Source organism: Ranitomeya imitator, chromosome 7, assembly GCF_032444005.1.
Source record: "Ranitomeya imitator isolate aRanImi1 chromosome 7, aRanImi1.pri, whole genome shotgun sequence".
NCBI lineage: Eukaryota > Metazoa > Chordata > Amphibia > Anura > Dendrobatidae > Ranitomeya > Ranitomeya imitator.
Genome location: NC_091288.1, coordinates 182,582,380 through 182,643,327, shown reverse-complemented (window position 1 = coordinate 182,643,327; position 60,948 = coordinate 182,582,380). Strand labels below are relative to the sequence as shown.

Sequence of the window (60,948 nt, the reverse complement as noted above, 5' to 3'; positions counted from 1 at the left end):
CACAAAAAGGAATAACTAAAATAAAAAAAGTGTGTGTAAAGGTAGCTTATAAAGTTATGATCAGAATGTTAACAGACTGAAAATTAAAAAAAAAAAAATCCCAGCTTATTCTTGCAATAATAGGATTTAAATGAAGGTTTTCAAGCGATGCCTTCAGAGCATTACCCATCAGAAATGACGGCACACTCTGGAAGACATTTTTAGGCCAATGCCATGGGTATTTCAGCCAAAGGTGCCATATTATACCTTAAATAAAAGATACTTAAATAAAGTACCACTTATAGTTTACCTATGATATAATAGGATGTAGTCAATTTATCCCATTTTCCCTTTAAAAATAAAAATTCAGAGTTAATAGATAGGCATCCATGATTTGGGACCCGAATCTATGGAGGACCCAGAATGTCCATGCAATACATGATGTTAATGTGGACGGTGTAATGCTCAGTTTCCCTGTGATGGAGCTGCAGGGAAATTTAATATTTGCAGCCAAGTTCCTTGTGGATCACAACTGATCGCTGACAACAGGTCACCTTGTGATCAGCTCATCTTTGAAGCCCTCTAACAAAAAAGATGGTCGAAAGTAGACAAGGTCATGGTCAAGAGTAATAAAGACAACTAATCTAATCTGATGAACACAGAGGAGATCTCCATTTTCTCACAGTCAGGTTGCCAAAAAAGAACAAAACAACAAAAAAACATGTTTTCAATGTTTTTTTTTTTCTTATCAGAGCCCCCATGATCTCAAAGGAGACCTCACAAAATAGGATGGGTCAAAATGACTGTCGTAAGTGATCATCTCCAGGCATGAATACGTTGGATCACACGGAAAGCAATATGGCAGCTGGTACTTCATTCCTGAGAGATGGATCAGAACCTCGGGGTGCATAGGGCCTCGGGCAGCAGTTGTGAGGTCTGCTTAAATGCAGCAAAGACCCTGGGTAACTCGCCCACTGTTACATGACGTAGACGCAGGATCACACAGGATTACCGCTAGATCTGCAGACATTCTTACTCGTCATACAACATCTAAGCAAAATTTTTTTTTACATTTTTCAGTGTAAACAAGTATTAGTAGGGTCCAGAGACGACAAAACCATTCTGTAACAAATATAAAATATAATCCATGTTAGAAGAGTATTTTCAGCTGCCATATTCATAGCTTTACAGGCGTGGGTCATTCCTCCATGAGGGCCCAGGCCTCCTCTGCCTTCTGATAGTACTGATTGGCAAGTCTTCCTTTCATGGCCTCCATTGCCGATTCGGCAGCTTCTGTGTATAGGTCACCTAGGAGAAATCAAGAAAAAGATTACGACAAGTTGCATCTTGAACAGAAGAGGCGTTAACCAGAAGATCAAAGGGTAAGAACAATGGACTGATGGTTTGGCCCACAGGATGGTCAGCAGCTCCATCTGTGTCCACTAAGAGCGTTACAGCCGGACTCTGCTCACCGAGAATAAGTCAGACATGTTGGATCCTTATTTCCCACAACATCATCTGTTGGGAAGGAGTTGGAGACCCCCAAATACAGTAGACTGTTTGCCGAGCCTGATGATAACGGTGGGGTCAGCTGACAATCTAATATATATGCTAGTTAGTTACAAAGAGGAGATTTTTGTTAGTGAATCCAGCTGAAATTTTCCCACATTTGCCAAGTCAGGAGGAGATTTATAAGCCATGCATGATCCTCTGGGAAATTATGTATGCAAATTGTCTCGGAGAGGAAGAGGACTAGAACTCCAGCACCACCTAATGGAAGCAGAAACCCTAAAAGTGAATATCGACTCTCTAACGAGCCTTGCAATATGACTTAGGATAAACGCCAAACCAGAATCTCAATTTGCAGACACTGTTTCAGGGGTGTTGCTCCTCATCAGTGCAAAGTATGAGATCTGATTTGGCTGAGAGGTGCGGTGACCAAAAAAACATCAATTTTTGTATTTCCTTTTTCTGTACGGTGTTTACCCATTAAATTTTTTCAAATTCTAATAAACCATACTTTTACAGCAATGGGAGTTAGAAGCGACCCTTTATCTCTTTCCTAACCTATTAGATGTGGTTGTTATTAAGGGGCTAATCTTTTGAGTGACAGTTGTATAATAGAGCTGGCGCACAAGCTGTATGGGGTGGCCAGCTATAGCTGGACATACATATTACATGGCTGTCGGCCAAAAGCACAAGCACCAATCATATCTCTGATATCTTGGTATTGTAAGAAACCCTCTATTATTTTGGGGCTGTTTTGCTGTTCCCTGTATGTTTAATTGGTTACTATAAATTTACTCACAAGCATTTAGTATGAATATTAATTAGGGTTGATTGAATAGCTTTGGATAACTCGTTATCCAAATAGCTATAGCGCTTACCGAATAGCTGCATCGGGAACCCGGATATCTGGGACGCTCCCGATAAATCGGCTGATCGGCACCGCAGCTGCATGTGTCGGGGCTGTTTCACTGTCACAACACATGCATGGAGAGCCTGTTTGAGGACGCACTCTGCCGACAACGCACTCTGCCGACAACGCACTCTGCCGACAACGCACTCTGCCGACAACGCACTCTGCCGACAACGCACTCTGCCGACAACGCACTCTGCCGACAACGCACTCTGCCGACAACGCACTCTGCCGACAACGCACTCTGCCGACAACGCACTCTGCCGACAACGCACTCTGCCGACAACGCACTCTGCCGACATTTCAATGAAGAGATGGCAGTGCTCATGTGAGGCCATTTCCACTGAAGTTTATAAAAATGTAAGTAAGGAACCACATAAGAAGCTAGATCTCCAGTGTAGACCATGTTTCAAAGTTGAACAACATAATAAAATTCATCAAATTCATCAATTTCTTAATTTTACATAAAATGTTACCAGATCGTTGTGGGTCCTTCTCAAGTTTAAATCCCCCTGTAAACAGCAACTCGGCTTCCCTAGCTAGCAGCAGATATTTGGGTTCATCTTGGGTGCCATCATATTCCCCTCCTTCATCATAATCAGTCATGTTTAATGCAGAATTGTACCAGAACAGAGCTTCCTGCCAGTCTCGTAACCTACAACACAATAAATAGGGTTGTTTTTTTTTAACTATAAAAACTACGATAATGTAAAACAAAAAATATATATTTGTAAAATTCCCAAAAATCCAATATAATACGTAGAGAAGATTATTATTTACCTGTCTGTTCCAAGATTAAGACCAGTGTCGTAAGCTCGAGCGATATGGATCATGGAGGGGCGGTCGCCTGCTTCTGCAGCCATCAATAAATAGTTAAAGCCTTTAATTCTGTTTTTCTCTGTGTCCTTTTAAGTGAGGAAATAATAAGAATAAATATTTCTAAAATTGGCAGCATATATTAGGTCATTATAAGTGGCAATATCTAATAACTAGAATTACAACAACAACAGGTGCAGCAACAGGTAGAGCAACAGGTAGAGCAACAGGTACAGCAACAGGTACAGCAACAGGTACAGCAACAGGTACAGCAACAGGTACAGCAACAGGTACAGCAACAGGGGCTGGCAAGATAAATCTAAAAACAAACCAAAATGCCTCTTCATGAATGTGAAGTGTCAGACAAGTGACGTGTGCTACGCCAGAAATCTCACACCTGGTGCGAGAACGCCAAAAGTCGTAACATTTTGGCACAACTCCGAGTTGCACCAAAAGTTTGCAATTTTCCAAAGCTTTCATTCCAGAATTCTGGAGTGACATTTTTAATGAACCAGGCCCTTTATATCTCACTTTATTAGGCTCAACTTCTGTCATTGCAGTTGCTGCCTATGCAGAGCACAGCAGCTAATGACAACTTTTCCTTGCAGTTCCAGGTAGTCATTCACGCTCTGCTCCAAGAATTTTAGACTTTGGTGCCTGGTCTCCATGCTATAAACTAAGTGGGTGAAGGGGCTGCAGTAGCACCCAGGCATCCGAGCTTTGGGAAGCCCAAAAGGCCCCTTTGCCCTATATGAGAAGACCAATGTTATTAATGACCCATAATAGTTAAGGGTGCTGAGAATTTGCATTGGGACCCACAAGATTAAAGTTGTGCCCCTGTAAGCATACCCATAGCATCAGTACTACGTCATTGCACCCAAATAATCAGTACTTGAGCTTTATGGGGTCCATAAGGAAGCTTTACCTCCACAGATACTTCCGTCAGGATGTGATGGGGCAGCTGAGAATACATAAGCCCCAGGCCGATAATGGCCTCTAGTTCTCCACAGTGAGCAGCATGTTCAAGGTGGAATATGGCAGATTCCTGATCCCAGTCCTGATCTTTTTCACAAAAGCGCCCTCCCTCATGATAGCGCACCATCGCCAAGTGAACCTGTCATACAAATAAAGGCATAAAAATGTTAATACTCTATGATTCACACATGTATTCAATAATAAATAATGGACATTTAATGTCACTAATTATTATTCATATTAGGCCTCGTTTATCAAAATGGTCAGACAGGAAAACCATCTGTTACCCATAGCAACCAATTAGAATTTAGCTTTCATTTTTCCAGAGCAGTTTCAAAAATGTAATCCGAGCTCTGATTGGTCGCTATGGGCAACAATCTGAATTCTACTGCCTGTTTGATAAATGAGGCCTAGCATGAATGGCCCTTAGTGAAGCCTAATCTGGATTGTTATCGATTTTTTTCTTTTATTTGTATTTGATGAAAACTTGTATGAATTATATAGTGTTTGCCATTATTAAAGGATTATAGGACACAACAAATGTAAAGGGTCAGATTTTTACCTTTCCCAGAATGGATTTCCCAATTTTCTTTTCTATTTCTAGATTGTTGAGTCTCTGCACTTCTGAAGCGACGCAAGAGGATCGGTGGATGTGGACACGGGATGTAAGGAATTGGTTCCATTTCTCCACCGACACCTAAAATCACCAAAACAGAAAGTTTATGTATCAGCGGTTAAAGGACAAGAAGAACTTCATGCGAATCATCATCAACGGCAGCTTTAGAAGTTGGTCAGCAAATCGTTAATAAAAAGGAAAAATTACATTTGTCAAACCATTGAAACCGTGTAGAATCTCGTAGACTGTAATACCGCGCTCAGCCTGGAGGTGTCAGTGTCAGATTAGCCTAATAAGTGATTACACTGACAATTAAGGTGACCTTACAGACTAAAGATGGCCGAACCTGACGCTTTTGGTGGGACCGGCCACCGTTCATTTGACAGATGGGAGAAAATATGTGACATTTTACAAGACTTATGCAGATTGAAAGATCTCACTGCTTCCTACAGAACTAGAAACAGAAGAGAGGCAGGAAGTGTTGTCATAGGGACAGAAAATGACAGTAAATGCACATCATGTCATAAGAAAACATTTCAAAAGACACATAAGTGGCTGCTGGCGCTTTGTAAAGCTTTGCTGGCTATTATAAAGATGAAAGCGCATATTGCTCATGCACAGCTACACGTTGCAGTGCCATCAAAAGAAAAGATCAGCAAAAATTGAATCCAATAATTATCACGTTTATCCGTACGAGACAGTGGATCACGCCCTACATGTTGGGACATTAAGCATGCCGCATTTCACACAGACGGGGTAACTGGATCTGACACCATAAACTCGGACATTACTGGAAAAAAAATATCAATAAACACCACAAGAAGCACAGTATTTGGATGGATGCCTCCAACAAGAAGCAGTCGGAAATGATTGAATCTGATGACTATGAAATAAAATGCATTATACACAATATAATATGGAACTGTGATCCATTTTAGGTCAATTAAAGAAGAAATCTGGAACAATTTTCTGTATTATTTAGACATCGATACCTTAAGCAGTGTTTATTCTGCTGCAGCTCTGCTAGTCCTCTCTATGATGAGAACTTGCTGTGTAGTCCTTGATATTCACGCACCGTCAATCCTCCCGCACTATTGATTGGCAGCTTTTTGTCTATGCACAGTGTTGGCAGAAAGCTGCCAAACAGTGGTGTTTGCTTGGGGTTATACAGAGCTCATCATTGAGAGGACTAGCAAAGATGCAGCAGATACAATTATGACTTTATCAAAACCGTAAGAAGCCCAGTTACTGATGCAATCATCAGTAATCCAGTTATCAATGCACTCAGGGTCTCTGTCCCTTTTTTATGCTGCCATTATATTGTGACTGCATTCTGGGAGACTTTGTGCTTCCTATAAAAGATTAATATACATTACGTATCACCAAGATCAGCTCCGTACAGATAATGAAGAAGCAAGGGATGCGGAAATATGTGAGCCTGGAAGCCAAATAAGTGATTTTACCCATCTGTACAAGATAATCTAATGTGTATGTTAGGTCTGTAGTTAAAACCCGCCAAAATTGTCCCTTTTTGATGGGGATGTTGGAAAATGTGATGTGACTGGTGGCCTCCTGACTCTACTACAACGCATGATGTTGGGGAGATGAGGATTGGGCAGTTTGAATATAGATGCCGGATCCTTTTGTTCTGTTAGATGCCCGATCCTTTTGTTCTGTTAGATGCCCGATCCTTTTGTTCTGTTAGATGCCCGATCCTTTTGTTCTGTTAGATGCCCGATCCTTTTGTTCTGTTAGATGCCCGATCCTTTTGTTCTGTTAGATGCCCGATCAATTTGTTCTGTTAGATGCCCGATCCTTTTGTTCTGTTAGATGCCCGATCCTTTTGTTCTGTTAGATGCCCGATCCTTTTGTTCTGTTAGATGCCCGATCCTTTTGTTCAGCCGTCATTGATGTCAGGCAGCGTATTACTTCCGTCTCCCTATTGAAAATATAAGAATCCTTGGCCAACATGTGTACGGGTAAGTTGGGCAAAGTAAATGTGGGCCAAAAGAATTACCGTATATATGGTGTACGGGCATTACAACACTGTATTTCCAAGGTTACCCTATGTTTTACATAGATTACATACAGCTATTAAAAAAAAATATGATTATTTCACATGTCAATTTTGTATTCCGATAGTCAATGATATTAATGCTGCGCAATATAAACTTATATCTACTTTCAAGTTGACGATCCATCCAAACATGTGCAATGTGTCATATCAGCAATAAACAGTAACAGAAGCATTCACTGGAATCTCTGGCAGCAACTCATGCAGAATCACCAGTTTATTCCGGGGGCTGTTTTTAAGGTTCACATTGGCTTTTAAGTAAAGACATTTGCTCTATTTGGAGAAAAATTAGAAAGGAATAGATGATGTGATGGGTTAAAGAACAAAAAAAAGTACAATCACATAGGAACGCAGCAGTACCAGCCATGTAATGCATTCTACTAGACACATAAGGCTCTGTTCACACGCCCGATCGGACTTTACGTAATGCTCAGGTTTAGGAAAAGACAAACGGAATAAGTGATCCGCGGCATCAGCTATGTAATGTAACGCAGAGGGATCTTTGGATTGTTACGGGGTCGGTCTGGGTTCTGTTTCTTACAATGGAAGAAAAAGTTCTACAAGTCAAACTGAACTGTCTTCTGTTCCAAAAAAAAAAGTAATCAATGAAACTGAATATCGAAACAGATATGTGATCAGAGCCCAAATGAATCTAGTTCTGGAATTTAGATAGTGGAAATTAAATAAGGTAAATATGGAATTGTTCATAGGAAAGAATATCTCTAACATACAGAGGTACATAGTATTTCTATATAATATGGTATATGCAGCCACAGTGAACCCAATATGTTGCCGTAACACCTCCAGCAGACAGATCAGCCATGTGCAAGAGGTCATAGTGTGTCGTATAGTGACAAAAACTATACAAAACACAACAGTTAACTGTAGGTCAGGATACAATTATAATATATATATATATTTTTTTTTAAATCATAAATATATATAATAAAAATCATAAATATGTAAATATAGTTATGATTTTTATTTTATCTATATTTTAATAGGATTTTTATTGTATTATAATAATTATTATTATAAAAATCATACAAATATATATAATAAAAAAGAAGTATATATAATTAAATCATAATTCTATAAATCATAAATATATAGTGACAGCTGATAAATGTCAATAAGGGTGAGGCTTGTACACTGGGGCTTGCAAAGTGTCAGCAAATATTGGATTTCGGCATCGTTCCCACTGCTGTGGTGCGGCCATGATCTTAGGTACAAGACCACGCTATATAAAGCAGAGGTCATTACATACGGGTTGTACTTCTGTTATATGAACCAGTACTGATGTTTTCTCAGTGAAACGAGCTCACGATGGAGAATGAAGGAGGAAAGAGAAAAGCAGAGGCTGCTCTTGCGGTAACACATACCTTCCCGAAGCTGTCCTCAGACTCGGACTCAAACCGTCTGCGGTTATAATTTCCATGTGGCTATAAATGGAGAAGGTGAATATGTAAAACAAATAATCCATAATACTATAGGAAATCTTGTTCAGTCGTTTCCTGCTCATTCCATGCCCCCAAATCCATATAATGTTTATTTCCCATAGGGAATGCAGCAGTGATGTGGAAGGGTTTCCATTTACCCGATGGCGGTATAGAACTAAAATTTGGGGAGAAGACTAGAACGTTTCCCTTGACTATCAGATTGGAAATAAAGTGTTCTTTCCGACTTTTGCACTTCACCACTGGGGTGTGAACAGTAAAACGACCGATCGATCCTATCATTAGAACATGCGCCGTCCATGTTCCTGTATATAGATGATCACCATCAGCGAGGGAAATTCTATTAAATGGCTTCCCCTATGAATCATCTTCCTATGAAACGTCCCGAAAAGACGGTTTAAAAAGTCAAATATCATTTTTGCTTTCAATATTGCCCCCTGTTGCTGCCGATTTGTGCTCCTAGAGATAGGCTCTGGAGGAATCAGTCTCCTTCCCCCCCTGGAAGCTGACAATGTAATCTTTTGTTGCTTTCCCTAAATAATATATGTTCTAAGCTATTCTGCGATCCTCCTGCAGGGGTTCCCTGGTGGTGAAGTCTTGACATTGGCATGCTTGGATCACTTTGTGTGGAATCCTACTGTATATAGGGGGACTGTATATGGGTTCATACGGTATATAGGGGGTGTCAGCATACTTAATTCAGCTCAATATTATGTGAGAATTATTTTAGATTCATTTTAAATTGTAATTAATATTGAGCAGAATTAATTTCAGCTTATTGGTTTTGCCCCCCAAACAGTCCCAGTCTCTCATGTGACCCCTTGGGAAAATTAATTGCCCACCCCTGCTCATCGGGGACAACAGTTATTATCCCTACAGCCGGTCAGATATCTTGTGAGTTCACTCTGAGGGTCAGTAATAATAAATTATGATGTGGAATAATTTTTTATGACATTTAGACCTTTTTAATAAATCGTAAAATAAATATATGCTTCCCCTTTAAATATTGATAATAATAATAATAATTAAAAAAAACAAAACACAACGATGGCTTTGAGTGTGCCTGGATGGGATACCCGGGGTGATATTTGGCTTACCCTGTTCTCCATTTCATCGGATTCACTTCTCTTTTCGCTGGGACAACCACTGTCGCCACCATTTTCAGAGTCCTAAGAAAAGTAACAGGATAAAGCGGATGCTACTTTTGCGCAAAGTGAAAAGAGTATTGGGAAAAATGACAAAGGTTTAGTGGAAAAAACAAAACAAACTTACTCTGTTGTTATTATCTTCATTATTCAAGTTATCGACATCGTTGAAGATCGGCCAACCTGTGCGAGGAAACACAAGCATCATCCTAATGACCATCGGCCGCCCAACCCTCACGCCATCAATTTCTATTCTGAGACAATCCCTTTAAGGAGTTTTTGGAATATATTTGTGTATGTATACTATGATGGCGTCCGTACCATGCACATCAAATCTGTGACCCTGAGGGGTGGCCGGGGAGGGCGAGCTTGGCAACGAGTCGAAAGCCATGTCACTCATGTTGTCATCTCCAGAGTTTTCCGACAACCGAGAGAGCAGAGGTGGACGGCTTCCAGACATGGTCCTCACCCGAGAGCTGCCACATTTCTCTTCTATGCCACGCACTACAGTCTGGGCAGATTGCTGAAAAATTTAAAAAAAAACAACAACATGTGAGTGATATCATGGAGAAGTGGTAGAAACCGCATGAAGTGGAGACCCCCAAACGTTACAAAGTGGGGTCACCGAGTGCCGAGAAGCAAAGGGCAGAAAAGTCATCAACGCTCTACTGACTCCATAACTGCACAGTCCAGACTTCCTCTGGTATTAGCATCCGCACAAAAATTGATGGCTAAGGAGCTGGATGCAGCCTTACATCACCAAGCACAATGCAGAGCATCGGATGGAGTGGTGTAAAGCCGCCACCACTGGACTCCGGAGCAGTGGAAACGTGTTCTGTGCAGTGATGGATCACACTTCTCTATCTTGAGTCAGGTGGACAAGTTGGGTTCAGCAAATGTCAGGAGAACATTACCCCCCGGACTGCATCATGCCAACAGTAAAGTATGGTGGAGGAGTAATAATGCTAGGCATGGACAGGGGATCACCTCTCCTCTACACTCCAAGGGATCCCGGGATCTAGCCGATCACTGTATACATTAAAAAAACGCATTTATCTGACAGCTAACTATTACAACCGAGTAGTAAAAAAAAATCAAAACAAAAAATAAATAAATTTTGATAACTGATGTTAGAAGACATTGCACAAATCTCTTATTTAGTGAAATGTACCAGCATCTTGGCGGAGTGGTCCAAAACTGCTTTTTCCTGTGGGGAATGGTCGAAAGGTGTCAGCCCCATGCTTTTACAGATTTTGTTACAGGCGTGGGAATGGAAGAACAAGGCCATACCGCGCACCCCTGGAGAAAGGAAAAAACATAACAAAACTATACATTAAATGTTATGTAATTAATGCAAAATTAATCATCTTTATTTTGTATATAGCGCTAACATATTCAGCAGCGCTTTACAGTTTGCACACATTATCATCACTGTCCCCGATGGGGCTCACTATCTAAATTCCCTATCAGTATGTCTTTGGGAGGAAACCGGAGTACCCGGAGGAAACCCACGCAAATACGGAGAGAACATACAAACTCCTTACAGATGTTGTCCAGGGTGGGGCTTGAACCCAGGACTCCAGCGCTGCAAGGCTGCTGTGCTAACCACTGAGCCACCGTGCTGCGTTCTAAAATTCTATCTAAACACCAAGACATTAAAAATTCTTATTTTTAGGCTAAGACTGGTATGAACACTATGCAGCAATCCAGCCCCTAAAAACAGGATATACCCTTAACTGTCCAACAGATTCTTTACTGTGCGAGCAGTGAGCCTATGGATTCTTTACTGTGCGAGCAGTGAGCCTATGGATTCTTTACTGTGCGAGCAGTGAGCCTATGGATTCTTTACTGTGCGAGCAGTGAGCCTATGGATTCTTTACTGTGCGAGCAGTGAGCCTATGGATTCTTTACTGTGCGAGCAGTGAGCCTATGGATTCTTTACTGTGCGAGCAGTGAGACTATGGATTCTTTACTGTGCGAGCAGTGAGACTATGGATTCTTTACTGTGCGAGCAGTGAGACTATGGATTCTTTACTGTGCGAGCAGTGAGACTATGGATTCTTTACTGTGCGAGCAGTGAGACTATGGATTCTTTACTGTGCGAGCAGTGAGACTATGGATTCTTTACGGTAAGAGCAGTGAGACTATGGATTCTTTACTGTAAGAGCAGTGAGACTATGGATTCTTTACTGTAAGAGCAGTGAGATTATGGATTCTTTACAGTGCGAGCAGTGAGTATATAGATTCATTACTGTGCGAGCAGTGAGACAATGGATTCTTTACTGTGCGAGCAGTGAGACTATGGATTTTTTACTGTGCGAGCAGTGAGACTATGGATTCTTTACTGTGCGAGCAGTGAGACTATGGATTCTTTACTGTGCGAGCAATGAGACTATGGATTCTTTACTGTGCGAGCAGTGAGTATGGATTCTTTACTGTGCGAGCAGTGAGACTGGATTCTTTACTGTGCGAGCAGTGAGTATGGATTCATTACTGAGCGAGACTATAGATTCATTACTGTGCGAGCAGTGAGACTGGATTCCCTATTGTGCAAGCAGTGAGACCATGGATTCTTTACTGTGCGAGCAGCAAGACTAAGGATTCTTTACTGTGTGAGCAGTAAGACTATAGATTCATTACTGTACGAGCAGTAAGTCTATGGATTCTTTACTGTGCGAGCAGCGAGACTATGGATTATTTACTGTGCAAGCACTGAGAGTATGAAACGATCTACCACATGATGTAATGATTTGTTCACCACACAAGTTCAATAAGGGCCTGGATGACTTTCTTAAGAAATGTAATATTACAGGTTACAGGCACCAGATTCTGTGATGGGATATTTAACCAGGTAACCAGTCTGATTGCCGTTTGTGGAGTTGGGAAGGATTTTTTTCCCTAATCTGGGGCAATTACCATCTGCCTCATGTGGTTTTTGCTTCCTCTGGATCAATATGCTGGGCTATATGTTTAACTTGATGGACTTGTGTCTTCTTTCAACCTTAAAAACTATGAATTCAGGTCCCGCATCCTTCTAGAGAACATTGTGTGCTGTTAGAAATGAATGGAGATGGGAATGGAGAAGTAGATCTGCATTCATGTCTATGGGAGCTCCAAGACTTGCAGAGCAAACTTGCTTGAATGTTTTTGGAACTCCCATAAAAATGATTGGAGAGAGCCACACAATCGCAGCCACCACTCCACTCCTGACCACGTACGACATGTTCTAGGTGGGCCTTGTTGGTGCATTTAGTAGACATTGAGGGCATAATGTCAGGATTTGCTCTAAGGTAGAACAACACATTTAAAGTCATGAAATCAAAACATAAAATTAAGTACCCAAGTTGCCGTCTCCAAAGTCAGTTCCACATTCTGTATGAATTTGGGGGTCCGTGTACAAGTCTCCCACTCCTTGAATGTCTACAACAATGAGCTGATGCCCCGACCGCTCAAATGTAAAGTGGCTGAAAGCCTAGGAAACAAAGGAACACATTGGTCCACAAATGTAAAGTGGCTGAAAGCCTAGGAAACAAAGGAACACATTGGTCCACAAATGTAAAGTGGCTGAAAGCCTAGGAAACAAAGGAACACATTGGTCCACAAATGTAAAGTGGCTGAAAGCCTACAAACCAATAGAACACATTGGTCCACAAATGTAAAGTGGCTGAAAGCCTACAAACCAATAGAACACATTGGTCCACAAATGTAAAGTGGCTGAAAGCCTACAAACCAATAGAACACATTGATCCACATCATTCATACATCTTTATAGAGTGAAGCTATGAGTATGAAGTCAGAAATCATACCCTAGAGATACATTGCGATTATCAATTAACACATGTATCTGTATCAACACTGCAAAGAGCCAACGGAACAAGACCTACCTGTGGGGTGAGGCGAATGTTGTCGTCTCGGACGAATCCAGAGTTGGAGTTATATTTTATGTATTTGCCTTCAATGTAATGTTCTAAGTGGAATAAAGGTTTGCCCGCTCTGTCTTTCATTTCAAGGATGCACATCTGCATGATATCCACCTGCATTGAGGAATCACACATTACAATATTACAACAAGCTGGGAGGATACATTCTTGCAACACTCTTAACCCTGGTGTTGTCTTCGGTCTGGGGAGACCGATTTTGAACTTTGGTATTTTTGGGGTGTTCAAGATGCGGTTCTGAAACTTGTGGTTGATTGACTTAAATGAGGATGGGTCGGTCGGCCACGGGTTTCAGAGCCGCATCTTAAATGTTTTAAAGAATATTGAAGTTCAAGGTCGGTCGTTTTTGACCGAAGACAACAGCAGGGTTGAGGCCAGACATACAGGACAATTGTGGTTATGCTACAGTAATTCCCAGACGAGACATGAAACCAAAAATGTGTGCTCCTTGCTATTGCAATATTAATTTAGGCCTGAAATTTGCAAACAAGTCACTTGCAAGAATCTCCAGAAGTTTTTTGTTTGTTTTTTGCAACAGTCCTTGTAGGGTAGATCACCTTCTGACAATCATTAGATGCAATGTCACAATGTGACGCGTCAACCTTCACATTGTGCAAATCACACCATAGTTTGGTCCTCACCTAAATGCTGAGAAAAAGGTCTGCCCCGTTATCGGGCCCAAAATAACTGCAAACTGTATATGTGGTCTTTTCCTATTATTTAGTTATAAAAAGTATATTCACAAAATAAATAACAATTAAGACTTGAAATTTGCCCCATACATATTAATGGGTTTATTCTGGTGGAAAGTACATGGATTTCTGCCAGCGGATTAACATCAACTGGACAACTGCGCAAAGGTTTGCACTAAATTTTCTGTATACGTTTAGGCTTCCTTCTCTCGTCCAAGTTCCCTGCAGATTGTGTTCTTTTGGGATTTTCACATATGTTATAAATATATATGCTAAAGAACAAGTTCAAACCAGAAAAGCTGCTGCTGGGACTTCCTATTCTAGTCTGGAAGCCAAAAAAAAATAATAATAATAAATAATAATCTTTATTTTTATATAGTGCTAACAAATTCCGCAGCGCTCTACAGGTTGCACACATTATCGTCGCTGTCCCCAATGGGGCTCACAATCTAAATTCCTTATCAGTATGTCTTTGGAAAAAAGAAGATGGAATGATTTATAACGATGCAAAAAAAAAAAAAAAAAGTAAAATAATGAATGAATGAAATAAATTGTAACAAGGATTAATTCAGTGTAATGTCAGAAAACAATCTAATACAAAATGACAGCGTTTCCTATCCACTTGGTGTCTAAAGGCCCAAAGAAACATTACATGAAAGTCGGACGAATGAGGAGGTCAGTAGTGCCAGCCAAACATCGGCAGTTTCTGGGGGCCTCCTACCTATCCCCCTACAGGTGATGTTGGGGGAGGGGGCATCAGCAGCAATGTATTTCCATCATTGTTAGTCAGCCCTCCTTTTGGTTGTGTTCACACATAGTATAAGGCTGTGTGCACACGTTGCGTTTTTTTCCCGGTTTTCCCGATAAAAACACTATAAAACTGTGAAAAAAACGCATACAATAAGCATCCCATCATTTAGAATGAATTCTGCATGTTTTGTGCACATGATGCGTTTTTTTCCGCGAAAAAAACGCATCGCGGTAAAAACCGCAGCATGTTCATTAATTTTCGTTTTTTTTTTGCGGATTTCCCACTCCAAAATCCATTGGGAAGTGTCCAGAAAAAACCGCGGCAAAAACGCATGCGGTTTTCTTGCAGAAAATGTCCGGAATTCTCAGGAATTTTCTGCGAGAAATCCTGAACGTGTGCACATAGCCTAAATGCTGCATTTCCCCCCTCCCCCCCCACCACACTTTCTGCAGACGTCTGCCCCAGACTACGCAATAATAATCTTCTCTGGTTATTGCAGCTTTTTTTACGCATTTTTTCCCTTATTTAATGCACTTTTGATGTAGATTTTAAACAGCAATTCATTACGTTTTTCATAATAAACAAAAGCTTTAACTTAGGAACGCAGATGCATTTTTTTACGTTTGTTTTTTTTTTTTTTTCAAGCCTCCTCATAAAGAAAAACAAAACAGTTCAACAGCTTTATTAAAGCTTCATTAAATGACATCCACTTTAGACAGTTAAACTCAGCAGATTTTCTGCACGAAAAAAAAACCGCAGCATTTATGCTCTGTGTGAACACGGCCTTAACCTAATGCTGAACGATTGTGTATAGCTGAACGGTGCTAATTAATGTCGCATCGACTTGTCAAAATCAGCTTAATTGTTCCATGATACTGGATGTAAGGGACGGCACCGATTAGTTTAATTAGCTCATAATTACTGTTGTATCCAAATAGAGAATCTTTGATGATCTACCAGATTACAGGGGTCTTCCTCAGGGGCCCTCTGCTCACTTTGCACATGTCCGCTACTGACTGGAGTTACATAAAGCCTGTATACCGCACCGCGTACGTCTGATGTTCCTATATTATATGTTATTTTCCTTGTATAGCGCCACCATACTCCACAGCGCCTTACAGACATAATATGATGAATGTGCTTTACTAGACCTTCAGTAAAATATCTCCACACGTAACATGGCTATGGGGGTAAACAAGGCCGGAGGTGAGCAGGCCCAGTTATCGGACATGAGGCAGATCAGAAAGGAGCTGCCGTCTTGTCATGTCTCACAGGCACATGAATGTTGTTATGGGTGAGACTGTGGGAGGTGGTCACACGGCGACACGGCCATGATTCAGTCTCTCAGGCTCACGTATGAGGGAGCGGATTCCACAATGTAAATAGGCCCAGGCACAATGTACAGCCTCACGTATGGCACGTCCCATAGACAAGTGGCCAGGGCTGTTTATATCGAGGGTACAATGTGTTCCCTGCGCTTCAGCTGTCTGTTCTCAGAGGTTTAGGTTGCACACCAGAACTGGAGACACGTGGTTTGGGTGATATCATAACATTCACAAACACCATAGAAGTACAGACTGGATAGACGAGGATTGCGGTGACATGTTTCTGCTTACTCTGCAGAAAGAAGCAAAATGTGAAATAACTCGCTAACTTGCAAGTAGTATTCTGCACCGAGGCCAACAACCATACACAGATACTATAACGTACACTGTATTACAATGAGTGTATATACTATTACACACACCATATCACAAAAGGTGTATATATTAGGGTATGTGCACACGTTCAGGATTTTTCAAGTTTTTTCCCCGCATTTTTTTCGCGATAAAGACGCATAAAAAAACGCATACATATGCATCCTATCATTTAGAATGCATTCCGCAAATTTTGTGCACATGATGCGTTTTTTTTTTTTTTTGCTCTGGAAAAAAAAACACGAAAAAAAGCGCATGCGGATTTCTGGCAGAAATGTCCGGTTTTTGTCAGGAAATTTCTGCAAGAAATCCTGAACGTGTGCACATACCCTTACACACACAGACTATTACAATGAGTGAATATATTACACATGCACCCCATATTACAATGTGTGTATATATAGTACACATGCACCCCATATTACAATGTGTGTATATATAGTACACACGCACCCCATATTACAATGTGTGTATATATAGTACACACGCACCCCATATTACAATGTGTGTATATATATTACACACGCATCCCATATTACAATGTGTGTATATATAGTACACACGCACCCCATATTACAATGTGTGTATATATATTACACACGCATCCCATATTACAATGTGTGTATATATAGTACACACGCACCCCATATTACAATGTGTGTATATATAGTACACATGCATCCCATATTACAATGTGTGTATATATAGTACACACGCACCCCATATTACAATGTGTGTATATATAGTACACACGCACCCCATATTACAATGTGTGTATATATATTACACACGCACCCCATATTACAATGTGTGTATATATAGTACACACGCACCCCATATTACAATGTGTGTATATATAGTACACATGCACCCCATATTACAATGTGTGTATATATAGTACACATGCACCCCATATTACAATGTGTGTATGTATAGTACACATGCACCCCATATTACAATGTGTGTATATATAGTACATAAGCACCCCATATTACAATGTGTATATATAGTACACAAGCACCCCATATTACAATGTGTATATATATATATATATAGTACACACGCACCCCATATTACAATGTGTATATATAGTACACAAGCACCCCATATTACAATGTGTGTATATATAGTACACAAGCACCCCATATTACAATGTGTGTATATATATTACACTTACACCCCATATTACAATGTGTGTATATATAGTACACACGCACCCCATATTACAATGTGTGTATATATAGTACACAAGCACCCCATATTACAATGTGTGTATATATAGTACACATGCACCCCATATTACAATGTGTGTATATATAGTACACAAGCACCCCATATTACAATGTGTGTATATATAGTACACAAGCACCCCATATTACAATGTGTGTATATATAGTACACATGCACCCCATATTACAATGTGTGTATATATAGTACACAAGCACCCCATATTACAATGTGTGTATATATAGTACACACGCACCCCATATTACAATGTGTGTATATATATTACACACGCACCCCATATTACAATGTGTGTATATATAGTACATACGCACCCCATATTACAATGTGTATATATAGTACACACGCACCCCATATTACAATGTGTGTATATATAGTACACACGCACCCCATATTACAATGTGTGTATATATATTACACACGCACCCCATATTACAATGTGTGTATATATAGTACACGCACCCCATATTACAATGTGTGTATATATATTACACACGCACCCCATATTACAATGTGTGTATATATAGTACACACGCACCCCATATTACAATGTGTGTATATATAGTACACACGCACCCCATATTACAATGTGTGTATATATAGTACACACGCACCCCATATTACAATGTGTGTATATATAGTACACACGCACCCCATATTACAATGTGTGTATATATAGTACACACGCACCCCATATTACAATGTGTGTATATATAGTACACACGCACCCCATTATAGAATGTGTGTATATATATAGTACACAAGCACCCCATATTACAATGTGTGTATATATAGTACACACGCACCCCATATTACAATGTGTGTATATATAGTACACACGCACCCCATATTACAATGTGTGTATATATAGTACACACACACCCCATATTACAATGTGTGTATATATAGTACACACGCACCCCATTATACAATGTGTGTATATATATATATATATATATAGTACACAAGCACCCCATATTACAATGTGTGTATATATATATTACACACACACACACACCCCATATTACAATGTGTGTATATATAGTACACACGCACCCCATATTACAATGTGTGTATATATAGTACACACGCACCCCATATTACAATGTGTGTATATATAGTACACACGCACCCCATATTACAATGTGTGTATATATAGTACACACACCCCATATTACAATGTGTGTATATATAGTACACACGCACCCCATATTACAATGTGTGTATATATAGTACACACACACCCCATATTACAATGTGTGTATATATAGTACACACACACCCCATTATACAATGTGTGTATATATAGTACACACACACCCCATATTACAATGTGTGTATATATAGTACACACGCACCCCATATTACAATGTGTGTATATATAGTACACAAGCACCCCATATTACAATGTGTGTATATATAGTACACACGCACCCCATATTACAATGTGTGTATATATAGTACACAAGCACCCCATATTACAATGTGTGTATATATATTACACACGCACCCCATTATACAATGTGTGTATATATATAGTACACATGCACCCCATATTACAATGTGTGCATATATAGTACACAAGCACCCCATATTACAATGTGTGTATATATATATATATATTACACACGCACCCCATATTACAATGTGTGTATATATAGTACACAAGCACCCCATATTACAATGTGTGTATATATAGTACACAAGCACCCCATATTACAATGTGTGTATATATAGTACACAAGCACCCCATATTACAATGTGTGTATATATAGTACACACGCACCCCATATTACAATGTGTGTATATATAGTACACACGCACCCCATATTACAATGTGTGTATATATAGTACACACGCACCCCATATTACAATGTGTGTATATATAGTATACACGCACCCCATTATACAATGTGTGTATATATATAGTACACAAGCACCCCATATTACAATGTGTGTATATATAGTACACACGCACCCCATATTACAATGTGTGTATATATAGTACACACGCACCCCATATTACAATGTGTGTATATATAGTACACACGCACCCCATATTACAATGTGTGTATATATAGTACACACACACCCCATATTACAATGTGTGTATATATAGTACACACGCACCCCCATATTACAATGTGTGTATATATAGTACACAAGCACCCCATATTACAATGTGTGTATATATAGTACACACGCACCCCATATTACAATGTGTGTATATATAGTACACACGCACCCCATATTACAATGTGTGTATATATAGTACACACACACCCCATATTACAATGTGTGTATATATAGTACACACGCACCCCCATATTACAATGTGTGTATATATAGTACACAAGCACCCCATATTACAATGTGTGTATATATAGTACACACGCACCCCATTATACAATGTGTGTATATATAGTACACACATACACACACTATATTACAATGACCCACCTAGTAAAACTATATTAGTATTTTATCTAATGATTTCTTATGCATCATGATTAAAAATAAATGCAGAACGTAACATTCTGCTAAACCTGAACACAAACAGTCCCATGGGCCGGGAGCTGTTTTTGTACGAGCCCCCAGTCACAGGTAGGTGCGGCAGTGAAGTTTTGGAACACAAGGTCGTGAGCTCAGTTCACATCTTTCTCACCTGACTGCCAGAAACTTGTGCAAAACAATCCATCATGTAATATTTCTACATAAACATTGCAGAAAAAAAAATACGTGTGAAAAAAAATAAAAATTGCACATTCAGCATGTTCTAGTACAGCGAGGGATAAGCAGCTGCCAGAATCTCAGGAGCTGCTCGTTGCCAGAGATGTAGAAAGATCTGGCTACTTTCACACTAGCGTCGGTACGGCCCCGTCGCAGTGCGTCGAGCCGACGTACCGACGCATGCGATGAAGTAAAAGCACAACGGGGGCAGCGGATGCAGTTTTACAACGCATCCGCTGCCCCATTGTAAGGTCCGGGGAGGAGGGGGCGGAGTTCCGGCCGTGCATGCGCGGTCGGAAAAAGCGGACCCGACGGACAAAAAAACGCTGCAAGCAACGTTTTTTTTGTCCCGACGGACTGCAAAAACACGTCGCACGACGAATGCAACGTGTGGTAATCCGTCGCAATGCGTCACTAATGAAAGTCTATGGAGAAAAAACGCATCCTGCAGGCAACTTTGCAGGATGCGTTTTTTCTTCAAAACAACGCATTGTGACGTGCGTCGAACGACGCTAGTGTGAAAGTGGCCTAAAGTGACAATACACTTTTGTACTTAAAGACACAAAAGAGAATAGTAAAACCAAAAACACTCAGTTTGAACAAAATTGCAGTAATCCGCAAGTGCTAGTAAAAGATGTAAAAAACAGGGTATTTGGTTGATACGTTTTTTGCAAAAATGTATACTAAGCTGCTCTACCAATCTTCACGGTATACCCTTATCAGAGCAGTCCTAACTAATGTATGCAATCCCTATCTGATGTATTTAAAAACCTGATCATCTGTATATAACCTGTGTGAACAGGGTTCAGAGAGGAAAAATCCATGTGTGCATACAGGGTAGAACAGCTTTTGTGCAGATAGCCCAAGAGGAGTGGTGGAACTCCCCAGTCTTGTAGACACAAGAGAACAATTATGGAAACAGGAACACATGGGCTACTTGCACAGTGAACAAGTCTGTATGATCATGTTCACACACCACCAAGAAACCTGAAGACACAAAAGAGAATAGTAAAACCAAAAACACTCAGTTTGAAAAAATGTTGCAGTAATCCGCAAGTGCTAGTAAAAGATGTAAAAAACAGGGTATTTGGTTGATACGTTTTTTGCAAAAAATGTATACTAAGCTGCTCTACCAATCTTCACGGTATACCCTTATCAGAGCAGTCCTAACTAATGTATGCAATCCCTATCTGATGTATTTAAAAACCTGATCATCTGTATATAACCTGTGTGAACAGGGTTCAGAGAGGAAAAATCCATGTGTGCATACAGGGTAGAACAGCTTTTGTGCAGATAGCCCAAGAGGAGTGGTGGAACTCCCCAGTCTTGTAGACACAAGAGAACAATTATGGAAACAGGAACACATGGGCTACTTGCACAGTGAACAAGTCTGTAGGAACATGTTCACACACCACCAAGAAACCTGAAGACACAAAGAATAGTAAAACCAAAAACACTCAAAAAACCCTGTTTTTTACACCTTTTACTAGCACTTGCGGATTACTGCAATTTTTTTCAAACTGAGTGTTTTTGGTTTTACTATTCTCTTTTGTGTCTTCAGGTTTCTTGGTGGTGTGTGAACATGTTCTTACAGACTTGTTCACTGTGCAAGTAGCCCATGTGTTTCTGTTTCCACTTTTGTACTTAAGAAGAGTGCAGTTTTTGCTCGTACTTTATTCCCACTGCTCCTCTGAGTATACAGTTTTTAGTTCTTTACAAATCCGCCATTCCGTTCCAGAGTTATGGGCCTTTTTGTTCAGTGCTATGGTCTTTAAGGGGGCGGAGCTCCCAGGGTCATTATCCAGCGCCACGCCACCTTAGTAAAGATGATAAAAACCAGCACTAAATAAAAAGGCCCTCCTATCCCTGGAACCGTATAGTGGAATTAATAAAAAAAACAACAACCCAAGCTTAGGGAATCAGCGGGCATAAAATAAGAGAAAAAAGATGGCCATTTTTGACATGGTGATAGATCCCCTTTAAGCCCTTAGCCAATGCCTTCAAGGCCCAGTAGACTGTTGATGGCTCTCATCATCATGGTCAAAATCTGCAGACATATTGTCTAGGGCCAGATAAGCAACAGTTCTCACCATTTCCGGACGCCAGTGTTCTCTAAAAATAGTGAGAGACTGAGGCAGCCCATTAGAGGCGCTAATTGACCGCAGGGCTCATGTAGCATAACAATGTCATGTGAGCCCTGGGATCCCCAGCGCCGTCTTCACTGGAATGGCGCCAGCACTGGAGGAGGGGGGACACTGTAATGGAGAAGGGATTGTCCGGGTAGTGGACACCCCATTAAGGTTACAACCACATCACATTGGAGGTGCAACAGCTGCGGTCTCATCTCCCCTTTCCTATTTTTTGCGGTGGAGGCAGAGTGCCATTGGCCAGGATAACGCCGGCATCCAGCAGGGTCACGTAAAGCATCTGGGGGCAGATATGTACTATAATTGTGGTCTGCTGAGCATCCTGACAATCGCTCACAAGAAGGAAGCGGCACAGATGGTCTTCTGGAAGCCATTATTTCCTGACCAACGGAGGCACAGGAGGCGCCTTGATCCGCAGGGGTTCCCATTTATCAGAATGGCTTAGAATGCCCTTGTGATACTTTATAAAATCTATACCACTAACATTAAAAAGGGATTTTTTTTCCCTTGCCAAATACATGCATTTGGGACTCAAAATAATTTTTGCAATTAGATGTCATAAAAACATTTGCACCGTTTGGCTTTTACAGGTTCCATTTCCCTGCACATTCAACTTTGATGCAGTCTGGTGGCATAATTCAGCTAAAAAAACACAAGATAAAAGTTATAAACTCTCCAAGTCAACTTTCAAAATGGGCTCACTGGCAGTTTTGCAGTCATCTCGTTCAGCAGCCAGCAACACACAGTGCAGCACGGAAGATATTGAAGGCAAATGGGGCGAAACGGTTAATGAAACCCAATTGCAAAAATTATTTTTAGCCCCAAATACAAGCATTTAAGAAAAAAAAAAAAATTCAAAGGTGAACACCCATCCCAGCTGCTACTTCAGCCTACAAAAGTAAATGAAATATCATTGCCCTTAAAATGCAAAATAAAATACCTTCAAAAGATTAGTCTACGGGATGTTCTCCTGTGTGGAGCCTTCCCATTATGTTTGCAGTCGTTTCACAGTTATCTTGGACTCCTACATAGGTAATAGGTGACAACCAAAGGCAGCCATTAAACCGCACATAGTAACGTTCTCAGACCCTGGAGGGCATATAAATGGGATGTGGCGCTGTAGATTTATGCGCCACCACTGCAGCAAATTCTGCAGGACGGATAACTGTAAAAATCACAGTCAAGAACGCAGTCAGACCACAGCAGGATCGGTGCGAACCTCCGATGGCGGCTCATCATGAGAACATAGCGCCACAATCACAACTCGTGTCCGTCCTACCTGCTTTGGCGGTTTGTGTCGGTTGTAATCCTCGCCCCACAGCTTGGCCTCCATCTGTAGCCGGACATCTTCAAAATACACATCTCTGTCTACGGTTTCCAAATAGCGTTTGGCCACGTAATTGTACGCGCTCTTCCACTGCTGACTGTGCGAGAAATTAGACAGCTTCTTCCTGATAAATGACAAGGAGCAGCGTCAATGGTGGGTATGTAAAAACTATATATTAATTTGCCTTTGTTACTTTTTTTTTGCCTTTGGTGGACAGAAGCATATAATGGCAGGGAAAAATAAGTTTTACATTATGCCCATTGTAGACAACACAAAGCCAGACAAGTCACCCAGTGCAAGAGCAGCAGCCGCTCTCCACCCTACAGAATGGAAAACACCTCTACAATTGGGGCACTTAGAGGGAATCTGTCAGTAGGCTCAACCCTCCTAAGCCGTCTATACGGGAATGTAGGTCATAGACGGTGGAATAAAATGACACCTTTATATCTGCGATCCGATGTCTTATGCCAGAGAAATTCACGTTTTTCTTAATATGTAAATGAGATGTTAAGATCTATGGGCGGGACATAGATCTTCCTGAGAATCTGCCTCTAGGTCTTATTGTAAATAAAAGGGGACATTACCAGTGCAAGACATATAGATCAGGAGAGCAGACTGTCAGTCATTCCCTTTAATTTTCTCCAAAATGTGACTCCATCACACCATTTTTTCTAACAGTGGGGCGGTGGCTGCTACAAAATGAACATATTTGAACCTTTTTAAGGCAATAAGAAGAACTGAACTAAGTCTATTCTGTGACTACTGGCTGATATTGTATGAAAGGCAAATGGGTGAGTTTTCTAATAGGCCTCATTCAGACTTCAGTGTTTTTCACGTACGCAAAAAAATTGTACAAGCGTAATCAGTGTGTTTTGGATCCGAGTGTCAGTGTGTCCATTTTTTATCATCAGTGTTTTGGATCCGAGTGTCAGTGTGTCCATTTCTACCATCAGTGTGTTTTGGATCCGAGTGTCAGTGTGTCCATTTCTACCATCAGTGTTTTGGATCCGAGTGTCAGTGTGTCCATTTCTACCATCAGTGTTTTGGATCCGAGTGTCAGTGTGTCCATTTCTACCATCAGTGTTTTGGATCCGAGTGTCAGTGTGTCCATTTCTACCACCAGTGTTTTGGATCCGAGTGTCAGTGTCCATTTCTACCATCAGTGTTTTGGATCCGAGTGTCAGTGTGTCCATTTTTTATCATCAGTGTTTTGGATCCGAGTGTCAGTGTGTCCATTTTTTATCATCAGTGTTTTGGATCCGAGTGTCAGTGTGTCCATTTCTACCATCAGTGTTTTGGATCCGAGTGTCAGTGTGTCCATTTCTGCTATCAGTGTTTTAGATCCGAGTGTCTTTATGTCCATTTTTACCATCAGTGTTCTGGATCCGAGTGTCAGTGTGTCCATTTTTTATCATCAGTGTTTTGGATCCGAGTGTCAGTGTCCATTTTTACCATCAGTGTTTTGAATCCGAGTGTCAGTGTGTCCATTTCTGCTATCAGTGTTTTAGATCCGAGTGTCTTTGTGTCCATTTTTACCATCAGTGTTCTGGATCCGAGTGTCAGTGTGTCCATTTTTTATCATCAGTGTTTTGGATCCGAGTGTCAGTGTGTCCATTTTTTATCATCAGTGTTTTGGATCCGAGTGTCAGTGTGTCCATTTCTACCATCAGTGTTTTGGATCCGAGTGTCAGTGTGTCCATTTCTGCTATCAGTGTTTTAGATCAGAGTGTCAGTGTGTCCATTTTTACCATCAGTGTTCTGGATCCGAGTGTCAGTGTGTCCATTTTTTATCATCAGTGTTTTGGATCCGAGTGTCAGTGTCCATTTTTACCATCAGTGTTTTGGATCCGAGTGTCAGTGTGTCCATTTCTGCTATCAGTGTTTTAGATCCGAGTGTCTTTGTGTCCATTTTTACCATCAGTGTTCTGGATCCGAGTGTCAGTGTGTCCATTTTTTACCATCAGTGTATCGGATCCGAGTGTCAGTGTGTCTATTTTTACCATCAGTGTTTTGGATCCGAGTGTCAGTGTCCATTTTTACCATCAGTGTTTTGGATCCGAGTATCAGTGTCCATTTTTACCATCAGTGTTTTGGATCCGAGTATCAGTGTCCATTTTCACCATCAGCGTTTTCTATAGATGGAACAATAAATGACAAAGCTTCTCACATACATTGCAATGTTTAATCATGGACAGCAGCCGCATGTGTCCTCATCGACTTTCACAGACTGGTACACTTCTATCAGCACTTTTCATTGCAGTTTCCGGTAAAAAAAACAAAACGACATGGCTCCGTGACTTTTGCACGGGCACAGTGCACAAAATACACAGCCATAAGAACATCCCCATAGACTACAATGGGTACATGTTCTATCCACGGACGTCTGAAGGAGGCCATAGGGGGAAGGATGGAATATACTGTATTGCTTAGACATCTTGTAGCGTGATGTAGAATCTCATTTTGTGATACCGACAATGTCTGATTGCGAACAATTCCTCCGCTGTCCAAGGGCCGTTCTATTCACTTCAATAGGACTTTGCTGCAAACCATCCATAGCCCAAGAACAAGAGTGGTAAAGTTTTTGGGAAAACAGAAAATACTGATCACTGGAGGTCCAACAGGTAAACCCCCACCAACAATAAAGTCATGGAATATCCTAGCAATATTTTTTTTTTTACTTTTGTAAAAACTCGTTTAACAAGTTCCGGCTCTCAGTGTTTGCAAGAAGTAAAGATTCGTGCCAAACATATAATACAATCCAACATCTGAGAAAGGTAATAAACTCGGAACACATCCGGATCAGGAAAGCAAATAAACAGATAAAGTGCAGATGGCAGTGATGGCACCTATCGGGTCTGCAGTAATCCTTGTTCTGACACTTATCTGGGATCAATGTCTGCACTTTGTATAGTCTCAGTCCTGCAATGTTTAACCCCTCGTTACATCACACACGGATGACAATCGTGGATTGCAGAAAGGAAAAAACAAAAAGACTAAAAGCTGCCGACTCCAGACATAGGATTGTGTGATCTTCATGGCTATCCTTCACCACGGCCTGATACAAATGTGGTCCTTACAGTTCTACTTACACCCTTGTATATTATATATCTTGCATTACATACTTTCCTTACCACCCCTGTGTTGTCTAATACTTCACATTACAAGTAGGTCTTATATGTTCCCATAGGGAAGAACGAACGGTTGGCACACTAGCTGCTATATAAAAACACAAATCTTGCAAGCAATGAAGTAAATGCAATAAAAACAGGTAGATAAAAAAAAAAATATATATATATATATATATATATATATATATATATATATATATATATATATATATATATATATATATATATATATATATATATATATATATATATATATATATAGTGTGTGTGTGTGTGTGTGTGTGTGTATGTATATCCTGTATGTATGTGTGTGTATATATATATAAATATATATATATATATATATATATATATATATATATATATATATATATATATATATATATATATATATATATATATATATAAAATGTGTGTGTATATATATATCCTGTGTGTATGTATGTGTGTATATATATATTAAATTATTTAAATATATATATATACACACACATATATATATATATATATATATGTATATATATATATATATATATATATATATATATATATATATATATATATATATATATATATATATATATATATATATATGTATATACATATTTAAATAATTTAATATATATATACACACATACATACACACAGGATATATATATATATACACACATATATATATATATATATATATACACACATACATACAGGATATACATACACACACACACACTATATATATATATATATATATATATATATATATATATATATATATATATATATATATATACACACACATATACACACACATACACAGACATACATACATACACACACGTATACATATTTATATTTATTTTTTCCGATAATACAGAAAACCTTCACTTACGTTCTATAGCATTCTCTCATGGCGCCACGTCCAAACGGCTAGAGGAATAAAACGATATGTAAATAATGGATCGTGACATGTAGTTGCTTAAAATGAAAAATCCTAAACACTGCACTTTGCTCTTGTTCTAGAGTTCGTCATATCCACAATTTACCATTTCGGAAAAACCAGATTATTTTGAAATAATATGCGATTTACTCCCTCCTTCCCAGGTCCAGCATGGAGCCTCCGTCGCTGCTCCCAGCATCTGTGATTGTCTGCAGCGCTGACGTTACATCGATAGTTCTGCAGCCAGTATTTAAGCTCACTTGTGCTGACAACTAGGGCGGAGCGGCTGAGGTCACTCATTAGCTGTAGCATTGTCGACGTGACTTCAGCGCTGCAGACGATCAGACACTCTGAGAGGAGATTCAGTGCAGGACCTGGGGAGGGTGAGTAAAGCAGAGTTTGTTTTATATTTATACTGCAACCAGGAGAGAGGTTTTTCGAAACCAGAAAACGGTTTTAACATTATATAAGCTATTTGCATTTGATGAATCAGTCCAAATTGCTCTATGGTATATTTCAGATTGTTGCAGAGAAAACGAAAGATGCAAGAAATAATAAAAAATTCTTACCTGAGAGGCCATTTTAATTAACACATCATCTTGTACCCACTGACCAGAGACGGTGTTGTACCTACAGAGGGAAACATCACAATTAAGCAAAAAAAATCACAATAAGACTTTATTCACACATCAGTATCTTATCAGTTTTCCATCAGTATTTCTAAGCCAAGACTAGGCATGTCAACAAGACAGGGGTCAATCTTTCAAGCTCTATGTAGAAACAAGAGGTCAATTTTCCCTGCATGAGTCATGAGTCACTGCAAAAGTGCCTGGCAGGCGGAAGGACCAGAGAAGATGGATCACGGGGTGAAGAGGGGAATGATTTCTGCAGGGAAAAAAGAGACTTCCTGTTTCTACAAGCAAGAATTAGCTGGGTAGAAGAGCAAAATGAGCAATTGTAAGTTCACAATGCTATATGATGATTGCAATATATTAAGAGGATAAAAGCTTTGATGGGAGGAGGAGGAGCACTTCCTTAAGTAACATCTTCCCTGCGGCCACTCGCTTCCAGTCATCAGGGCGGTGCAGGGAGCTGTAACAGTCACAGCTCTCTATACACAGAGTGCTGTGATCACTCCCTTGCAGTTTGATTGACAACCTATTCTGCTGCACACAAACACTGCAGACCAGGCTGTCAATCAAAGTGCAGGGGAGTGATTACAGCCAAGCTCACTGTTCTAGCTCCCTGCACTGTCCCATGACTGTAAGCAAGCGGCTGCAGGGAGAATGTAAGTTTGTTTCCTCCTCGTACCTGCTGCTCCTGTAAGGCAGCCAGACATTATGTTAATGCAATTTACCTGCAGACTAATTAATCTCGTAACCGAAAGTAAATAGCGGTTATTGGACAGGACAGGTACTAAAGTCCAGACAACAAGGTGTATGGACATCTTAAAGGGGTATTCCAGATGGCGGCACCATTGGTGGAGCCCACATCTATTATTGCATATTTTGGATACTCCACACACGTACGAGAAGAGAATACCCCTTTAAGTCTTTTGCGTCACAATATATTTCAGTTCTGCTCGAAAAACAAATTCTAGAATTTTTACAATGTTGTTGAATATCATTATGGTGAATTTAATGTAAATTAATCACACAGTAGAGAGCGCCTTATTTTGCTTGCAGATGTTAATGGTGTCATATACTTGTATACTGATAGTCATAGCATATGGATGTTATTTGGAAGCGGAGGGTCTGCATAGTTTGGCATAGACAGACCTCATATAAGGGGCCCATGTTATCCCCCTCTGTTCTATTCTTGGCCATTGAAGGGCTCCGCTTGATGTTACTAGAGCAGCTGAATCCCATCTAAACAGAGCTATGTATAGGCCGGCCCCAGAGCGTGGCCCGCATACAACGGGACACTAATAAAAGACATAAATAATACTGCTGACGTCTCCCTGCATACAGCATACACCACATATTATAAATTCTGCCAGCAAAATTAAAAGAAAAAATTGTGGAGCAACTTAGGAATATGCGTTCTGTTGTGGCCCCAATGATTGGCATCGAGTGTGGCCATCAGTGGCAACAAAAGCAACCACCAACGTACTGGTAATGCAGCACACAGACTGGTTATAGGCAATTGTTAGGTGGTCCGAGGATTGCCACTAGTGCTCATATTCATAGCATGCACCAGGATTCCATGGTGCTGGATGCGGAGGGGCGCATGATCGCAACTATGCCATTTGCATACTTCTGGACACATTCCAACTAGACGTGTCCGACCATGCACGTCTAGTCGGTACATGACTGCATGTATGTAAATTGCACACCTGCGGGCGCGCGCCAACACTATGGCATCTCATATATAGCCATGTTTCACTATCTAACAAGAAGCAAGGGAATAATAATATAGGAGTTACACTCACATTAATTCCTTGGAGCCTCTTTATCAGTGCTGCCGTAGCTTTACCTTTAGGCCTACACAAAACTACATCAACTTTACATTTCTATAGAAAGACCACCTAAAATTACATAAGAAATGTGCCCAGGATCATTTTCCTAGCTAACTATGCACGCGGGTTGCTTTGGTAACTCTAAGGCCACGTGTCACGGAGAACCCTTCCAGATTTACTGAGAACATTCCTGGAACGCAACCAGGTTCCTAAGAGCATGAGACAGGCAGACATAAAATGTTGGCGTTTAAGCACCGCGCTGTGACCGAAACACCGTCCTGTGCAAGAGAGCAGCATCCAGACCGTACAGCTACGCGATGTACATATGGTCAACATGCTAGAGGCGTTGCCCGGTGAACATAAGCCATAACCTGCACATGGGGTAGATGAGAACTTCTTGATCAGTAGAGGTCCCACTGCTGGGAATTGCGCCGATTGGTAGAATCGGCATTTTTAGATCAATTGGATGACGATCTGGAGCACGGTGCGGTCACTTATTCCGGTGCCGCCAAAGAGAATGGATAGCGCAGCACTTGGACGTCCGATCTGCCGCGCCATTTTGAAACTGGGATAAAATTGCCCAGTAAGGAGTAAAAATTTCCAATTCCACCGATCCCAGCAGTTGGACCACCACCAAGATGTAAAATATCACCTTTTCACTGGACTAGATACAGTGCAACATCTCCAAAAGGACCACTTCAGTCCTAAAGACCACTTCTTTAAAAGGTACCACCCCTTTATAGAGACCAAATTCAACTTCCATCAGATCTTTTCTACACTTGGCATCTTCTTTGATAAGACCGTCCCTCTAGAGGACCATTTTAAGGTGAAATTGTATGTGGTTGTCTCAGGGAGATTTTACTGCATACACGTTTATGGGTCAGAATCTGATCGCAGATCTACCCAAATTAAAAAAAAATGACATTGGTGGTTGGCTTAGAAGAGGACAACCCTGCTAGTGGGACAGGGTCGGGATCATGGCAATGGCAAAATGCTGCAAGCTTTGTTTAAGGACCATCTTTGACATATTGGAAGAGGACACCGATGGTGGGTCAGGAGGACCTCTGATTCTAAAACTTATCAAAAGGTTTTTAAACCTGTGATCTTGTTCAGCAAAAAGATTTGCAAGTCCCCAGGTCCAGCAGCTACATCAATAGTCAGCCGGGCTTATTAATCAGAAGATGATTCCAAAGACATACTGATAGGGATTCTAGATTGTGAGCCCCATCAGGGACAGTGATGATAATGTGTGCAAAACTGTAAAGCGCTGCGGAATATGTTAGCGCTATATAAAAATAAAGATTATTATTATTATTATTATTAAGATGACCTCCTGGGGATGTTGGCAGGTAAGAAGTGGCCACTGGACCAGGAGCCTGCAAATCTTTTACTCTCCTCCAATGTGATCCCACTTGGTGTATCAGCTGGACACAGTATGGTTACATAGTGTTGATCACCCATGTGAGGCTACAAAAGTCCCCCAAAAATTTATCAAATGGAATACAACCAAGATGGTGAACCCATGAACTCAAAACCACTGACAAATGTCTAGATCCATCAACTGTTTTTTAGGGCAAGCTTCTTCTAGTTGATGATCACTTGCTCTAGTAATTAGGCCTGATCTGGGTAAAATTTTGTAGCATTATGAATGCAGAAGTCTGTCCTACAACAACTTCACTCTCGTTGAGTTGGCCTTTGGTGTCTACTAAAGTCACTCTTTAGGGCAATTAAAGCATGACCCTGATGTTACGTAGGACATTAGCCTGGACATGTTGACTTTAAGGGTGACTCAGCTTTGAAGAACCTTTCATAGTATTTCCAAGCTACTATTTTGGACTCTCTCGAGAGGTTACGGACCTGTGTCGGATTGCATGTTCTGTATCTATATCTTCCAGGTGGAACTCTGCCCAAGGATCAGGCATCTGCTTGGCTTTTTGGATGGCATGTTTCCAGGCCTCCTGTGGAAGGCAGAGAGTAGTGGTGTTATCTTGGTCCAACAGTAAAGAAAAATCATATTAAAAACTCCACGTTATTACATATGTGAATAGGAGTGACTTATGGTGCTACCGAACAACATTTGACAGGAAAACGTGGCTATAAAGAGGTTGTCGGATTTCTGTAAAGCAAAAATAAGATGTTTTGCCAAGATCCTTAACCATCAGTTGTACTCTGTAGAGGAACCCAGCAACAGAAGCGTTTTATTTCCCTGCAGTGCCTCCGCAGGAGAAAAAAAAGCATTACATTTTTCAAATGGAAGACAATGATCTCTCTGTATAATGTATGTGACATGCCGGGTCCTCCAAAGAGAGATGCTCATTATACTCGCTGTCCATTTTGGCTAACAGATGAGGGGTGCGAATGTGTGACCTGCTTCTAACTTCTTGGTTAATAGAAGGACTTTCCCCTAGTCAAACCCCTAATCTGTTAGCCAAAGTGAAGAGCAACTAAAAAAAAGATGTCAAGTGATAAATTTAGAGCGTCTTTAGCACAAGTTTACACTATTCATTAGTTGGCTTACTCCGGTCAACAAAATTATGCCAAAATGTGGCTCTATTTTGGAGCACAATTTAGGTCATGCCCCTTCCTCCCCATTTCCTGACAAACCAGCACCCTTTTTGCACATATTGAAAAAAACATGTCTGGCAAGTCTAAAGTACATGGCAAGGCATGAAAGACAGCTTTGGAAACCAGACAACCCCTTCAAGCCAAGTTATTTGGGAGGATTTTTTTTTTTATGGCCATCATCACCCAACACTAGTAGCAGAGGGGGTGAGATATATATACAGTGGGGCAAAAAAGTATTTAGTCAGTCAGCAATAGTGCAAGTTCCACCACTTAAAAAGATGAGAGGCGTCTGTAATTTACATCATAGGTAGACCTCAACTATGGGAGACAAACTGAGAAAAAAAATCCAGAAAATCACATTGTCTGTTTTTTTATCATTTTTTTTGCATATTATGGTGGAAAATAAGTATTTGGTCAGAAACAAACAATCAAGATTTCTGGCTCTCACAGACCTGTAACTTCTTCTTTAAGAGTCTCCTCTTTCCTCCACTCATTACCTGTAGTAATGGCACCTGTTTAAACTTGTTATCAGTATAAAAAGACACCTGTGCACACCCTCAAACAGTCTGACTCCAAACTCCACTATGGTGAAGACCAAAGAGCTGTCAAAGGACACCAGAAACAAAATTGTAGCCCTGCACCAGGCTGGGAAGACTGAATCTGCAATAGCCAACCAGCTTGGAGTGAAGAAATCAACAGTGGGAGCAATAATTAGAAAATGGAAGACATACAAGACCACTGATAATCTCCCTCGATCTGGGGCTCGATCTCCACGCAAAATCCCACCCCGTGGGGTCAGAATGATCACAAGAACGGTGAGCAAAAATCCCAGAACCACGCGGGGGGGCCTAGTGAATGAATTGCAGAGAGCTGGGACCAATGTAACAAGGCCTACCATAAGTAACACACTACGCCACCATGGACTCAGATCCTGCAGTGCCAGACGTGTCCCACTGCTTAAGCCAGTACATGTCCGGGCCCGTCTGAAGTTTGCTAGAGAGCATTTGGATGATCCAGAGGAGTTTTGGGAGAATGTCCTATGGTCTGATGAAACCAAACTGGAACTGTTTGGTAGAAACACAACTTGTCGTGTTTGGAGGAAAAAGAATACTGAGTTGCATCCATCAAACACCATACCTACTGTAAAGCATGGTGGTGGAAACATCATGCTTTGGGGCTGTTTCTCTGCAAAGGGGCCAGGACGACTGATCCGGGTACATGAAAGAATGAATGGGGCCATGTATCGTGAGATTTTGAGTGCAAACTTCCTTCCATCAGCAAGGGCATTGAAGATGAAACATGGCTGGGTCTTTCAACATGACAATGATCCAAAGCACACCGCCAGGGCAATGAAGGAGTGGCTTCGTAAGAAGCATTTCAAGGTCCTGGAGTGGCCTAGCCAGTCTCCAGATCTCAACCCTATAGAAAACCTTTGGAGGGAGTTGAAAGTCCGTGTTGCCAAGCGAAAAGCCAAAAACATCACTGCTCTAGAGGAGATCTGCATGGAGGAATGGGCCAACATACCAACAACAGTGTGTGGCAACCTTGTGAAGACTTACAGAAAACGTTTGACCTCTGTCATTGCCAACAAAGGATATATTACAAAGTATTGAGATGAAATTTTGTTTCTGACCAAATACTTATTTTCCACCATAATATGCAAATAAAATGTAAAAAAAACAGACAATGTGATTTTCTGGATTTTTTTTGCTGTTTGTCTCCCATAGTTGAGGTCTACCTATGATGTAAATTACAGACGCCTCTCATCTTTTTAAGTGGTGGAACTTGCACTATTGCTGACTGACCAAATACTTTTTTGCCCCACTGTATAACAATTCGATCAACGAGAAATGGAATGTTTGAGAAAGGAGAGGAGAAAATCACTTATTATTTTCAAGGTACTATTTCTATGTGCTTAAAAGGGAGTCTCCGCACAGAATGAATATTCAAGCACAAGCCATTGGCTTGGCCAAACAGTTCAGTGCCCCTTCCCACCTACTTGTTTTCCACCTATCTTTGCCTTTCTCTGGCCCTATAAAGTCAGAGCTGTCAATCAAAGAAGAGAGGGGCGGAGATAGATGGGAAAAAACGTACCGCATGTTGGAAAGTGCATTATTGGCCACACCAAGGGTGCCCTGAGCGCATGTGCTTGGTTTGAACAGTCATTCTGTGCCAATAGAGTCCCTTGAAAATGGAATATGTCGGCAACATAAGTCTGTTCAGAGCACAGCGCACCCTTGGGATGATGAAACAGTTCACTTACTTCCCCACTTGACTGACAGCTCTGGCTTTCCAGGAGGGCAGAAATAGATGGGAAGACATGCAGGTAGGGAAGTGTAGTGGATGCTGGCCACACCAAGGGTGCACCAAGCGCCGCTGCTTGGTTTGAACAGTCATTTTGTGCCGATTGATTCACTTTAAAATTATTATTAAATTGCAATAGATTAATGAACTGACAATGATGTAATATCCAATCAGCAGATACAGGTTTCTTAATCATAAGGAGGATGTATAGAAATGGAAGACGTGCTCAGCACAGAGAATTAGGCACCAAACAGTCTCAGTAGTATTATAATGTGCAATTACAAATGACACATACCCGACCTCGGTCAGTCAAGCAGCCATGCTTAATATAACGGTGTTTGTCATTCTAGGAAATGCACGAAAAGCATTAATGAACCATCACCAAAAGCAATAGGTACAGCACATACATAGCAAACAGTGCACGATTAGCACCCACATTAACCCCAATAGTAATGTCACAATCGAGAGAAGACAAAAAAAACAGAATATACACATGTATAAGGATTAGCTCAAGGGATGGAAGGGAAAGGAAGCTCGACCCAATTCTGGCTTCTAATCCTTTCTGTAAATTCCTCCCAATTGTTCCACTCTCTGTGCTGAAATATAATCTCCCCTCCTGATTATAGACCAAGCAAACAAAGCACCAAAGGACCGAAGAAAGTGAATTCAACTAAGTTGTAATGGGGATGTGACACCAGATTGGAAACTTCATAGGAGACACCCTTTTAACATTTGCATTTCCAACTTTGGGGACAATTTTATGTACTTAAATGCACGTATTTGGGACTAAAAAAAAAAAAAAAAAAAAAAATCGACTTTGCAATTGGATTACTTTAAATAAATTGCACCATTCGCATTCTACAGCCTCTGAGTTGCAAGGTCTATTGGAGGCTGCAGAATGAGTTAACCGAGTATCATTCAGTGAGCTCCTTCTGAGCAATTCTTTTCGCTCTTTTTTTTTTAGCTTCTTCAAGCTGATTTATGACCACAGACCACATCAAAGTTGAATGTGCAGCGAAACAATGAGCCCGTAAAAGCCAACTGATGCAAAGTTTAATAAAACCCAACTGCAAAAAAAAAAAGCTTTGTCCAATACGTACTTATAGATTATATTTGTCATTATTAATAAACGCTAATGTCCGGATTTAACATGATGGCTTCGGCTTGTATCCCTAGCCGCAGTGACACAAGTGCACGGCTCCGGGGAGAAGGGTGTAAATGCCTTTCGTTAACGCTCCCTAGCAACGTGCCCGAAAATAAACCATTCCTTGTACTTGAGAGATATTGTACGGCTGCAGCGCCGCACAAATTATACTTATTAGGAGGAGCGCGCGGCCTCGGTGTGCTCACTAGTGTAGGGGAGGGTGGGGGGTAGTGTCAGTATGGTGGGTAATTACATGGAGTGCAACGAGCTAATCCCCCAGATATTACCGGCGTGGATTGTGCAAACTCGCACACAGCTAATCTGCTGCCTTTCACTTCTACGGGAGACGTAAAGGAACGGGCAGGGGATTTTCTATGCATACAAACAGGCAATCCCTGCATGTGATGTGCGTGTCGATGCATAGAAAATAATATTAGCACTCGAGCATGCTCAGATAACACCTTATCCGAACACGCTCGCTCATCGCTAATCGCATCTCCAGGCTTTGCCGACATTACAAGATATATGGGATCTTGTAAATATGGACAGCGCTGATGGTGTAGAAGAAGGCTGGGGGCCGCAGCCGATCAGAGACGGCTTCTGGCTAGCCGTACTTGTAATTCCTCCTCCATCGCGCAGGCAGCTTCCCTCTATGCCTCAGTAACCCTTGTGTCCCCGGGAACGCTCCACTCAACACTTCTCTTTTCCTAAATACGCCATTGTGCCGGCGTTGCCCTAAAGTAGGGAAACAAGATTTGCTTCTGCCCCTACTAACAATCAAAATGGATTTTTTGTGCATTTGAAAAGGTAGATAATGCCACTTTTATACTAATATTTCTTAGCATTTGTTTAAGAGCAGTTAAAATCTTATCAGGAAATTATTAAAGGGGATATCCAGGATTACCGTCCGTAAGATTATTGGATTAGCGTCAGTCTGACACCTTGCACTCCCATTAATCAGCTGTGAGGTCCCAAGGCCACTGAGTAAGCACAGGAGGCGAAACATCACAGCTCATTACACCACATAGTGGCTGTTATTGGGTACTGCAGGGCCCTGAAAATGGCTAGTACACAATGTATGAAGCCGTGGTGGCCAATGTTGGATTCCCACCAATCTGATATTAAAGGATAGATCATCAACATTATAGTCCTAGAAAACCCCTTTAAATATGACGTAAAGAGGATCTGTCACTTGTCATAAATCTGTATTTTTTATTTACCAAGTATAAATGTCCCCGTTCTCCTGAATCTGGCAAGGTTTCTTTTTTGCTCCTGCAGTTCTCTGTTACTGGGATATGGCCCACTCTTTCCTGTATGTAGAACTAGACATTTTATCCAACTGGGAGGGGACCATTGATAGCCACACCCACTTGGCTAACAGATTACATTTATATACAGGGCCATATCTCAGGAACAGAAAAGCGCAGGGAAAAAAAGAAAAACAACGCCGGATTCAGGAGAACAGGGGCAGTCACGTCAAGAAAGAAAAAACACAAAACATTTATGGCAAGTGAGAGATTCTCTTTATATTGCAATATCATTGGAATTATTTACCAATATGTAAATATCGGAGAAATTATATATATATATATATATATATATATATATATATATATATATATATATATATATATATATATATATTTATTTATATATATATATTTATTTTTTTACTTTTCTTTTTCTAAGGACTTGCGTATACACAAGTTATACCCCTGAAACAGCCCACTCCAGGCACGATAAGGCTCAGACCCCTGAACAGTGCAGTATATCAGTCTGAACATGGGGGTCTTAAAAATAGAGACACAAAAATAACTCCTGATCTAGTATTAGGAGTCTACGTGCCCTGTAAGCGGTGAGCAGCTCCGACAAGGAGACCTGTAGACAACGTATAGAGAGCATCTGCTCTCCGTCACAGTGAGGGTCACCGATGGTCTGTGGCCTGGAGCCTACACTTATCGGATTAGCGCGGCTACATCGTCGGTGATGACTGCCTGTATCCGTTTTACGGGAATGTCATGCAAGATAAGGCCTTTTAATTTTGCAAAATCAGAAAAATTAATCAGTCAGAATTCACTTTCGGCGGCTCCTTTGATGTCTTTGTAGGTTGCTACCAGTAATTAGGCGATCACCATCCCAGGCTATTAGTACAGCATGCAGCTCAGCAACAACACATGCAGAGCGCCGCACATTATTTAACCACAGAGGCAAATCCATTGCAATCAATGCGCCGCGCAAATACAGATATTGGCTTACGTCATCAGCTAAAACCTATATAAACAAATATATCTAAGGGGAAAAGCGCTAGATGTGTACATTGTATTATACAGGATTTTATGTCTTATAAAGTGGTCACTTATTACCTTTATGAGCAGTGGGGGATCCCCATAGATCCTAAAAAATGAAGGGGCTGCGGTGCCGATTCAAGTTTTCGATCCACAGCAACGCTTCAGCTGCTCGAGCTACAGCCAGGCCCACTCACTTCTGCGGATCGATGGGGTATCAGGGGTCAGACCCCAATGATCATAAGATGATGGCATATCCTAGCGATGAATGTCCATGTAGGAGGAGCCCTCACCCACAAGACTTCATCATCTACAAGCCCATACTGTGCATGCACAAACTCCATTACACACAAGAAATATAAAGATCGTGGCATGTAGCATGTCATACCGAACACCGTGCCTCAGGAAGGTGCCATAAAGCAGCCATGTGGTGCCAGACGGGCGACCGGCCTGTGGGTAACCTGACCAGAACTAACAGTCACCTAAGGCTCCGCTGTACTGGCATACAGGCTCCATGCTCACAGCTTTATTGTATACATACACATTCATCTCTATCCAAGTGACCACATATATAGGACTGGTGTATGTACAGAAACATGCAAATATCAAGAAGAGACAGACATGGCGAAACAGATACAGAAAGAAAGCGACGCAGAAGGAGAAAGAACAACGGAAGAAAGAGAAAGAACGACGGAAGAAAGAGAAAGAACAACGGAAGAAAGAGAGAGAAAGTGATGCAGAAAGAGAAAGAACAACGGAAGAAAGAGAAAGAAAGCGACGCAGAAAGAGAAAGAAAGCGACGCAGAAAGAGAAAGGAATCGACGCAGAAAGAGAAAGAAAGCGACGCAGAAAGAGAAAAAGCGACGCAGAAAGAGAAAGAAAGTGACGCAGAAAGAGAAAAAGCGACGCAGAAAGAGAAAAAGCGACGCAGAAGATAAAGAAAGCGACGCAGAAAGAGAAAGAAACACAGAAAGAGAAATAAAGAAACGCAGAAAGAGAAAAAGCGACGCAGAAAGAGAAAAAGCGACGCAGAAGATAAAGAAAGCGACGCAGAAAGAAAGAAAGCGACGCAGAAAAAGAAAAAGCGACGCAGAAAGAGAAAGAAAGCGACGCAGAAAGAGAAAGAAAGCAACGCAGGAAGAGAAAGAAACACAGAAAGAGAAATAAAGAAACGCAGAAAGAGAAAAACGCAGAAAGAGAAAGAAACGCAGAAAGAGAAAGAAAGCGACGCAGAAAAAGAAAGAAAGAAACGCAGAAAGAGAAAGAAAAACGCAGAAAGAGAAAGAAAACGACGCACAAAGAAAGATACAGAAAGAAAACCAAAGAAAGACACACAGTGAGAGAAAGAAAGAGAGAGACAAAGAGCTACATCATAGAAAGCTACTTGTTTCAGACAGATAATCTGCTAGTGTAAGAGGACCCGTACAGAAGACCTGTCAATTGCCATAAAATAATTATATATTTATCTGGTGTAATTGCCGCTGTTCGCCTTAATCTGGCCTTGTCTTTTTTCTACTCCTGACGTTCTCCGTTCCTTGGACATGGCCCCTTCTTCCTTGTATATAAATCTAGTCTCATTAGTAAGGGGAAAAACTGGCTGGTATACATGCTACGTGTAGGTGTATGTTCACACTGACCACTAAACAGACAAAAACTATGATAAAAACAAAATGAGTGAATACCCTGCAGTAAATTAAGAAATAGCAAATGCAATAGTGCATGAAAATAACATTGGGTACTTAGTTAAGATAATTTTGATTTAAAAAAAAAATGTAAACGCTATCCCAGAATGTCAAGGTGACACTACTCGGAACAGACCGACAGTACAAACAAACAGACTGTACAAATAAAGCGGTGGCCTCCCTTTTCTTTGAACTGGATATTACAATCATGTAGTACCCCATAGCTGGGTGTCCATTAGCCGGGTCTCCGTCCTCCTCAGATCTTCACATTACGTCATTTGACAAATGGTAAGGCTTTAATATTAGGGGTTAGGAACGTCCAAATAGGGTCACCCTGACGTTGTGGGATGGCTTTTAAGTACCCTGTGTGATTTTCATGCATTATTGTTATTTATTTATTGCAGGGTATTTGCTAATTTAGTTTTCATCTTCGGCTCATTCTCATTAGCCAAAGGGTGTGATCCTCATGAAGGAAGATAAATTATATCTCAGGAACAGAAAGACACAAGAACAAGACGAAGACTAAGGGAGATTCTGGAAAACAACGGCATCGTCATCAGGTACAAACACATATATGGCAAGTGACAGGTCCTCTCTAAGTTACAGTCACCCTTCCTTATAATAACAATTGAACACGTACAAACAGTAAATTAAATTATTACACACCCTGAAGTTGAAGGAGTTCCTGGGCGATGAGCTGCTCCCATATTCGACTTCCTTGGTCAGGCTACCAAAGAAGCGGGTCTTTTTCGTCTTTGCCACATGTTGAGATGACACATCATCTGTGATAGGACAGATATAGTAGTTATCTTCCTCGTCACTTTCAGCCTTGTTGCAATCTGAGCAGTGATCTTTCAGCATGTGGGCGTTATCCAGGCCCTCCATTCTGAAGATGAGGTCTTCGTCTGCCATGTTTGCCAGGTAGCAGGGATTATTCGCTGAATGACTGAAATAGCCAGACTGCTGCTGTAGATGAGCATTCAGAAGAGGGCCTACAAAGAACAAAGAACATAGGAAAGCATGACCATTCATAAACGTGACACCAGCACAACCAAGGGGTCAATTATCCACCAGTTATGATGCTAAACTATGGCGACATGTCCTGTATTGTCTACATTCCATGCATATGACTATAATTTACTATTGTTTGCAAACTTCTGTTATAGGAATATACCTATATACTTGTACATTGTGTCCCACCAGATGGGTGACACTAAAGGTATAGTCCACTTCCTCTATTTGTATCCTACAGGAGGTTATCCATGAATTTAGTTTCTTTTTTCCCCTATAGAACTTAGAACTTTCCATCAGGTAGCTGCTAACCACCTGCCTGTTGTGCCCTACGATGATATCTTCCAGCTCAGAGCGGTCAGGATCGTTCCTTCTTCCTGTGATGTCCTGTTGACAGAGCAGTTTTTTCTCTTTTGCTCTGCACTGTCAAAGGGGCGTCACTCACATCGGAAGTGGCGCTCTGTCAATAGAGCAAAGCGGGAGAAAAAGAGCTGCTCTTCCAACGTGAGATCACAGGAAGCAGGAGAATGGCAACCCGAGCCGGGAAAGATCGTCGCTTGGCAGAACTGAAAGGTAGAGTGGTCAGGACCGTTCCTTCTTCCTGTGATGCCCCATTGACAGAGCAGCTTTTTTTTTTTTCTTTTTTTTTTTTAACTCTGCACCGTGGAAGGGGCATTACTCACTTCGGAAGTGGCGCTCTGCCGATAGAGCAAAGCAAGAGAAAAAGAGAACTGCTCTGCCAACGGGATATCACAGGAAGCAGGAGAGTTGCAACCTGAGCCAGGCGAGATAGCTGCAGGGCAGGACAAACAGGTAGTTAGAAACTACCACCAGGGAGTTCTTAGCCCCATAGGGGTAAAAAAAAAAAAAAGACCCTGATAACCCCTTTAAACAAAAAAGTAAATGACTATGAGATGAACTAGAACAAAGGTTCAGATTCAGTCATGCGTCAAATCTACTACTACAAAGTATATTACACACGTGGACAAGAACTCTACCACCCATCTACGGTTAGGCGCCCCACTTCTTTAGCAAATGAGTACAATTTATTTGCAATTTTTTAGGGAATTGTAACATCAATGGGGTGGAAAGGGACACAAGTTTGGTAAATTAATCAAATGAATAGATGAATAGAAACCCCCCTGTTTGTATCCTCTTTCCTCATCCTTTGTATGAGACAATATTGGCTTGGAGGCTAAACCTAGAATCACACATCCATGTTCCGATGTACGGACCAGCCACGGGTCTACTTACCCGGACTCGAATGTGTTAATATGGCCTAAGACTATTCATAGGTGAATGGATAATTAACTAGGAGATGGGGCCCCCTATATAGTAAATAAGTACAAAAAAAAAATAATCTGTGGCCAGTGTTATATTCTACTCAAATACTTTAGATTTCGGATAATCCTTCTGGACGACTTTTCATTATAATGTATTTTTCTATGATTATGTGTGCAGTGAGCGTCGCTGACCTAGCCTCTTTCCATAATGAAATACAAGATGAATGTGTGTAATGCGGAACGGCCGAGTACACGCTGTGCTGGAGTGAATGGTTATTGTCCGAAGATACAGCACTAGCTGCTTAAAGGGAATCTGTCACCAAGTTTTTACTACCCAATCCAAGAGCAGCATGAAATAGGGGCAGAGACCCCGATTCCAGTGATGTATCACTTACTGGGCTGCTTGCTGCAGGTTTGATAAAAAAACACTGTTTTATCTGCTGAAGATCTAGCAGTTCTCTGAATGTTGAACTCTGTATAACCCAGCCCACATCACTGATTGGTACTGGCTGGGTACGCTGTGCATAGGCAAAAAGCTGACAATTAGTGGTGGTGGCAGTGCTCGTGAAAATGGTTGACTACATGGAAGCAGGTTTACTAACACACGCACAGACCACCAATTAGGTCCTCCAGAAATCATAAGGAACATACAATCACCTGTTAATGGAAGGGACCCTACGTGCCACCATACAGCCTTGGGCAGAACTGTCGCCCGTTACAATAAAAAAATGGGAGTTGAAAAAAAATAACCCAAATCACTGCAACCGCCCTATTATCAGAATACATGCACCACCCTGGGTAGTCTATATTCTGCAAAAACAACGCCACAGGGGCTGTTCCATACTGTGTGCTGCAGACAATGAGGTATATGTTTTTCCCCTTCTATGGTCCTATTGTAGAGTCGCTCATAAAGTGATTGGCATAACAGTATTAGGGTAGGAATCGCTCATAAACCAGATACCAACATAAAAGGAGGCAATTTTCAGTCTCATAATAGAAGCTAGCTGTCACCACGCCAAGATGAGCGCTGTCTTTTTTTTTGTTGGGAACGAGACGCCAATTAAAAGCCTAGAGGACATTTTGTTGGGCAAAAGACACCAATTAAATAGGGACAAAACCACCTCCTGTAAATAATTCAGCAGCATTGTCATATAATGTCTCCTATTGTGAAGGTGTAAAACGTCTGCACGCTCGAGAGTTATCCGTCAAGCGGTAAATTATATACTGTGGGCGCCATCTTGCTTCCTCATTGTATAGGTTGTGCAAATATTCATAAATTTGGTCACTTGATGGTTTAAACACTATGAACACAATAAGAATGCGAGAAGTCAGATCTTGGAGTTGATATGTTGAAAGCAGGAGAAGTGAGCGAGCGCAACGATCTGCGCGACTCATGGGCGCCAGAGACTCCTTGTTAGAAATAAAAGCCAGTGCGTCTGGAGCGACCCCACAGAGAGGACAAACTGCTGAAAAAGATGGTGCTGACTTTGATAGAAAGTGGTACAAAACAGAGTATATTCTCCTTAAGGGGGGATGTAGCTGCAGATCTATCAAGGTGACCCATGTCCACCTCCGAAACAATGGGTGATGGGTGAGTGAGCACCAACACTGGACCATAGACCATTTACCTCCTACATAAACCTGGTCCAGACCAAGTAAGGCTACGTTCACATTAGCGTTGTGCGGCGCAGCCTCGGGCACAGCCGCGGCGACGCATGCGTCATGCGCCCCTATATTTAACATGGGGGGAGCATGGACATGCGTTGTTTTGCGTTTTGTGACGCATGCGTCATTGTGGCGCAACTGTCAGGGCGCAGAGGACGCTGCATGATGCAGTTTTTTCTACGCCAAAAATCATGCAAAAAATAAACGCATGCGTCACAAAACCCTGCATTGTGCAGGCGTTTTGCATGCGTTGTGTCGCCGACGCATCGCCGCACAACGCTAATGTGAACGTAGCCTAACCCCTTCATGGCAGTGGTACACATTATGGCAGTGGCCACATATAGCAGGATAATGCTCCTACCACAGCACAAAAAATATTCAGGACTGGTTTGAGGAACATGACTGAAAATTTCGGGACTTGAAGGGAGGGAAGTTGTCAGGACTTAATGTAAAATTTATAATATATAGTTCCTCTTCTTTCAGGAAGTCGACATTTACATGGCAACACAAAACCTACAATTTTATTGAATAAAGACACAAACACAAAATTTGTGGAAAATAATGGCTGTGGTGTTTATTCAGGGTAACCATAAAAGCCTTTGTAATAAATTAAATACATTCATATAAAAATGGCAATAAATTAACCATAACCAAACCAATCCACCCAGATAGCTGGGCGATTTTCCCTCAAATCGAACATCATGACAGGAATGATAAGATTTGGGAGTGAGAGCGGGATCTTCTTTTCTTCTTGAGGTGAATGGGGGCAGATGACAAAAAGAACGGGATTTATATAGAGAACATTTTGTAAAACTCAGCAAACAGATTACATAAAAAAAAGGCGCCATAACATCTGGAAAAAACCGGTATGAACCTGCTCGTGAACCCACAGCTTACCAAGAAGACCTTTGACCTCAAACAACAACAGGAAGCCATCTTGAAATTAAAAACGATATGACCTATAACTGACAAAATAATAACAATTAGGGTCTGTGTTCCCATGAGAAACCCCCCTACATGTGGATTTGGGGGAGGGCTACCATTAGCAGCAATTGACCGACTCAGACCCTATTGTTTGTATTGAGGCATCTAATGTGATCATGTGCAAAAGTCACCATGAAGTGAAGGGGAGCCTTGTGTACAGAGGCGACATTGTATTCCAACCTGTGACGATAATGAGACTTCTGAAAATACTTCTAGAAAAGGCAGGAAGTATGATTTTATAAGAGCAGCCAGTTAACACAAAAAAAATGCAATATTTATTCATATATATTGTGATATGAAAAAAATATATATATATAAAAATCTGAATAGATAATTTCCACGAGATTCCTTCTCTTTAAAAGGATCTGCGGCTAATGCTGCGGTGCCAGATCCCACAGGACACTTCCAGAGGTCACACCTATTTTACCAGCAGATATGGATGGTTGTGAAGAAGAGGACATGTATCTTGAACTATACGTAATAATCAAAACATAAAAGGTTCACAAAATGAGGTGTTATGTAAAAAAGATTATTAAAAATAGAAGAGAGACTTGGATGAGTCTCGCCGCACGGCAATACCCGGCACTGCACCTGGCAGGAGCGGAGCGTGCGGCTCCATGTATTCCTATGCGGCCGCACGCTCCGATCTGAGTGCCGGCAGCAGCGCCGGACATTAACATGCGAGACTCATCCGAGTTTCTCGCAAGTGAGTATGAGCCCTTAATCTGCGCCAGTGATTTACAGAGGCCGTTCCTGCCCGGTGCTGGCCTGCAGCCGCCACAGTGCAAACCCTTATAATAGAGAGGGGCTAGAAATGGCCAGTTGTAGACATCTACTTTATAGATTGTGGATTTGTTTGTTTTTTTGCAACAGCTTGAGAATAATATTACATAATTCATATGATATGGAGACGGCAAGTGTAATCTAGAAAGCCATTAGGGGTGACGCAACTGCACAATATCCTCCAGACTACAGCGGAGGGTCTGACTGATGAAAGCCCCAGGAGGCCTGTACAGGGGACATGACGTGTTACATAACAGCAACTATTCAATTTTACATGGGGACCATTTAAAGGGAATCTGACAGCAGGTTTTTGCCATATAATGTAGAGACAGAGACCCTGATTCCAGTAATGTGTCACTTACTGGGCTGCTTACTGCAGTTTTGGGAAAATAAATAAAAGAAGTCAATCACAGTTTTATCAGCAAGAGATTATCACTAGAGGTCTAATAAACCTGCTGCCATGTAGTCCTCCATATTCATGAGCGCTGTATAACCCCGCCACAGCCACTGATTGGCAGCATTCTGCCTACACACAGTGTACACAGAAATCAACCAATCAGCGGTGTGGAAGCCGATTGACTGCAGGGTTCACATGACTACACACTGTAACGCGATGGCCGGGAAAGACAGTGTTGCACCGCTGGAACGACACTGGAACCGGAGGCGAGGGTAACTGTTATTTTAAAAAGGAAAAAAAAAAAAAAAAGACATACGGATTGAGAAGAAGTTGTCCTTAGTAGTGGACATTTCAGATTGCTGGAGGATCAAAATATATATGATTATCTGTTTACTTCTAAGAACTGTGCATTTGCAATGTATCAAGCACAGATACACTTTAGAGCTTTGTCTGAGGGACCTGGGCTCCACATGGCACCTCCTCGGAAGATTGGCACTTTATTAGTACAGATATTCAAAATCCGAGAATCTACTTTACTATTACTTTACTATTTGAATCTATTAACATTGATTGTGGATATCTATGCATGTCTGATTAGGGAGTTTTTTTTAAATAATAATAATCTTTATTTTTATAGTTTTAGAGAATGCTGACGTTGAGCAGGGGAACCAAGTTGAATTTCTGAGGTGCCAACCTTTGCAGTCAGGCAGGGTGCAGACTTATAGTGACCACCTACGACCATACATGCCTCGTTAATATCTTTAATACCCCAAATGGTCTTTTAAAAAGGATTTTGTAAATATATATATATATATATATATATATATATATATATATATATATATATATATATATATAACAAAAAAATTAAAATATCTATTAAAGAATAATTTATTTTTATTTTTTTTAATTTCAATTGGCCTTTTGTCTGATAAGTGGACCCCACGCATTCCATTTCTATATCCGGATTTCTCGTCTTTCAGAATTCCCACTCGAAGCTTTCATCGTATCTCTTTGATCTGTAGGTATACCTTCCTGGTCTTGCCCTTCAGATGATGTTCATCTTCTATCTCCGCACATATCTTTTGGTAATAAAGTTCTTTGTCTGCTAGAATGGGCCTCTTTAGTCTTTTACTGATGTGGTCTGCGTCCTGCTTGTCACCTTTTGCCGTTCGTCTTTCTTCGATGATCTTTAGGGTCTCACACCGCACATGGCAGGGGCACATTTATAGGATTATCTCAGCACAGGAACATTTTTTTTTTAACACATTCAGTTGTGCAACTTATTATTCCAAATCTTTACATTACATTAATCTGTTAAAAAGACATTGATGAGTTATAGGGTTTTTTCCCCCATGAACAAACTCATACTCATCTGATTAGTAATGTAATGAATAGGAAATTTGCTAGCTGGCCTCTAAATATCTTGTCCTAAAACCTCACGCCAGGTTTAACCTGTCTCCAGGAGGTGAGACACAAATTACAGGGAGTAGTGGCAGATGTCTGCACTCTTGTCCATTAGAATGCATACAGGCACAAGAAAGGCAAGCCATCAGATATGTAACTGGGCATGTAAAATAACGAAAGTTCCAGCACACACAGTGCTGGCAGACCTCACAGGCTGGATAGACAGTTTGGAAGTTGTACCTTTGGTTGGGAGCACTCCGAGGGTAAATCAACTATGACAAAGTCATTGGCATTAAAACTACAAGCACGCGCTTTTACTTAATAACGGACGGTATGCTTTAAGAACCACTTAGAAAATAATGCAGTCATTCCTTGGCAACTCTCCCAGAAAGCTATTCACTTAGCATGTGATATGTGGGAGTGTAGAGCTGCAGGATGTCTATGTAAAATAGTTTACAGCCCCAACTTTTATAAAAACATAAACTTATATTCTGTACAGAGACATTTTTTCTTCTTCTCTTTAGGCCCCTGCACCATTTTGAGATTTCTCCTTGCAGGTCCATAATATACTCCTATTATCTGAATCAATCCCTCCATTCATAAGCTGGAGCAAAGCCGATAGAGGAAAACACATCCTGGGAAACCCTATCCCCTCTTCTGATTGTAAAGTAAGGCTATGTGCACACGTAGAAAGATCCTCTGCGGATTTTTCCGCAGCGGATTTGATAAATCCGCATTGGAAAACCGCTGTGGTTTTTACATCTGCAGTTTTATATTGGAGCAGGTGTAAAACCGCTGCGGATTCCGCACAAAGAATTGACATGCTGCGGAAAATAATTTGCTGCGTTTCCGCGCGTTTTTTCCCCGCAGCATGTGCACTGCGGATTTCATTTCCCATAGGTTTACATTGTACTGTAAACGCATGGGAAACTGCTGCGGATCCGCAGCTGCGGAAACGCTGCGGATCCGCTGCAAAATCCGCATCGTGTGCACATAGCCTAACTGGACCATGGGATGGCAGTGGGGGAAGACTCCTCCAAATTGCCAAGCTTCACAATCAGCAACTTGTATGGGGACTCCCCACCACGTGACCCGGACTCCTATCACAGGGAGGATTTTAGGTTCGACCAGCTCCATCCAGGACACACTTGGCACAGTTTTCTTAGTTAGCCAGTTACAGTTTCATACTGGGGGCACCAACCAGTCCTTTGGTTTCCTAAAGGCAACACTCTTTGACCAAGAGGTCACGTCGTACATAAAAGAAGGAGCTCCATTCTACCTGCCAGTAACATAGCTTCTTAAAGACACAGTCTTTATGAACTATTTACTGTACATGCATCTCAATGACCGAACAAGACATGGACTTCTCTCTGGTGTCTCCTTGTGCCACAGGCAGCCCCATCTCTCTCTGCTGCAGCCCAATACCATAGGCCTCCTTCTCTGCCGCTCCTGTGCTCTCCCGCTCGGCCCTACAGCAGGGAACTGGATCTTCCATATTTTGGCAATCCTCTCTTTGCTCATTTCTTCACTGCAATCTTAAAAAAAGATTCCCACAGAAGGGGATGCATATCTTCTTTATTTAGAAGCAACGGCATCTGTATGCCCCTAACCTCCTCCAGATGAGGCTAACCGGCAGGGCTGTGGAGTCGGAAAGCCAAACCTCCAACTCCTCAATTTCCATGACACCGACTTCACCAAAATGGGCTCCAACTGACTCCACAGCCCTGCTAACCGGGGCATATGTATGGCGGGGTCAGACGTTATAGATGTTGGCAGAGCTCTATCTAAACTGTATGACAAACCTGTGTGCTCCTGCAGCTTCTGCCGAGGCGGTCACGTCAACAGAGAAGAGTCTTCCCTTCCTCTCTGTTGTGTTGGTAGAACGTCTCTCCGCCAAGGCTATGACAATTAACAGCTGGCTCCCCGCTGCCTTACTGCGGGGAGCGGACTTTCAATCAGCATGATGTCTGCAGTGACGCCCCGTCAGACCGGAAAACGAAGAGCTGCTCTGTCGACGAGAGGTGAAATAGAGCCAGAAAATTGCCTCCTGAGCAGGCAGATCGTTTCCGTGCAGAACAGGCAGTTGTCAACTATATAGCCCCACACACAAAAATAATATAAGTCCTGGATAACACCATAAAATATATCACCGCCTTCTTCGTTCCCAGTGCCATTCAGTGTATATATACACCTTTTGCTTTGATGACTGCTTTGCACACTCTTGGCATTCTTTTGATGAGCTTCAAGAGGTAGTCACCGGGAATGGTTTTCACTTCACAGGTGTGCCCTGTCAGGTTTAATAAGTGGGATTTCTTGCCTTATAAATGGGGTTGGGACCATCAGTTGTGTTGAGCAGAAGTCTGATGGATACACAGCTGATAGTCCTACTGAATAGACTGTTAGAATTTTTATTATTGCAAGAAAAAAGCAGCTAAGTAAAGAAAAACGAGTGGCCATCATTACTTTAAGAAATGAAGGTCAGTCAGTCTGAAAAATTGGGAAAACTTTGAAAGTGTCCCCAAGTGCAGTGGCAAAACCCATCAAGTGGTACAAAGAAACTGGCTCACATGAGGACTGCCCCAGGAAAGGAAGACCAAGAGTCACCTCTGCTTCTGAGGATAAGTTTATCCGAGTCAGCAGCCTCAGAAATCGCAGGTTAACAGCAGCTCAGATTAGAGACCAGGTCAATGCCACACAGAGTTCTAGCAGCAGACACATCTCTACAACACCTGTTAAGAGGAGACTTTGTGCAGCAAGCCTTCATGGTAAAATAGCTGCTAGGAAACCACTGCTAAGGACAGGCCACAAGTAGAAGAGACTTGTTTGGGCTAAAGAACACAAGGAATGGACATTAGACCAGTGGAAATCTGTGCTTTGGTCTGATGAGTCCAAATTTGAGATCTTTGGTTGCAACCACCGTGTCTTTGTGAGACACAGAAAAGGTGAACGGATGGAGTCTACATGCCTGGTTCCCACCGTGAAGCATGTAGGAGGAGGTGTGATGGTGTGGGGGGTGCTTTGCTGGTGACACTGTTGGGGATTTATTCAAAATTGAAGGCATACTGAACCAGCATGGCTATCACAGCATCTTGCCGCGGCATGCTATTCCATCCGGTTTGCGTTTAGTTGGACCATCATTTATTTTTCAACAGGACAACGACCCCAAACACACCTCCAGGCTGTGTAAGGGCTATTTGACCAAGAAGGAGAGTGATGGGGTGCTACGCCAGATGACCTGGCCTCCACAGTCACCAGACCTGAACCCAGATGGTTTGGAGTGAGGGAGTGAGCTGGACCACAGAGTGAAGGCGAAAGGGCCAACAAGTGCTAAGCATCTCTGGGAACTCCTTCAAGATTGTTGGAAAACCATTTCCGGTGACTACCTCTTGAAGCTCATCAAGAGAATGCCAAGAGTGTGCAAAGCAGTCATCAAAGCAAAAGGTGGCTACTTTCAAGAACCTAGAAAATAAGACATAATAAAAAGTGTGAAACAACTGAAATTAAGTATATAATTCCACATGTGTTAATTCATAGTTTTGATGCCTTCAGTGTGAATGTACAATTTTCATAGTCATGAAAATACAGAAAAATCTTTAAATGAGAAGGTGTCCAAACTTTTGGTCTGTACTAATATATATATATATATATATATATATATATATATATATATATATATATATATATATATATATATATATATATATATATATATATATATATATATATATATATATATATATATATATATCTTGAGCAAGTGGTAAGTCTAAATTTACATGGTGAATCCTCATGCCAAAAGGAACAAATGTGAGGGGTAAGACTTACCAATTTGCAAAGTTAATTTTTCCTTGGCACCCCAATATATATATATATATATATATATATATATTTTATATACACTAGATGGTGGCCCGATTCTAACACATCGGGTATTCTAGAATATGCATGTCCACGTAGTCTATTGCCCAGCCACGTAGTCTATTGCCCAGCCACGTAGTCTATTGCCCAGCCACGTAGTCTATTGCCCAGCCACGTAGTCTATTGCCCAGCCACGTAGTCTATTGCCCAGCCACATAGTCTATTGCCCAGCCACATAGTCTATTGCCCAGCCACATAGTATATTGCCCAGCCACATAGTATATTGCCCAGCCACATAGTATATTGCCCAGCCACATAGTATATTGCCCAGCCACATAGTATATTGCCCAGCCACATAGTATATTGCCCAGCCACATAGTATATTGCCCAGCCACATAGTATATTGCCCAGCCACATAGTATATTGCCCAGCCACATAGTATATTGCCCAGCCACATAGTATATTGCCCAGCCACGTAGTATATTGCCCAGCCACGTAGTATATTGCCCAGCCACGTAGTATATTGCGCAGCCACGTAGTATATTGCCCAGCGACGTAGTATATTGCCCAGTGATGTAGTATATTGCCCAGTGACGTAGTATACTGCACAGAGCCACGTAGTATATTGCACAGCGAAGTAGTATACAGCACAGAGCCACATAGTATATTGGCCAGTCACGTAGTATATTACCCAGCCAGGTTTGTCATAGGTTAAAAAAAAAATAAATAAACATACTCACCTTTCCGAGGGCCCCTTGTAGTCTACGGCAGCTTCCGGTCCCAGGGTTGGTATGAGTGCAGGACCTGTGATGACGTCGCGCTCACATGACCGTGACGTCATGGCAGGTCCTTCTGCCATACCATCTTTGCCACCGGAACCTGCAACGGAAGATGGCGGCCGGCGCGAGCGACTACGGAGGGTGAGTATAGCACTTTTTTTTTTTTCATTATTATTTTTAACATTACATTTTTTACTATTGATGCCGCATAGGCAGCGTCAATAGTAAAAAGTTGGGGACACACAGGGTTAATAGCGGCAGTAACGGAGTGCGTTACCCGCGGCATAACGCAGTCCGTTACCGCCGGCATTAACCCTGTGTTAGCGGTGACCGGAGGGGAGTATGCGGGATACAGGCACTGACTGCGGGGAGTAAGGAGCGGCCATTTTCTTCCGGACTGTGCCCGTCGCTGATTGGTCGCGGCAGCCATGACAGGCAGCTGGTGAGACCAATCAGCGAATGAATAAACGTGACAGAAGGACAGACAGACAGACGGAAGTGACCCTCAGACAATTTTATAGTGTGTATATATATATATATATATATATATATCTACTATAACTACGCATGTAACCATAAGTTGCACTAAAATGAAATCTGCATAAAGAAAAAATAAAAATGCCCCAAAACCAGAGCAGATTACCTTTGCACATTTCGGTACTGACACTTACAGAAAAAAATACAACCTTTGTGCACGTGACAATATGGGGGGGGGGGGCTCCTTAGCATTTTTTTTCCCAAACACAGTACATTATATATAGGTGTTTTTTTTCATGAAAAAAATGCACTTGTAAAAAAAAAATAAACGTATGTAAAGAAAGCCTCAATCACATCACCCTTAAAATCTAAACATTTACCGACTGCTCGTATCGTCTATTCTATCCTCCGGTAGAGCAAGAGTTAACCCCAGACCGACACCCAATGGTGCTGATGCTTGTTTCTGTTGTACCATGTGCCCATCCATCATCACCAGCAATCATGATGCCACCATCAGCTGCACAACATGAAAAATAACAACACATAGCTGCAGCGAGGCGCTGGACGGGGGATGGGAGCGTTAAAAAAAAAGAACGTCTGATATAATAATCATAACAAATAAAGGCTCGCTGACTGAAATGAGGCTTATGGCGGAAGAAATGAAGAACCCTTGGGGTCGTCTGCAGCTCGTCCTGGCCGTAAAAGGAAATATTGACCGGTATATAGATACAGGAACAAAACAATAAACAGTCCCCGGTGGAGTAAGTATTTACTTGCAGGTTAGTATTTTTTTTTTACATTTTGCATGAATGTAGTGGATTATTTAGATACAATAATACTGATAGCACTGGGAAAAATCATATTATATATATATATATATATATATATATATATATATATATATATATTTATAAGAGATGACCTATGGAATCTGCCACCTGCCAGCACAGCCTAGGGGTAAGCAGCAGGGCTGCATGGCATGGGCATGAGGCTGTGAGCAGTAAGGCCAAGCAGAAGTGCACATGAGAAGACATTGCTCCTTCTTACCTTGCCCAGATGGCACACACCCTGGAGATTCCTGCACAGCCTGGAGGAGGCAGGATCTGGAGCCTGGGTTGTGTTGGAGGGCAGCAGGCAGGCACACAATGAATGGGCACAAGGCTGGCAGCAGCAGCAGCAGCTCTCTCCTGTCCTGTGGTCTCACACTGAAGCCCCTCCAGCAGTCAGCAGCACAGGAAGATCCAGGCTCTGCTGCTGACACGCCTCCACTGCTGCTGACTCCGCCCACAGAACGCCCACTGGCCGGCTCAACGTTCCGTGTCAATCATCTGCTGCTCTTCTCCCACGTGACCTCGGCGCAGCCAGGAGTCATTGTCACAGCCCAATCCAAAAGTCAGGGATCACACAGTATAATTATATTTAAAGGGGTTGTCACTTGGTCCTTAAAGGGTAAAATTGCAAAGTGCTTGTAAAAACAATAAAAATGGCAATGTAATTATTATTTAAAGTTATTTATATTTTTGCTGTTTACTGCTCGTTGCCTGGGTTACCGACCACCGCTGTGGAGACCAAACAAGCAGCGTTTACTGCTCATTGCCTAGGTTACCGACCACCGCAGCGGAGACCAAACAAGCAGCGCTTAGGCTACGTTCACATTTGCGTTGTGCGGCGCTGCGTTGGCGACGCAACGCACAACGCCAATAACGCACCAAAACGCACGCAAAAACGCTGCGTTTTGCGACGCATGCGTCCTTTTTTGCCGAAATTTGGACGCAAGAAAAATGCAACTTGTTGCGTTTTCTGCGCCCGACGCTTGCGGCAAAAAAAACGCATGCGTCGCACAACGCAGCACAACGCATGTCCATGCGTCCCCCATGTTAAATATAGGGGCGCATGACGCATGCGTCGCCGCTGCGTCGCCCGACGCAAACACGCAAAACGCTAATGTGAACGTAGCCTTACAAGCTATTTCTAATAGGTCGTCTAACTTTTAGTGGCGCTGCTGATTGCCACCGTGCTCCCCAGATGTTGTAGAGGTTAAGGTGTCTCATATATCGGTGTCCGAGAGCCCAAAGACACGTGATGGCGCCGCTGGTCCTAGTGGTCACTCAAGCAGGAGCGCGCCGCCCTCTGGCAACCAGGCAGCCATGAAACTGCACTGCAGAAAAAAATCTAGACAACCCCTTTAAATGGGCAGGAAATGTAATTATATGACAACTTTGGGATCAACCTCATGCACACTTATTAGTAAGCCTTAAAGGGTTATTTCCCCCAAAAATCAAGATAATCCTATCCGATAGATAGAGGACAACTTACAAATCGCTGGGGGGTACGACCACTGGCTGCTCCAGAGATTCCACGATCAGCCCTGTCCAGAGTCCTAAATAAAACAGAGTTGCATGTGCGCAGCCTTTGCTTAATTCATTGTCTATAGGACTGCCGAGTACAGCACTAGACTTTTTCCATCAATCCCATAGACAATGAATATAGGACATACAGTAGCTGCAGAGCCCCATTCTCGGTGTTCCAGAGCCCGGACTTCTGGATTGCTGGGGGAGCTGTTCCTGGTTTCTAGCATTGGCTGTGGTGCTGATGTCACCCTGTCAGTGCAGCATCCAATCAGTGAGCTCGGGACTGAGTGTTCCGTCTACACTAGAATGCACCAATCAGAGATGCTGAGCTCCCTGATTGGCTGCCGTGCTAAGGTGACATCAGCGCCCCAACTACCGCCATATCCCAAAACTTTCCTGTGGACCTGGGGAAGGTGAGTAAAGCCTGTTTTTTTTTTCTTTGAAATAAAAAGAAGAAAGGGACAAATTATATTTGAAAGGGAACATCCCCTTTAAGGTGAAACAAGGGTGGATTTCTGATATTTAGCATTTAATTAATGCTGTCTCATAAATGCAGCCCCTTCTGTTAGACCTCGATGATTGACACGAAACCACCCTGCGGTCAGCTGTTATTGCAGGAGTAATTCATTCGATCGTATGTTTCCGTAGGGATGTATTTCTCGTACGAGGATCACATCGCAATCCTCGGACCAGGGCCGGACTGGGAGTGAAATTCAGCCCTGGATATTGAAAGAACCTAGGCCCATGTTGGTTGGACGCTGTACTGTTAACAGCATAGCAGACAATGCAGCCCACAACTGGAGCAGCCCTTCTGACATTTGCCAGAAGTGCCAGATGGCCAGTCCGTGCAGTGCGATGCGATTCTCGCATGTGCTACGGCCATGTGTCTGCGTCATTAAACTGATCATACATATTAGAATATTATTCAATGATTTTGGGGGTGGGGAATTGGGGTACAGCAGTTACCAGGGTACAGAGGGACCTCTTCTATGACACCAGTAGGCCCTTATGGACAGGAGGGGTCTTCATCAGCGTCCTTATGGCCTCCCGTTGGCTGTTCTATGTCGGTGTACCTTCACCTGTAAAAAAAAAAAAAGTACACTGTGAAGAAAGATGATTTTAACATGGATGATCACGTCTATGACCTATTTCAGAAGTTAAACATTAGGAAATGCCCCAACATACACTTGAACGTTCCCCAGTTTAGTTTCTTGCTGTGTCGGGCGGATATATAAGCCGACTCCATAATATGTTGACATTTGCAGCAAGCATCATAAAAAAAGCAGCTGACCTCTGTATCTGGACATGGACCTAAGTTAGGATCTGAACGTTGCCCTCAGCCTTTGACTTGACCTCAGGCCTGTGATGCCATGATATGTCACATAAGGTACATAACTGTGGTGTTACGATACAGGGGGCTCACACTTTACGCAGATCTGAGTGGTGGCCCCTGATGGATGGTGAGCATATGGGATATGTCTTCACGTAATACTTCCCAATAGCACAGGCTAGGATTTCATGTGCGCGCTAAAGTCTCATAGATTCTTTTGGCATGAACACGTGAGAAGATCGGGCTCGTATTTAGCATGATGGCCCTGTTTCATCAACATCGGTGTAGTTCAAACCGATCTTGATGAGCAGGTGAAGTATGAACTAACGTTCTTCTGACTCCATAAATGCAGAATCCAAACTTCCTTTGATATTAACATCAGCACAAAAAATGTGTGTCGGGAGCTTCATGGCTGAGCAGCTGCATTCAGCCTTACATCACCAAGCACAATGCCAAATGCCAGATGGAGTGGTTTAAAGCCATCGCCACTGGACTTTGGAGCAGTGGAAACATGTTCTGCTCAGTGACGTATCACAATTCTCTACCTTGCGTATGATGGGTGTGTAAGGAGATGGATGTACTGCGCACATTAATTCCAGTGAAGGGAAATCTTAATTTTTCAGCATAATAAGACATTATGGACAATTCTGGCTTCCAACTTTGTGAGAACAGTTTGGGGAAGGCCATGTTCTATTCCCCATGACTGAGTCCAGTGCACAAAGCAAGGTCCAAAACGTATGGTTGGGTGATTTGGTGTGGAAAAACATGACTGACCACCCAAATCCCGGACCCCAACCACATCCAACCCCAGGTTATGATCTACAATGGGCACTGGGAGTCTGGACTTTCCTTCAACATCAGTCTCTGACCTCACAAATGCTCTTCTGGTTGAAAAGGCAGATATTCACGCCTCTAGAAGAAAGTCTTCTCAGAAGTGGGGGGCAAAAGGTCCATATTAATGTGAATGGATCTAAGTGGGATGTCGTAAATCCCCTGTAGGTCTAATGTGTGCGTGTCCCAATACTTCTGTTAAGATAGTGTATATTTGTGTGCAGTGAGGTCCTAGGCTGGTGTGACCATGGTGGTCTTCAGAAGGTAGCACTGGCTCTTGTTCCACTAGTTTATGTGGCTCGTGGGAGCATTGTGGTCTTCAGATGGTAGCACTGGCTCTTGCTCCTCTAGTTTATGCGGCTGGTGTGACCATGGTGGTCTTCAGATGGTAGCACTGGCTCTTGGTCCTCTAGTTTATGCGGCTGGTGTGACCATGGTGGTCTTCAGATGGTTGCACTGGCTGTTGGTCCTCTAGTTTATGCGCTGGTGTGACCATGGTGGTCTTCAGATGGTGGCACTGGCTCTTGTTCCTCTAGTTTATGCGGCTGGTGTGACCATGGTGGTCTTCAGATGTTGGCACTGGCTCTTGGTCCTCTAGTTTATGCGGCTGGTGTGATCATGGTGGTCTTCAGAGGGTGGCACTGGCTCTTGGTCCGTTAGTTTATGCGGCTGGTGTGACCATGGTGGTCTTCAGATGGTTGCACTGGCTGTTGGTCCTCTAGTTTATGCGCTGGTGTGACCATGGTGGTCTTCAGATGTTGGCACTGGCTCTTGGTCCTCTAGTTTATGCGGCTGGTGTGATCATGGTGGTCTTCAGATGGTGGCACTGGCTCTTGTTCCTCTAGTTTATGCGGCTGGTGTGACCATGGTGGTCTTCAGATGTTGGCACTGGCTCTTGTTCCTCTAGTTTATGCGGCTGGTGTGACCATGGTGGTCTTCAGATGTTGGCACTGGCTCTTGGTCCTCTAGTTTATGCGGCTGGTGTGATCATGGTGGTCTTCAGATGTTGGCACTGGCTCTTGTTCCTCTAGTTTATGCGGCTGGTGTGACCATGGTGGTCTTCAGATGTTGGCACTGGCTCTTGGTCCTCTAGTTTATGCGGCTGGTGTGATCATGGTGGTCTTCAGAGGGTGGCACTGGCTCTTGGTCCGTTAGTTTATGCGGCTGGTGTGACCATGGTGGTCTTCAGATGGTGGCACTGGCTCTTGGTCCTCTGGTTTATGCTGCTGGTGTGACCATGGTGGTCTTCAGATGGTGGCACTGGCTCTTGGTCCTCTGGTTTATGCTGCTGGTGTGACCATGGTGGTCTTCAGAGGGTGGCACTGGCTCTTGGTCCGTTAGTTTATGCGGCTGGTGTGACCATGGTGGTCTTCAGATGGTGGCACTGGCTCTTGGTCCTCTGGTTTATGCGGCTGGTGTGATCATGGTGGTCTTCAGAGGGTGGCACTGGCTCTTGGTCCATTAGTTTATGCGGCTGGTGTGACCATGGTGGTCTTCAGATGGTGGCACTGGCTCTTGGTCCGTTAGTTTATGCGGCTGGTGTGACCATGGTGGTCTTCAGATGGTGGCACTGGCTCTTGGTCCTCTGGTTTATGCTGCTGGTGTGACCATGGTGGTCTTCAGATGGTGGCACTGGCTCTTGGTCCTCTGGTTTATGCTGCTGGTGTGACCATGGTGGTCTTCAGATGGTGGCACTGTCTCTTGGTCCTCTGGTTTATGCATCAGGGACGATATATCATTAAAGAACTATAAAACGGATTTGTTTTGGTACCTCAAAATACACAGGACTCCATGCTGTACGGAGGTACTAGACCTTGGGCCAACGCAATACCATTACTACTACGTGGTATATTTCACATTTCGATGTTCTGTTTGGTTGGTTTATTTATCTCCTATTAGTAACTGGTTGTAATTATTTATTTCATGTGACGCCCTCCGTGCTTCCTTATTGAGCTGATCCCATAAACACTTCAATATATTTTTGAGAGACCTCAAAGGGGGCCTGTGCTGTAACCCACGGTTAATGCTTCTGCTCCCGAGGGCTCAAGAATCAAAGAAGACGTTCTTTACACAGTAGGTGTGTAGGTAGCACATTTTGTCCTGGAAGCAGGAAAATATTGACTCAATGTCAGGGAACAGCGAGCAAGTGCCTGTGATATATTAGGGGACGTTCACACTGATTCTTTTTTACATACTGATGTATATAACCTGCCGAAATCCGTCCATTCACCACCCCCCATGGTCCCTCTTATGTAACAGAGGGACCAGGGAAGAGGGGTGACCCCTGCACCCCCTGTATCTACGTCATTGCATATAGGGCTCTAAGGCTGACCATACACCTGAGATATTCATCTGCAGATCATTGGCAAATCCAGCATGAGATCTGATGACAATCTGCCATAGATGGTCACAGAAAATATGTTTAAAAAATGTATGAACTTAGCGCGCAAAGTGTCCAATTCATGAGAGCCCACCAGCCGTGACAAGGCGTACCCCTTTCATGGGAGCCTAACCTCATATGCCTCTCACCTACAAATTTAAGGGCAGCTTAAGATATTTTTCATTACAGCTGGATCCTGCCTATCAATAAATTTGTAGGATAGGCATATAAGGTTCAGGGTTCCAACAAATGAGTACACCTTGTCGTGGCTGTTGGGCTCTCATGAATTGTCCAATTTGTGCGCTAAGTTCATTTTTTAGCATATTTTCTGTAGTAGTAATAAAGTTCCAATTTCATACCTTCAATGTTTGCATATTATGGCAGGTCAGAGGGCAGATGTATTTTCCTGTATATGGGAGGGACAGGCAAGATAGCAGCCAACTGACCGATCAGCAAAGTCATAGTTCAGTTTACAGCTATCCAAAGTGTATGGGTTTTTTTTTGACTGTTTGAAGGTCCCACCAATATCGTCAGGTTCGGCCAACATTACTCTAATCATGTATATGGGGGTCTAAAATCTGATGGATCCGCCAATGATCTGTAGAGGAATATCTCCTGACTATTGCTAATTAATTGCCTGTTCTACCCAATGCCGATCTCTGCTGTCACAGTGGGGTCACCGGCCGCTCCGGCAGGCAATTCTGTGCCTTCTGCTGACGTCAAGTCAACAAAACAGTGGCTTGTCTTCCGCTCTTCTCTATTCATGGGGCGCAACTGCAGACGTCATGCTGATTGACAGCCCACTCCTCGCAGTATGGCATTATGTCACCGGTAGTCCCGCCCTGTCAACAGAGCAGAGCAGAAGAGGAAGAGCTGCTCTGTGGATGTGAAGCAGCTGAAT

General features: G+C 42.1%; 1 protein-coding gene across 2 annotated transcripts; it reads right to left on the bottom strand.

Annotated features, from left to right (window-relative positions):
* Window positions 1-726: 726 nt before the first annotated feature.
* EEF2K (eukaryotic elongation factor 2 kinase) lies at window positions 727-54,419 on the bottom strand. 2 transcript variants are annotated; one of them, XM_069734173.1, is made up of 19 exons: window positions 54,203-54,419; window positions 41,178-41,503; window positions 35,696-35,746; window positions 32,389-32,489; window positions 28,643-28,703; window positions 28,026-28,063; window positions 23,961-24,132; window positions 13,366-13,515; window positions 12,821-12,953; window positions 10,653-10,780; window positions 9,803-10,004; window positions 9,609-9,664; window positions 9,434-9,505; window positions 8,262-8,321; window positions 4,752-4,886; window positions 4,140-4,328; window positions 3,179-3,303; window positions 2,875-3,053; window positions 727-1,287 (listed from the first exon to the last, which is right to left on the bottom strand). In XM_069734173.1, the coding sequence occupies exons 2-19, from the start codon at window positions 41,421-41,423 to the stop codon at window positions 1,178-1,180; spliced, it is 2,208 nt and encodes a 735-aa protein (XP_069590274.1). In that variant the 5' UTR covers window positions 41,424-41,503; window positions 54,203-54,419; the 3' UTR covers window positions 727-1,177. The 2 variants fall into 2 exon arrangements, with proteins under 2 accessions (XP_069590274.1, XP_069590275.1); XM_069734174.1 differs by lacking the exon at window positions 35,696-35,746 and having other exon boundaries at window positions 54,203-54,399.
* Window positions 54,420-60,948: the final 6,529 nt, after the last annotated feature.

Coding starts and splice junctions, on each gene's coding strand:
- EEF2K (XM_069734173.1), bottom strand. CDS start 41,423: ATGGCAGACGAAGACCTCATCTTCAGAATGGAGGGCCTGGATAACGCC. Junction 35,747..41,177: donor GGAACTCCTTCAACTTCAGG/GTGTGTAATAAT, acceptor TGCATTTCCTAG/AATGACAAACACCGTTATAT. Junction 4,887..8,261: donor CTGAGGACAGCTTCGGGAAG/GTATGTGTTACC, acceptor TGGTGATTTTAG/GTGTCGGTGGAGAAATGGAA.